Here is a 72,089-nt window from a genome sequence, read left to right on the forward strand (position 1 = left end):
CAAAGGCCCTTGCGCTCGGAGAGTGCACTCGATGCAGTTCCGCCCATCAGGGATTGTATAGCCTCGCTGCAGCTCACCCCTCTGTCATTCGTAATTGATTCATGCTCGACGCGTTTCGAGGCCACCCGCCTCTTAGTCATGAGCAGGTATACAGAGGCATTTGGAAAATTCATCACCAGTGTTCTTTTATTAGTTAATTTGAATTGGACCGCCTTTAGTGGGCGTGACTATCATCAATGTCAGATGGCATGATGGACATCGTAGTCCCACCGGTGAGTACATTATGTTACCTTAGTAGGCTCCATGCTGCTGTACAGTCTTTAAAGCTTTCATTTAAACCTTTTGTAGGAAAGAATTTCAGATGAGGCGGGCTTCATTTAGCAGAAGGAACGGCATGCTTCTAGGAATGGAACATTGTCCTCCATGGCCTTCCTGACACCCAGGAATGGTGCACATCTCATTCACGTGGCTCGGGCAGCCGCGTATTTCTATTTTCTTCAAAGGCCCTTGCGCTCGGAGAGTGCACTCGATGCAGTTCCGCCCATCAGGGATTGTATAGCCTCGCTGCAGCTCACCCCTCTGTCATTCGTAATTGATTCATGCTCGACGCGTTTCGAGGCCACCCGCCTCTTAGTCATGAGCAGGTATACAGAGGCATTTGGAAAATTCATCACCAGTGTTCTTTTATTAGTTAATTTGAATTGGACCGCCTTTAGTGGGCGTGACTATCGTCAATGTCAGATGGCATGATGGACATCGTAGTCCCACCGGTGAGTACATTATGTTACCTTAGTAGGCTCCATGCTGCTGTACAGTCTTTAAAGCTTTCATTTAAACCTTTTGTAGGAAAGAATTTCAGATGAGGCGGGCTTCATTTAGCAGAAGGAACGGCATGCTTCTAGGAATGGAACATTGTCCTCCAAGGCCTTCCTGACACCCAGGAATGGTGCACATCTCATTCACGTGGCTCGGGCAGCCGCGTATTTCTATTTTCTTCAAAGGCCCTTGCGCTCGGAGAGTGCACTCGATGCAGTTCCGCCCATCAGGGATTGTATAGCCTCGCTGCAGCTCACCCCTCTGTCATTCGTAATTGATTCATGCTCGACGCGTTTCGAGGCCACCCGCCTCTTAGTCATGAGCAGGTATACAGAGGCATTTGGAAAATTCATCACCAGTGTTCTTTTATTAGTTAATTTGAATTGGACCGCCTTTAGTGGGCGTGACTATCGTCAATGTCAGATGGCATGATGGACATCGTAGTCCCACCGGTGAGTACATTATGTTACCTTAGTAGGCTCCATGCTGCTGTACAGTCTTTAAAGCTTTCATTTAAACCTTTTGTAGGAAAGAATTTCAGATGAGGCGGGCTTCATTTAGCAGAAGGAACAGCATGCTTCTAGGAATGGAACATTGTCCTCCACGGCCTTCCTGACACCCAGGAATGGTGCACATCTCATTCACGCGGCTCGGGCAGCCGCGTATTTCTATTTTCTTCAAAGGCCCTTGCGCTCGGAGAGTGCACTCGATGCAGTTCCGCCCATCAGGGATTGTATAGCCTCGCTGCAGCTCACCCCTCTGTCATTCGTAATTGATTCATGCTCGACGCGTTTCGAGGCCACCCGCCTCTTAGTCATGAGCAGGTATACAGAGGCATTTGGAAAATTCATCACCAGTGTTCTTTTATTAGTTAATTTGAATTGGACCGCCGTTAGTGGGCGTGACTATCGTCAATGTCAGATGGCATGATGGACATCGTAGTCCCACCGGTGAGTACATTATGTTACCTTAGTAGGCTCCATGCTGCTTTACAGTCTTTAAAGCTTTCATTTAAACCTTTTGTAGGAAAGAATTTCAGATGAGGCGGGCTTCATTTAGCAGAAGGAACGGCATGCTTCGAGGAATGGAACATTGTCCTCCACGGCCTTCCTGACACCCAGGAATGGTGCACATCTCATTCACGCGGCTCGGGCAGCCGCGTATTTCTATTTTCTTCAAAGGCCCTTGCGCTCGGAGAGTGCACTCGATGCAGTTCCGCCCATCAGGGATTGTATAGCCTCGCTGCAGCTCACCCCTCTGTCATTCGTAATTGATTCATGCTCGACGCGTTTCGAGGCCACCCGCCTCTTAGTCATGAGCAGGTATACAGAGGCATTTGGAAAATTCATCACCAGTGTTCTTTTATTAGTTAATTTGAATTGGACCGCCTTTAGTTGGCGTGACTATCGTCAATGTCAGATGGCATGATGGACATCGTAGTCCCACCGGTGAGTACATTATGTTACCTTAGTAGGCTCCATGCTGCTGTACAGTCTTTAAAGCTTTCATTTAAACCTTTTGTAGGAAAGAATTTCAGATGAGGCGGGCTTCATTTAGCAGAAGGAACGGCATGCTTCTAGGAATGGAACATTGTCCTCCACGGCCTTCCTGACACCCAGGAATGGTGCACATCTCATTCACGCGGCTCGGGCAGCCGCGTATTTCTATTTTCTTCAAAGGCCCTTGCGCTCGGAGAGTGCACTCGATGCAGTTCCGCCCATCAGGGATTGTATAGCCTCGCTGCAGCTCACCCCTCTGTCATTCGTAATTGATTCATGCTCGACGCGTTTCGAGGCCACCCGCCTCTTAGTCATGAGCAGGTATACAGAGGCATTTGGAAAATTCATCACCAGTGTTCTTTTATTAGTTAATTTGAATTGGACCGCCTTTAGTGGGCGTGACTATCGTCAATGTCAGATGGCATGATGGACATCGTAGTCCCACCGGTGAGTACATTATGTTACCTTAGTAGGCTCCATGCTGCTGTACAGTCTTTAAAGCTTTCATTTAAACCTTTTGTAGGAAAGAATTTGAGATGAGGCGGGCTTCATTTAGCAGAAGGAACGGCATGCTTCTAGGAATGGGACATTGTCCTCCACGGCCTTCCTGACACCCAGGAATGGTGCACATCTCATTCACGCGGCTCGGGCAGCCGCGTATTTCTATTTTCTTCAAAGGCCCTTGCGCTCGGAGAGTGCACTCGATGCACTTCCGCCCATCAGAGATTGTATAGCCTCGCTGCAGCTCACCCCTCTGTCATTCGTAATTGATTCATGCTCGACGCGTTTCGAGGCCACCCGCCTCTTAGTCATGAGCAGGTATACAGAGGCATTTGGAAAATTCATCACCAGTGTTCTTTTATTAGTTAATTTGAATTGGACCGCCTTTAGTGGGCGTGACTATCGTCAATGTCAGATGGCATGATGGACATCGTAGTCCCACCGGTGAGTACATTATGTTACCTTAGTAGGCTCCATGCTGCTGTACAGTCTTTAAAGCTTTCATTTAAACCTTTTGTAGGAAAGAATTTCAAATGAGGCGGGCTTCATTTAGCAGAAGGAACGGCATGCTTCTAGGAATGGAACATTGTCCTCCACGGCCTTCCTGACACCCAGGAATGGTGCACATCTCATTCACACGGCTCGGGCAGCCGCGTATTTCTATTTTCTTCAAAGGCCCTTGCGCTCGGAGAGTGCACTCGATGCAGTTCCGCCCATCAGGGATTGTATAGCCTCGCTGCAGCTCACCCCTCTGTCATTCGTAATTGATTCATGCTCGACGCGTTTCGAGGCCACCCGCCTCATAGTCATGAGCAGGTATACAGAGGCATTTGGAAAATTCATCACCAGTGTTCTTTTATTAGTTAATTTGAATTGGACCGCCTTTAGTGGGCGTGACTATCGTCAATGTCAGATGGCATGATGGACATCGTAGTCCCACCGGTGAGTACATTATGTTACCTTAGTAGGCTCCATGCTGCTGTACAGTCTTTAAAGCTTTCATTTAAACCTTTTGTAGGAAAGAATTTCAGATGAGGCGGGCTTCATTTAGCAGAAGGAACGGCATGCTTCTAGGAATGGAACATTGTCCTCCACGGCCTTCCTGACACCCAGGAATGGTGCACATCTCATTCACGCGGCTCGGGCAGCCGCGTATTTCTATTTTCTTCAAAGGCCATTGCGCTCGGAGAGTGCACTCGATGCAGTTCCGCCCATCAGGGATTGTATAGCCTCGCTGCAGCTCACCCCTCTGTCATTCGTAATTGATTCATGCTCGACGCGTTTCGAGGCCACCCGCCTCGTAGTCATGAGCAGGTATACAGAGGCATTTGGAAAATTCATCACCAGTGTTCTTTTATTAGTTAATTTGAATTGGACCGCCTTTAGTGGGCGTGACTATCGTCAATGTCAGATGGCATGATGGACATCGTAGTCCCACCGGTGAGTACATTATGTTACGTTAGTAGGCTCCATGCTGCTGTACAGTCTTTAAAGCTTTCATTTTAACCTTTTGTAGGAAAGAATTTCAGATGAGGCGGGCTTCATTTAGCAGAAGGAACGGCATGCTTCTAGGAATGGAACATTGTCCTCCACGGCCTTCCTGACACCCAGGAATGGTGCACATCTCATTCACGCGGCTCGGGCAGCCGCGTATTTCTATTTTCTTCAAAGGCCCTTGCGCTCGGAGAGTGCACTCGATGCAGTTCCGCCCATCAGGGATTGTATAGTCTCGCTGCAGCTCACCCCTCTGTCATTCGTAATTGATTCATGCTCGACGCGTTTCGAGGCCACCCGCCTCTTAGTCATGAGCAGGTATACAGAGGCATTTGGAAAATTCATCACCAGTGTTCTTTTATTAGTTAATTTGAATTGGACCGCATTTAGTGGGCGTGACTACCGTCAATGTCAGATGGCATGATGGACATCGTAGTCCCACCGGTGAGTACATTATGTTACCTTAGTAGGCTCCATGCTGCTGTACAGTCTTTAAAGCTTTCATTTAAACCTTTTGTAGGAAAGAATTTCAGATGAGGCGGGCTTCATTTAGCAGAAGGAACGGCATGCTTCTAGGAATGGAACATTGTCCTCCACGGCCTTCCTGACACCCAGGAATGGTGCACATCTCATTCACGCGGCTCGGGCAGCTGCATATTTCTATTTTCTTCAAAGGCCCTTGCGCTCGGAGAGTGCACTCGATGCAGTTCCGCCCATCAGGGATTGTATAGCCTTGCTGCAGCTCACCCCTCTGTCATTCGTAATTGATTCATGCTCGACGCGTTTCGAGGCCACCCGCCTCTTAGTCATGAGCAGGTATACAGAGGCATTTGGAAAATTCATCACCAGTGTTCTTTTATTAGTTAATTTGAATTGGACCGCCTTTAGTGGGCGTGACTATCGTCAATGTCAGATGGCATGATGGACATCGTAGTCCCACCGGTGAGTACATAATGTTACCTTAGTAGGCTCCATGCTGCTGTACAGTCTTTAAAGCTTTCATTTAAACCTTTTGTAGGAAAGAATTTCAGATGAGGCGGGCTTCATTTAGCAGAAGGAACGGCATGCTTCTAGGAATGGAACATTGTCCTCCACGGCCTTCCTGACACCCAGGAATGGTGCACATCTCATTCACGCGGCTCGGGCAGCCGCGTATTTCTATTTTCTTCAAAGGCCCTTGCGCTCGGAGAGTGCACTCGATGCAGTTCCGCCCATCAGGGATTGTATAGTCTCGCTGCAGCTCACCCCTCTGTCATTCGTAATTGATTCATGCTCGACGCGTTTCGAGGCCACCCGCCTCTTAGTCATGAGCAGGTATACAGAGGCATTTGGAAAATTCATCACCAGTGTTCTTTTATTAGTTAATTTGAATTGGACCGCATTTAGTGGGCGTGACTATCGTCAATGTCAGATGGCATGATGGACATCGTAGTCCCACCGGTGACTACATTATGTTACCTTAGTAGGCTCCATGCTGCTGTACAGTCTTTAAAGCTTTCATTTAAACCTTTTGTAGGAAAGAATTTCAGATGAGGCGGGCTTCATTTAGCAGAAGGAACGGCATGCTTCTAGGAATGGAACATTGTCCTCCACGGCCTTCCTGACACCCAGGAATGGTGCACATCTCATTCACGCGGCTCGGGCAGCTGCATATTTCTATTTTCTTCAAAGGCCCTTGCGCTCGGAGAGTGCACTCGATGCAGTTCCGCCCATCAGGGATTGTATAGCCTTGCTGCAGCTCACCCCTCTGTCATTCGTAATTGATTCATGCTCGACGCGTTTCGAGGCCACCCGCCTCTTAGTCATGAGCAGGTATACAGAGGCATTTGGAAAATTCATCACCAGTGTTCTTTTATTAGTTAATTTGAATTGGACCGCCTTTAGTGGGCGTGACTATCGTCAATGTCAGATGGCATGATGGACATCGTAGTCCCACCGGTGAGTACATAATGTTACCTTAGTAGGCTCCATGCTGCTGTACAGTCTTTAAAGCTTTCTTTTAAACCTTTTGTAGGAAAGAATTTCAGATGAGGCGGGCTTCATTTAGCAGAAGGAACGGCATGCTTCTAGGAATCGAACATTGTCCTCCACGGCCTTCCTGACACCCAGGAATGGTGCACATCTCATTCACGCGGCTCGGGCAGCCGCGTATTTCTATTGTCTTCAAAGGCCCTTGCGCTCGGAGAGTGCACTCGATGCAGTTCCGCCCATCAGGGATTGTATAGCCCGATGTTGTATGCTAAATAAAGCCCACATTTCAAGACCTCCTTCCTACTAAAGGACTTGAATTCAAGCTCGAACATTACACAGGGGCTCAAAACCTACTAAAGGATATGTACTAAGAATTACCTGTTGGACTGCCATAACCATCATGCAAATCGGCATCATTATAAGCCACGCCCACTAAGGGCGTTTTTCATTCAATAAAAGGTGAATGTTAAAGCAGGTGATACTCTTTGTGCCTCTGTGGAGAAGCTCATGACTAAGAGGCGTGGTTGCCTCGAAACGCGTCGGGCATGGCCAAAAATGCTGGACTGAAAGGAAGCGAGCGGCAAGGAGGCAAATAATACCATTTGGTGCAAACATCGTCAAGTGCCCTCTCAAGCGCATGGGCCTTTGGTGGTAATATATATATATATATATATATATATATATATATATATATTTATAATTTAATTTGTGTGGCGCAACAGCTACCCAAAAAGGGTTTCCAGGCACCTGGACGGACTGAGTGCAGAGTGGTAAGAGCGAGATGGGATTACTGGTTGAATAGTCAGGTCTTAAGGGATCTGCGGAAGCTAGTGTAAATGGTTTCTTTGCGGATAGCAAGAGAAAGAGTGTTCCAGAGGGTGGGGCCGAGATGAGAAAAGGACCTTCCACCCATCCTGGCGAGTTGGAACCAGAGTTTGGGCATTTGCTCAAATCCTACACCCCCTCCTATCACAGGCACATGACCACTTCTATGCAAGGCGTTTGTCACTCTAAGGGCTGGGAGTCTACAGTGGCCGGCCCCACACACTTCCCATTATGGCTCTTCATCTCCTGCTGTGCACAGCTTCTGGTGTGGGATATTGGGCCTTGCCTACAACTAGGCCCAGTGCTCCACCCTATGCAGGTGTGCAACTACTGATACTGTGGTGCTGCTGTCGTGAGGAGGGCCTGGCCTCTGGTTGACCCTTTACCGTAGCCTAGGCAGTCATTTTGCCTGAGATGCGGATGGTCATTGGCAGTGCACAGAGAGATAAGCATGCAGTGGGTCGGCCGTTTGCAGCGGTGGTTAGCTGGAGGACACTAAAGGGTCTAGCTTTTGTCAAGCTTCAAGATCCTATTTGAGATCTACGTGTCTAGGTCTGCATCTCTGGACCCCCATAAGTCTAATATGGATCTTTGGCGCTTGATACAGGTATGGAAAGCTTGCAGGTACAGCTGAATTAGCACTGGATCCGCAGTACCACCAGTTCACTCCCTATTCCAAAAGCTCTCAGGTGAGCCAAAGCCTCAGAAGCAAGGCTAAATGCTTGTCCCAAAAGGCATCGGGCATCAATTATTCTGCCTTGCTAACCTGATTGTCAAGAACTAATAATGGGTACTTGGTTACAACTCACGGTGTTCAACAGTACAGATCCCAAAGAGCACAAATGGAGAAAGACCCCAGTTGTTACACCTGGTGCTCACTACCTCATATCTGCCTTGGGACCCTCTGACCTGGGTTACTGACAATATAAATGAAAGGAAGTACGATAGAAGGTAGGAAACAAGGACATTAACAAATATCATTTATAGGAGCCCAAGCAATTTGTGTCTGCCTTTTCTATCAAATCAACATTTAAGCTGCCCCAAGATGAAGAAAAGCAACTGTTGAGTACAGTTATCTCCTTACAATAATACATCTGGAAAATCTATATAAGGAAAGGGGGCAAAGGTCTGATATAGTTAACCAAACTTTAAAACAATGACATCTGAAAGAAGATAAGCAAATAAAGAAAGAAGAGAAATACAAAATACAATAAGGGTGAACAGCAAACACAATAGAGAAGACCAGACCTGGCTGTGAAAAAAGGTTATATACAACAAAGATTCCCAAAAAATAATAGAGACTATGTATTTCAAAAGCTGTTATAGATGCCCTATCAAAAAAAGGCTCAGAACACATCTCCTTTGGTTTGGACTGAGTACCAGTACAAAAATAAAAGAAGGGGGGAATGGAAAAAAAAACACCTCGAAGGGATAACTAGTCCCAGTCCCTAAATGAACAGAAAAAGAGCCCTCACTTGAGACGATAAGCTTCTCATTCTGATTTAGCATTCATAAGAGTCATCTGTGTCATCCTTATCCAATAATAGGACCATGTGATATACTTAACTTTACTTGGAGTTTATATTAGCTCCTAGTGAATCCTATTAAAGAGTATTCAATGTGTGCTTTTATTAGGCACTTTTAATACAGCACAATCTAACTATCAAGACTCATGCCCTAAATATTGACAAAACAGTACTCAAACTAATTGGATGGGCTTGAAACTTCAAATGAGCACTCATCAGTATGACCACAGTAGCCCCGCTGTCTGAGATTGCCATGCATTCTAATGGCACAAGTAACCAGATGGCTGGGCTTGAACCAACCAGATGGGCGAACATGGAGGATGGCCATATGTTCGCACCAAGTGTTCCGAAATATTTCTGCTTACCCTTGGAGTATCCAGCTGCGCCCTGGGGGACTCTGTAAGCCAGGTTCATGGAGCCCAGACTCAGCGCCAGGCCCAGCCAGGTCAGGATCAAGGGGATCTCAGACTCAGTGCTAGGTCAGAGCTTCTCACCCCGTGGAAGCAGAGGAGATCTTGTCTGGCCTGTCCTAGGCACTTTGCGATTCAGACACATGGTGCATAGAACCCAACCCCAGGGAACCATGCCCACAGGCCTTCTGAAGCTCTGTACTAGGTCATTGTCAGATTTTTCACCACAACAGAAAGAGAGACTAGCCATCTGGTTGCTTGCTTGTACAGGCTTCCTCAAAGCGTTTGCACCATCCAGGGTAAGGGTGGGCGGAATTTGCGAAATTGCCTTTCGCAAAATTTCACGAAACGGCAAAAAATCTCTGCGAACACGTAAAATGTTGCGTGCTCCCGGAGATTTTGGGCTGATTAATGCGTTACTAACTTTGACCTTCAACTCGGGCACCTGCTTTATTTATATCTGTAAGTCCTTCCTGTTGAGGTTTAATTTTTGTGACAGGAGCATCGTGCCAGAAGGAATCCTGCCCTGCATATTTATCCAAGAAGATGCCACCGTTTTGTGCAATACCTCTACTCAACTGGAGTACTTTCTACTGGCTAATCAGTAAGTGCTACCTCGGTGGATAAATGTATAGTGCTTTTCCTACACTTCAGCTGTGTAAAGGGCCAGAAGAGTTGCCTCCAGCGACCATGTGTGTCTGTAACTTTTGCCACAGCGCCAATGGGTGCCGGGGTCCCGCGAGTGAGCTGTCCATCATAGTGGGGAAAGGGCGGGAAGACTTTGCACACCGCTGGTGTGTGGGCTGGGGCCAAACGGGCGGGGCTTCTATGCAATTCACATGCCTCTTGCTATAAAGGGTCAGAGACCGACCAGAGCAGCAGATGAGGAGACAGAAGCTCCTGGTGTCAGGAACTACACGGGGATTGCGCTCGAGAAACTCATGAATGCACAGACCTCCATCAAGGATTACAGCAAATTGTTGACGGTAGATATGGGGAGAAAGCACACCTGCCTAGCCTCCACCGTGCTCACAAATCTTTTGTGCTGATTAGCGCGTTACTGAATTTGACCTTCAACTCGGGCAACTGCTTTATTTATAGCTGTAAGTGCTTCCTGTTGAGGTTTAATTTTTGTGACAGGAGCATCGTGCCAGAAGGAATCCTGCCCTGCATATTTATCCAAGAAGATGCCACCATTTTGTGCAATACCTCTACTCAATTGGAGTACTTTCTACTGGCTAATCAGTAAGTGCTACCTCGGTGGGTAAATGTATAGTGCTTTTCCTACACTACAGCTGCGTAAGGGGCCAGAAGAGTTGTTTCCAGTGACCATGTGTGTCTATAACTTTTGCACCGCGTCGATAGGTGCCGGGGTCCCTCGAATGAGCTGTGCATTATAGTGGGGAAAGGACGGGAAGACTTTGCACACCACTGGTGTGTGGGCTGGGGCCAAACGGGCGGGGCTTCTATGCAGTTCACATGCCTCTTGTTTATAAAGGGTCAGAGACCGACCAGAGCAGCAGATGAGGAGACAGAAACTCCTGGTGTCAGGAACTACACGGGGATTACGCTCGAGAAACTCATGAATCCACCGTGCTCACAAATCTTTTGTGCTGATTAGCGCGTTACTGAATTTGACCTTCAACTCGGGCACCTGCTTTATTTATAGCTGTAAGTGCTTCCTGTTGAGGTTTAATGACAGGAGCATCGTGCCAGAATGAATCCTGCCCTGCATATTTACGTTCGCGAGTTTTGACATTTTCGCGTTCCGTGCGGAATACGAAAATGTCGAAATTTCACAATTTCCGCGAGCGGAACGGAAATTGTCGCCCACCCTTAATCGAGGGCACCCATACCCTTTCTCTAGTAATCCGGAGGAAGGCTACTAATCTTTCCTTTACTTTTACTGCACAATTGTAGAGAGAGGGGTTACTGCATGGATGCTTCTGACTCATGGAGTCCTGCCTGGACTTGATTCTTCAAATGAGTTCTTATTGGGATTTCCAGGGCAGCCAGGCTATATGGTCACCCCAAGAAATCGTATGGTGCTGTGGGACCAGATGGCTGGACTGGAAGGACAACTTATGCTCTGACTCTTGTCCGAGGCATAGCTTTCTACTCTGACAAAGCAGGGAGGCCAGTGGGTGGACACGGGAGCCCACGTCCAACGGATTGGGCCCCACAGCCCTGCTAGAGTTCTGACCCGGGTCACAATCAGAGCTTTCCACTCCAGCAAAGCAGAGAGAGTCCCTGCTGAGCCCCATTGCATTCACCTTCGAACACAGTGGGAAGACAGAGCCCAGGTCCAGGGGAGTGTGCCATCCAAGCACGATGGAGTTCTGACTCATGTCCCAGGTTTCCACCTCAGCAGGGAGGCACTACTGGTCCCTTCAGAACCCTGTCATGGTTACTTTTCGACACAAAAAGTGGGCAGATGGAGCCCAGGCCCAGGGGACAATATCCCTTGGCCTGTTGGAACACTGACCTAAGTCCTGGTTAGAGCTTTCTGCCCTCTCAAGGCCCAGGTAAGCCTCTCACAGGGCCTGCAGAGATCTATCCCGGGTACTTTGTGACATGGCGGATGGGTGAAGGGAGCCTAGGCCAGGGGGCCATGCAACTCATCCATACTCTGTCCCTACTAATCTGGAGGAAGGCCACTAGTTTATCTTGTACTTTGTGCACACTGGGTGGCAGAGAAGGGCAATCGAGCGAATGTATCTCATGGAGCACTGACTGGGGTTGATTCTTCAAGTGAGCCCTCATGCATACTTCAAGGGCAGATCTACCTGTCTAGCTTGCTTCTTTACTTGTATGTTTGTTTGTCTCTTTCTTCTCTTTTTCCCTATTGTTTCATGCAAATCGTTACCAGAAATGTTGGTGTGACAAATGTTATATGTATATGTTATTGCAGTCTCACAGATATAATCTTACATGACTATCAGTTGCTGCAACACAAATGTTTACAACTTGGTAGTTTAGCATGCAGATTTTACAACTATAGACATTGTCACACAATTTAATATAACTATAATATAACTACTTACAATGCTGCACTTTACAATGTGTTTTTTACCAAGCATGTAAAAAAGCAGCATTGTAAGGATCGAACGAGAATATAAAACAAATACAATACACAAAATATAAAGTCACTGTTTAAAAAAGAAAATGAATATTTCAGTCCCCATTATTTGATACGTAAGATGGTCGAAACGTTCATTTTTAAAATCATTTAAAATTGTATATAGTTCAGTCCCAGATCGATTACAATAAAATATATACATTCTCAATCATATTTTTAAATACATTATGATTACGCATCACTACACATATAAAACTATCTGCCACCTTTTTTTCACTACTCCTTAGGTGACCATTTTCAGCTGAGGACGTACTACTCAGGAAATCAAGCTGAGGATGTTGTCATCCTTCTACGATCTCTGGTAAGAACATATACATGCAAAACAAAACACACATATAGAGTATATGATTAAGAAAATGTCAAAAATTGCTATATTTCTATAAAAACAAATTAGAACTAATTGAACCAATTCATATCGACTTGAATCCAATTCTTTTAAGAAAAAAAAACCCTTCAGTTAAAAAAAACAAGGTAAGTAAGTAAATCGTATTTTTACACACTCATTATTCAGGGAATATTTTTTAAGAAAACGAAACTTAAAAAAGTGGCTAACTTTTACCAATTGATCCAAACAGAAAAAGAACCTAAAGCATAGTACTGATATTTGAAAGGTGTTAAAAAATATTTCAAGCAAATTTGCAGATAGGAATTAGAATAAGATACTACCATCTATTTAAACACATATTTTTTTCATTTATAACTGCATTTATCGACACAATTATGAAAAATATAACACATATGGCACTTTAATGTTTTTTATTTATTAAAAGAAACATAAAACCCAAACAGTTTTTTCATTATTTTTCCTACTTTTTTCACTTTAATTTCCTTTTTCAAATAATTCTCATATCACTTTCCCACACCTCTATGGAAAGATTGTCCTTGTTCTGTTTCTACCATGGCTACTTTGTTACTTATTTGTTGCGTGTATGTTAGTTTCTCTAGTTGGTGGAGTATTGCAGTCAAGCTTTGATGAATACTCCTGCATAGGTTAAGTAGGAACTTTAACACATTTTTACCAAAAAACATTGTTGAGGTTACTTCTACTGTATGGTTAGGATAAAGGAGGTTACTTCTAGGTCAATGCTTGTTTTTCAGTGTTTAGTTTGTATTTTGAAACTTTTTTCCTTATTCAGCTTGCCAAATTACCAGATTCCCTTTTATTCCTTTTAATTTGTTTTCTTTTTGATTTTGATTTTTTTGTTTTTCATTTACAAGGTAGTAGATGGGATTTTACTTCTAGTGTACTCCATTATTTTTCGGTTGAGCATCTGCGTGCAAGACCTGCTGTAATCACTTTAGTTAGTGTAATCCCGCCTGCTGCTTACCATACGCTGACTCCAGCGTCCCTCATCTTTCCTGTCTCCTAATTGGTTCACACACCCGATAGATCAGTTCCGTTTCTAACTGAGGAACACCGCTCAACTACAGATTTGTTCCATACTATTCCCTTGCCCTCTTTTCCAATGCGTACATTTTCCCGCTACAGTAATTAATTTTGGCATCATATTTTGTTAATTCTTACTGGCTTTAACAATGCTTGTTTGTTTTTCCTCATTTGGCATGTGTATGTGGCATGTTTTGTTTTATGTAGGTAATGGTTTTTGGAAGGAGGCATGGATAAGCAGCTAAATGGGAATTAGTGTGTTGAGTAATTCTTAGAACCATCCGAGAAAGAGCATTACATGTCTGTTAAAACTCATAATTAAATGTACCCTTATTCAAAGAGCTCAGCTGAAACTAGTAAAGTAAGAATGTCATTAACACATGTAAATCAGCTGCACCCTTAAGAGGCGCTGCAAACACATCCTGCAAGCAAGACACTTCCAGGCACTTGGCTCCTTCAAAGGGATGTGTCTAAGCAGGCAGCAGAACTGTGTTCTCACCCGCCTCATGGGCTGCACTTTCTATAGCGCTTAAACTTTAAAGAGGGTCCTCTTGTCAGCCAGGAGCTCTTGCCAACGCGAGCCTTCCACCGATATTTCGTGCACTGAGAGAATACTTTGGAGGGTCGCTGCTTGCACGGAATGTAATTTGTTCTTTTAAGAAAAGCACAATACTAATTTCAGTTTCCAATTGTGATTCTCCAAATTCTAATTTCATACCTATGCCTTTTTACAGCCCGTGAAATGCTGGTCTTGCCTTCCTATATAAGGAAAAACATGGACCTTAAGCACCACTCATGTGAAAATGCTCAATTGTGACACCCCTTGCCAGCACCCTTCTCCACAAACAAGACACATTCCTTCCTTTTCATGCTGTGTGTTGTTGCTTGTGTTCAGTTAAGGAGTGTGTCCTTTTTGGGGCAACTGTGTGACAGGATCCAGTGCCCCCTTTACTAAGTGATCCAAAGTCAAACCCCAGAAAGCAGCAGATGTAAATGCTTTTGAAGACCAAAATCCTATGGACTGTGACAGAGCATAAGAGATGGTGTGGCAGATGTAAAGACGGAGAGCAAGTAGCCCTCTAGGTGCTATATCAGGAGTGGAAATGTGTAGAATGGTGGGAGTTGGAGTCTCTTATGCTCGGAATACTTTGCCAAAGGGTGAATTTTTGTTGGTGAGGTGAATTATGCACACAATGACAGCCCCAGGGCAGCTTTCAGACATTGGAAGCACGTAAAATGTATGACTGCTTTAAATTCTAGTATTTCTGAGAAGAACAGGTTGTGCTTTTCAAACCGCCCCCCCCCCTCCTCCAATCCATTGGTATGTTTCTGCCATATCCCTAGTGAGATCTGGAAGAGTCGGGCCCCCTCATCACATTTTGCAGAGGCCTCATCATTTTGCATTACGTCACTGGAGGTATACCGTGATATCTGCACGCAATAGACGTGGCAACTAGTTATCGTGCTCATTTCTTCAATTTTCCTTCTTTTCCTCCACGTCTTGTCACTAAGTGCCCCAAGGCAGATTTAGGACTTATGCAAGCTATACTAGGTCACCGCGTGACATAACATCATATTGCCACTTCTTCCCAGTATCTTACTATTCATTTTTTGCTGTCACTCAACCTGAGTCCTTCCTTTCCTGTTTCTCTCTGTGCGTTTTGACCCAGCCTCATAGTCATATAAGCGCTGTACAAGGGCGCAGCATGCTCTGTAGTGACAGTGGGGTGCTCAGTAAGACAACTTTTACGTCCTTTCATATGGGGCACCACTGTCATTTCAAGTGTAGACTCTTTGCCAATAGCTCAAACACACACAAATGCGAGACCTATTGCATCGCAAATGCTTGTTTTTTATACTTTGAATTAATATTTTTTGGGGGTATTGATGACACGCACCATGAACTGGACCTCTACCATCACCTAGCAGGGAAAGACGCCGGCATACTAGGAGGACGTTTAAGTGACCTACGTCCAACATTTTGCCATACTTGCTACATTTTTGCACATTTAGCCTTTAATTTTTTGATGCCTGGACCTGTCTTCAGTTCATATTTTATTGAAATGCGCATTTTGAGAGAACACAATGTAGTGCTTTTGTAATTTATGAACACCCATGACCAAGAAGAGATATTTTGTCAAAAGCCTCATTCAATCATACAATGATTTCCGAGACAAGATGGGCCTCTCTGTAGAACTTGTCAAATGGCACATTGCGAGTTCTGTGTCTGGCTGGGACATTTGAGGGTCAATGTTTTAATTCCCTTCTGCAAAGTTCTCATAGTGTAATGAGGGATCAAAATTAACATCAAACATTATTGATGATAGGACAGCTTCTTGTGAGTACATTGGGAACTAGAGTCTGTACTTCTGGTTGTGCACATGTTTTTACACAAGGTCAAGAGAACAAAGGCTTGAGCAGCAGTTTTGAAGTCACCTGCACAAAAGATTTGTTTAACTTTCTGTATTAGACCAAGCTGGTGCCAGGCTGCCATTGTTTTATTTTTTTGATTATGAATTTCTCGAGGGTGAATTTGGAGTGACTTGCCATTTAGTGAAAGATGGGAATTTAACACATTCAGTGCATTCAGGTTCCTATCGTTGAGTCGCGTTTGGACTGCTTGTTATTCTTGGCTAATACAAATAATCAGTTTTGGAAGGTTTGAGCTTCTGGTAGGTGCTGAACATCCACTTATAGATGAGGTGCAGGTGGTGTTTGAGGTGATGGACCCCAATGGTGCTTTAGCCGCACATATCTTCCTTTTTATCACAACCACTTTCCTTCACAACATGTGGGCATGGCTGCCATATTAATGCTTTGAATCTATGACCTAGGTGTGCATTTATGTCCCACAGTGTCAGCATTTCACAATAATATTATAAAAATCAGACCAATTACTGTCCTTGGCACTCGTGTTCTTCACTCACATATCATAGCTCTTTAAATCCTGTTTACTCTCATCTAGTAAAAGGTATTAGCAGATAATTATTTCTGTATATGTAGGGTGTTCGTATGGTTGGAGCAAACAGTCAAAATCAACATTACAGTTTGAATCAAATGTTTGATCAGCCATTTCTCTGATGGGAAAGGATCACATATAATGCAATAAAGGTAGACCATGTTCATGCTACTACCCTGGATTAAGAACGTGTTAGGCTGTGGACTTCAGGTGTGGGTGAACTGAATTACATAAATAAACAGACCCTGACAGTAGACCCAAAAGGGAAAAATAGTCATTAACTGGACTAGGGGATCACTATGCCTGTAGTTGATACTGTGCTGAATTAGCATAGTGTTATTCTGCTGAATCGGCTTTTGGAGGCTAGATAGCCTTTGTACAATAGTATAAGAAAGGAAGGTAGCCAATTTCTTCTGTGGCTTAGTTGGAACTTGAGGTGATTCCAAAGATAGTTCATTGGGAATGTGATGAGTTTAATTGGCTAAACCTGTAGCTTCGTAGAGGTCACATACATGTTCCTTTTACAGCTGCACAGTATTATATTTCAGGGTTGGACATTTTTTGTGGATTTTCTGAATCACTTAACACATGAATATTATTTGTTCGTGATACATTTTAAACCTGTTCCATACTAAACACGTGCAATTCATTCATTTGCTATGTAACCTGTACCTCTATCACATGACTTTGTGCAACCCCCTGAACATCTTTCACCTGGACATTAGTATGAGTTACAGACAATTTCATGTCCACCTGACACGTTTTTGCTGTTGAAATCGCACAGGCAGATCAGCAAATTGAGCATTTAGGGCTTCTCCTGCACTTTGCGTCTTTCTGCATCGAGCCCTAAATACAATGGAGCAACTGTGCATTCGTATTTGGATGGCAGTCTCCCCTGCATTTCAAGTCTGCTTTTCTATGGAGGACATATGGCATCCATGCCTGTGATCTTTTCTAAAATCCCTCTGTGCTAAGCTAGAACTAGTCAATATTTTATCTGAGTTTTCACAGCAGATATTGTTGGTAAAATGTTCAGAATTTAAAGTTACAGAATATGAAACAGGTAGATCTCAGTTGCAGAATCCCCTTGATGAACTGTAGATGTTATCTGAGTGGATTAGGAAGACTTGGCAGAGATTTGGGTCACGCTTCCAACACCTGTTCACATTAAAGAAAGCAAACCTGGTGCAACTAGACTTTGCACATTGTCAGTTTCTTGGTGCACAATGGCACATGGCTCGGCTCTTGTAACGTTCATTGATGCAGGCAAGGCTGTTTTCAAATAGGCTGCTTTTGAACCTGCAGCTGTTAAATCTAGGCTGTCATTAGGAGCGCTAGGGGTGGGAGCTGCGCTCAGCCACACTGTATCTGAGTCAGTATTTAGGTTACTGAAGTAGCACTCTCCACTTTACTTTGTTTTGTCTTTAGATTGTAGCATCTCAGCAAATGGCAACTTACCTTCTGAAGAACTAATGCTAGTAAAAAACAGTTGTTTCTAATAATCCCTTGTTTACGAACATGACAAGTAATGTCAGGAGGTGGAGACGTTTGCATGGAGAGTTAAGTCCTCTGAGTGTTTATTTGTCAGCACTTCCTTCAGTCTCAGGGGATGACTAACTAATTCATAGTGCAGATCAGCGCAGCAACTACATTTGCTGTGCTGTGCTGTGTTGTGTAAGGCGGAAAACACAGTGCAGATCATACCTATTACGGTTGGTCAGCTGTAGCTGTCTTCCAAGTCTGCATTGTGCAATGCACAGCTCAGCAAATTAGCAAATGAAATGTGAATATGCAATGGCTAGCATAGGATTTGTACTGGAAACATACCCTTCCAGTACAAATACCTACATAAAGGCAAACCTAGAAGGATGCGTACTGTGAACTGCAGCATACAGAATGTTTGTTGGTGCTTTTGAGAAATGAAAACATATCACTTTATTAGGGGCTGCTTCAAGAGGTGTTTTGAACACAAAGCCTGGTCTGCCTATCTTCTGCCTATCTTAGCAGAGCAGTCTTAGCATCAAAAACGATGGGTGTTCCCCCAGTAATGCTGCTCGATGCAAAGCAGTGCACAAAAAGTGCACCTTTCCAGTACAAAATACATACCTTTTTGCACAAGAAACTAAATACTAGTGCATTGCTTTGCATTGTTTTGCATCACTTTGCAACAGTGGCGTAGCAAGGGAGGCGGCCTGCCCCAGGGGGCATGAGTTTTGGGGGGGAGCCTCCCCACTCTTACATGAGTTTGCCGCGGAGGCGACAAATGGAAAAGTCATCGCCAGCACCCCACCCCCTCTTCAGCGCGGCACCGTGGGGTGGCAGAGGCACGGACCGCCACGGGTGGCAAAGTGCCTAGCTACGCTACTGCTTTGCGATGGAGCAAACTATGAGAAAATTTAGATCTAAATATCTGAGCGCTTCTGGTGTTTTGCTAAACGTCCCCTGGCGTCGCCGGTGACTCTCTTTGTGGGATACAGTGGCACAGAATCAGAGTATTCCTAAATGCTTGATCTCAGCTGCCATGGCACTTGGAGTGTTTTTTCAGAGTGATGATATGTGTCGAGCTGTCACATACCATTATGTTCATGATGTCCTTGGTTTGCCTATATCTCTGAAAACATCTTGGGGGCATATTATCAAGGTCTGCTTTAACAATTATCGCCGGTTTAGCGGCAGAAAACTGCAGCGATAATGGGCTTGATAATATGCCCTTGAGAATTCCCAAAGAAGCCCATGTTCTGGTGTCAACATGGGCTTCATTATCACCGCTTTAGCTGCAGTTTTCTGCCACTAAACCGGCGATAACGGTAACGCCGTCCTTGATAATATGCCCCTTAGTTCTGTTCAGGGGCGTAACAGAGGCCCCTGCAGTCACCACGATACGTTGGAGCCCCCTTGTTTTGGAGGGGGCCCACTCAGCCCTTAAGCCATGCTATTGCATGCCTGGCAACACCTGTTCAATCGCATGCAATAAGAAACATATACACACTCAGGAAACGCAATCTACTTTCCAGACCAGAAAGAAACAGAAAAGCACCTTGTTCATTTAGGATCGCTGATAGACAGAGTCTCAGCAAAAGGTACCCCATGTCTCCATGTCCATGGCAGGGGTTTAATGCAGGCCCCTGTGGCCGAGGGGGCCTCAACCCTTCCGGGGCCCTCTTTGAGCACAAGACCAGTAAATGTCTGTGCAATCAGGGAGACACACAGGGCCCCTTATGGCATTCTGCAGGGGACGGGGGGCACCATCTTGCGGTATGCTATTGGTTATGTGTAGCCTTTGAGTGGCACCCTTACAACAATCCATTTTCCAATGGGCTCTCCTGCATCCCTAGAGGTGCTCTATGAGATGTGTGCCAGTTGGATGCCATTTAGAATAGGTAGAGCTCTTTTCACATGTTCTCATCATTGGCATGGGCCTTGATAGCAGCCTCATACTTCCGTTTGAGCTTTTAAGGGAATGGTTCTGGTATGTGCATGCAGATGTACATTAGATTGTTTTGAAATTAGCGATATTCCTTTAGGGGAGCCAGACCATCACAAAATTCTGCACTACCTGATTTTTAATGCTCACTCAAGTCCAGTTTATCATTTTGTATGTATTCTGTTCAGTTTGTTCGTGTTTGCCTTCACTGTTTAGGTCTAGTGTTGGCTAAGACCTTTTGATTTTACTAACCATATACATATAATATGCATACTACTTCGGGCTTTCAGCCAGCCGTGCTCATACATTGGTCTGTTGATGTGTCTTTCCCATTTTGTTCCGTCAGTAACAGCACGCAACATGGGTCAATGGGACAGCCAACTTCAGCCATTGGCTAACTTCAAAATGAGTACATTATTCTCCTTTTTCACAAGGAGCACATCCAACTACAAAGTAGTTCCTTCAGTGCCACACTGGATCCAATGTTGCCTCTATCACTTAGGTATCATTGGGCAACTGCTTTGGCTGATGATATGAGCTCCTACCTTCTACCTCCTCCCCCATACTGCTCCCTTCTCAACAAATGTGTGACTCGTACAGAGTACTTGTGTGCTCTAAAACTCATCCTCATGCTGTTCTTCTTCCTCTGTATTTCTCTGTTCTACTTACCTTTACTCATGCGCTCTACACTGCAGTCCCTTTCCTGTTTCTCCTGCGCCACTCTTTTTGATTTACTTTACTAACTATAGAGTATACAAGGGTTAGCCACTGAAACCTTAAGCCAGGCTAGAGCCAGATACCTGGCACTTGCTCACCTGGAGGTCCTTGTTGAAGCTTGAGACCAAAAAAGCCAAACTTTTACAGGAGGTGATTTGGCCTAGAGGCTACAGCTTACAACCATGCCAATGGGAAACCAGGTTTGATTTCTGGCCTTGGCACGCATCCTGTAAATCCCTGTAAACCTCCCTGTGCTGATAAAAAATGGTAGCATAGTCTGTGTCTCTTGTGAAACACTATCGTGTCTTGGGCAAGGTTTGCGCTATATAAAGCTGCCAAAAATTAAATGTGGATTCGGTCTGCCAGCCACGCTCAAATCTCAAACCCTAAGAATTAAGGATCAAACATTAACCTATTTGTCAGAAAGAGATACCCATCTAGTGGCTGAATAGTACAGTGTGAAGCCGGAATATTTCTGGGAGCAATCCTTTGCTTCCTGTTTGACCTAGAAGTTTTGTGATCCTAGGCAATTACATTACTTCACAAAGCCACATTTGTATGGTCTGGCTTCACAGTACAGCTGTTGCCAGAAAATTATGTAACAACTACCAAGAGAGGGACATTGAATCCGCCAAAATGTTGGGAGCCGGGAATGCATGTTTTGATTGGGCAGAAGTTGATTGCTTCCACAAAAAAAGTGCTTGCACGCAACACAGCTGTGATCATTTTGTTTATTTATCAAGCTGCCTATGCTTGAACTTTCAGGGGCACACACCTGACATTGGAATGCTGTCCAAGTTTTTGGGATAACTACATAATTATTGTATTTTTCTTCGCTGGCAACTCCACAGATGGGAGGAGGGCAGCCAATCACCTACTTGGATTTTTAGGTTGGGCTTGATAGTGCAGTTGTCGCCTGATATTTTAACCTACACCAATATTATTTTACTGTTGTTTGCTTCCACACAAATACGTATCCATTCCCATTCTACCTACTTGTAATGCTTCATATTACCATACAACTTTCCTTTACAGCCAAACCTCTTGGCATTGCCAATGCTTGTTCTTTATCATCACATAAAGGACCCACGAATCCAAAGGACCAGATGGGGTGGCAGATCCTTCTCATATAGTTCCCTGAAGTTCTGAAACTCAATGCCGATAGACTTGAGAGATGAAACGAATGAGGCTCGTTTTAGGAAAATGCGTAAAGCCTGGCTATATCCACACTAGCCTCTATACTAGGTTAAGTCCGCTAGTGCATACTATAACTCCCTCAGTGCTAGTAAGCCTCCAGGTAGCCATGCTCTCTACAAATTGGTATAGTATAATGTATGAGAGCCCCATCTATTATGTGAGCTCAGGCATTGGGCTGTACAATAACCTGTCTTGTGTGTTGAAGTATGAGTGTACAATGTTGATCCATCTATAATAAAAATCTAGGCCACATAGAGGGTGCACATGATACCTGACTTGCCTCTTAGTTCACTTATAGCATTGTCACCAGGACATGGGCAGGAATGTTTCTCAGTTCATATTTAAAAACATCCACTCTTAATAAATACTTCTCAGTGAGGATGTATTCCTTTATACTAAAGTGAAACACTTCTGAATGTTAAAGAAATATTCCTATTATAATGTTGAAGACAATTTATCATATTTTATCATGATGTTTGTTGGATGACTTATGATATTTTCATGGGATTGGCTTGTGCATGGTCTCTTAAAGCCAAAGGTGACCTTTGGCTCAGCTCTGGCTTGGATCTCTCTGTTAATTTGTTGGCTCACCCACCTGAACTACAGCACTATGTTTTTAAATACTTGCACTATCTACATAATAACTTGTGCGCCGTTCGGTTCCCCTTTGAAAGAAATTGGAATTTTGATTGAGGGAGATAAAGCCCCTTCTCAAGCAAGAACCACGACAATCTCTGTCCGAGTGAATCACAAAAGTCTCTAAATTAACCTGGGCTTAACCCTCTGGTACCTTGATGTCACTTAGAGGCACTGGACTAAATATTTATGCAGCATACAACCAGTAACAAAGTGAAGACACAACACAACGAAAATCCCATACCAATTTAGAAAAATAGAGACAATTTTGTTAATAATTTGAGAACAAAAAGAAAACATCCAGTCAATAGAACCGGAGCGATGCAATTTCAAAGATTTAGGTAAGTGAAGCACCACTTCCGGTCATCTGGTCATGTTAGACCAGGGGGAAATCACCAATTCAGGCCGACCATGAACCAGGTTAGTCCCACTGAAAAAGTTACTTTTTCACAGTCTGGCACAAAGAGTTTAGTTTGCGGGGGAGTTGGCTGTGAGGAGTGAGGAAAGCATCATGGACAGGCATCGCTGTAGTTCGAAGATCCGATGGGGTGTTGTGAATGGTCATTACCGGTACTTCGCGTTGGCAATCACTTCCAGCTGTCGCTGCTGAATCGCAGAGTGCAGATCTCATGTTGTCAGTCGTCACTCTGGTGCCAGGAGTCAGTTCACAGGAGCTCTGCATTGGCATTTGTCATGGGTCACAGAGTCTTGGTGTGAACTGACCCGTTCACAGTTGTAAAGAGTCGCATACATCAGGAATTCACCTTTCTTTGCGATGGGGTGAACTCTGATGCCGCACCAAGGGTCCAGGACCCGGGGAAGCCCCTCTTGAGGATCAGGCTCTCACTTTAGCAGAGGCCAGCAGAGCACAGACAGGTCATGTTGCAGCAGGTCAGCTAGGCAGTTGCAGAAAGGCCTCTGAAACTTTTTGTTTCCCTGTAGTTCAGAACAGGTCAGCCAACTGACATTTGAAGTCACTCAGGTCTTCTGGGAACAAGGAGATAGTCTGCTCTTCTTCAAACAGCAAGGCGGGTTTAAGTAGCAGTTTTCTGAAGAACAAGGCAGGCCTTAAGAGAAGGGCAGTCCTCTGGTAGTAGCAGACCCGTCCTCTGAGAAATAAGGCAGGCCTCAAGCAGTAGGGCAGTCCTCTGAGTACAAGGCTGTCCTTGTGAATTTCTCCACAGGTCCAGGAGTGTACTAAGAGTTGATCTGAGGGCCCAATATTTATACCTGGTCCCAGCCATTGAAGTGGGAGAAACATCTAGACTTCCTACATCTAGTTCTGGAATTTCCTTCCTCCCCCAGGGGGTTAGGGTGACATAAGACTGGTGTCAATTTCTTTGAGGGTGCTGAAGGCAGCTCTTTGAAAGCGGGGCAGGCAACAGTTCTACCCCTCCTATCCTAGCAGGATGGCCCGTCGTGCCAACACCTAATTCCCTTTGATTCACTGTTGGAGAGGAGTACACAAAGGCCAATTGCCAACAATTCACAGTTATGAGATCCTGGATACTGGATGCAGGCACCAAATCACTAGGACAAGAAAATGCCAACTTACTAAATGTGGCATTTTCAGAGCTGTGAGTTCAATTCCAACTTTACAGTTGAAGATGAAGAGAAAACATGACTCTCCTACCTGTTCCCAATCAAACATTAGCAATCTTTTAATGTGAGAAGGTAACACAACGTTATTCTATGGGAGACATATAAAACTCAAAAGTGCATGTGCAACAATACACTGCACACTGTCCTATGGCTGTTTAGGGCCCTAAGAGTAACTTATGTGTATCAAAAAGGAAGGTTTGGGCCTGGCATAAGGTTTATTTTCCCATGCCCAATTGCCAGTTGTGAACTGCACACAGACTGCAATGGCAGGCTTGAAACATGTTTTAAAGGGCTAATTAAGTGAGTGGCACAATAAGTGCTTTAGGCCCCTTAGTATCAATTATTTTACAGGCCCTGGGAACAAGTAGTACCACTTTACCAGGGACTTATATGTACATGAAATATGCCAACCAGGTGAAGGCCATGTTTAAGGGGTGCTTTAGCACTGGTTAGCAGTGGTAAAGTACATAGAGTCCTAATGACCACAAAAACTTGATTCAGAAAACAGGAGAGGTGAAGGGAAAGAGTTTGGGGAGGACCCTGCAGAGAGAGACAGGTTCAACATCCTCTTATGTTGCTCTCGAACCACTGCCTCTTTTTATAACAATGCAGCAGCTACAAAGAGCTCATGGACTCTACAGAAGGCTTGGTGAATTTGCATTGGAAACTTTACAACATGCACGCAAACCCTGGCATTTCCCCTTTTTTCTTTCCCTCACTGTTTTCTCTCCCACTGTTTAAATATGGTCAGTGGTACAGCTAGTGAGTCATGGAGCCCTAGTGCAAGAAAGGAACTATGCAATGACTAGAAGCAAGACTCACCATGTTTTTGGGTTATTTAGCTTCAATTTGAGCCTCAATATTACTGTGAAAGGGTAACTTAAAAAGAAACTGCTACTTTCAGTATTCATCTCTACACATCAGCATCCCTTATAATGAATTTCCTCCTTTCTCACAGGGCAGTTCAAAGTTTTGCAGCCGCCTCAGTTTATAATTTTGGTGTACATTCCAAACCTTATCCCCTAACACATTCCTCAGAAGTAGAGATTAAGGCTTTCCCATTCTAACAGCTTTTCAATATTAAAGGAATTACCTTATGATGCAAAACTTCAGACAGTTATCGCTTTTTATTTCATTTGGCTGACAGGTTTAGTCCTTTATAGTGTGCACATGGAAGTCCTGTTAGAAGACAATCTTATGAACAACTGCTTTATTTGAGCCTTTCTTAAAATGGTTGAGACTGAGTGGAAAACATTTCATTTACAGTTCTGCCCAGAGATAGAAAAGGTCAAACACGGCCGCTGAATAATCACAGTGTACATAGCATAGGAAAGTAGAGTTTACTCAACGTAATCGTAGCAGACATGAGAAAGGTAGAGAGTTTGAAATTATTATTTAGGACTTCTGGGGGTATGGCTTGGTTAGCAGAGTGCATGGCCGCCTGATCCAATCTCTCCAACCGGCATGGAGAGGAATGTGAAGATATCACTGTGGATAGACAGGATTTTCATCGATCAAACACCGGTTTATGACCCCGCACGACTTTGAGCGCACTCGACAGTCACCGGCATATAATTTCCTGCAGTGGGTGCCAAATTATCGTCTCTGTCTCCCCTGAGTGCTCCATGCACGATATGGCGGCGGACTCGATCTAAGATTGGAATTAAGCATTGTGACGGCTGGACCCTTGCCAAATAGCTAAAATCGCCTGCAAAGGCAAACACCAGATCGCGGGATAACAAGGGATAACAAGGTACCTTCCCATTGCTTTATTTCACTATTGATCTGGGATAAGACCAACAGTCCCTCTCAACTGATCCTAAAGTGCCTGACCCTAAGATGGCAAGTCACCCAGTCATGATCTCTCCTTCACCATGAGGTTTGTGCACAGAAGCACTAACCCAGCACTGATACCTCTCTCTATATGTGCCTCATAGATGCTTGCTCTCAATCTAAGACTGTACAGCATGTGAAGACTTAAAGCATTTAAAACTCCCTGGCATCTCCTAGAAAAAAAGCCTGACCTTAAAATGGAAGCTCCACATGCAACACCAACGCCTCTCCTTCTCACTCATGAAAAAGTTAGGAGATCACAAAAAATCTGCTAAATCTCTGAGACTAGTCACCTGTTACACTGCTGCACCTTGACCCACTAAAAAGAACTTTATAGACTAGAAGAGGCTAGAACTAACCCGTTGCCCACCTTGACTCCTAGGAAAACCCTAGGGAAATCAAACCAGCACAATAACCAAAAAGGACCAATCTGCTCCTACGTCTTGACCACTTGTCTGGTTGGGGAGAGCGCAGAGAAATTAAACAATCACTATAACCAACAAGGCTCAACCTGCTCCTACAACTGACCACTTGTCTGTCTGGGGAAAGCCATGGACAAATAGCCGTATAGTGTGTTGAATGGTGTACTGAAGGATCATCATCTCTACAACGCCTGCTTGTCCAGTCGTCCCACTGCTTAAGCGCTGCACACCTACCACCCAAAAGCGATGTTTACTACTAATACTTACAGATTTGTGTGGATAGGCCAGCTACATTCAAACTGCCCTTTGCAACTACTACTCAAAATCAATCACAGACTCAAATAAGCCTCCTCTCTACTCCGCTAGGTTATAACATGGCAGAAAAAGAAATCAAATCGTACTTCAAGTGCTCAAAAGCTGAACGTGCCTCACCTTATTCCCCCATAAAATCCAAGGCTGACATGAACAGCACAATGGAAATGATACTGAAGAAACTGGCAGAGGTACATGACTTAGCGAAGTCAACCAAACTAAATACGGATGCTATGCAACTGGAAATGACTGCATCCAGGCTAATATCAACAAAATCAGCACATAAATCTCGGAGGCCAAACAAAGGATAAGCCAAGTGGAAGACTCTACCACTCGCTCCAATAAGGAAATAAAAACCTTGCTAATTGCCACAAAACAAATAAAATGAGATATTGTCGAACTCGAAGATCGCAACAGAAAGGGCAATATTAGAAAGTTTGGTGTTCTGGAAGGCTCAGAGGATTCTGCATATTGTTCCTAGAAAACTGGAACCCACAAATCACCGGCATAAAATTCAATAAAGACCTAGAACTGGAGAAGGCACACAGAATCCCAACATACAGATCTCCCTCAAAAACATGACATAACTAATCATCTGTAAGCCTCTGAGGCACCAATACACTGAAGCCATCCTTGCCTTTACCCGTAAAAACCGCCAGATCATATTGAATGGTCACAAGATAATGTTCACACAGGATTACTCGAAACCGACCATTGAAACCAGGAAAGACTTCCTCGCCCTCAGAGACAGACTCCGCAAAATGAACACTCAATTCTCCTTTGCAGGTCCTGACAAGTTTAAAGTCACAGTGAAAGGGAAACATCACATATTCGTTGATCCTTCTGATCTCTTGAGTTTCCTGGATGACCTAAATACTTTCTCCAACAAAAGGAAGTAATTGTACCCTCTTTCCATGTAATCAGCCCTACCTTATGCTCCTGTGGAATAGATCTAAAATTGCTATAACTATCAACACCTATAGTAATGTAGTATTGTACAAGTTTATAAGTAACCTACGCAATGTTATCTCACTAGCTTCTATCTTGCATGTTGTACTGCATATCGTACTTATGCAATGTTATCTCAATAGCTGCAATGTTTGTATGTTGTAACCACATTCCTGCTCACTGCAGAACATCTCACTCTTCTCTTTATTGCCTTGTGCTTACCTCATCATTTCTATGTGGTCACAAGGCCTGGTTCACTTACCAGTTCTCAAGTTTTACAAACATGCTGTTTGACCTATACCCCACTAGTTGGGCAGTACTCAATGTTACTTATCCGACGTGTTTGGTACATTGTCAGCAAGCCCACTACAACCAATATGACTATCATACTGGCCTGTTATAATTCATGACCGGGCTGGAGGATAGACGCTCCTGCTGTAGCACTTCCTGTGTTCTATGTTGCTGGGAAAGGGGGTGGGTGGGTGGTACAGAGGTTGGGGTGGGGGTTCTGTTGTTCTTATTTCTATTATTGTTTTTTTTTTATCTATTACTGTACTAGTGAATATTCACGCAGGGGCCAGTTACTCTTTCTTTCAATTTTTGGTAGATTCTGCCCTTTTCTTGCCCCTCTCCCACACTGTCGCAATCAATACCAACTTACTCTCAGTAAAAAGTCAACTTGGCACAACAGCCACAGCTTTTCACCATGGCCTAGCGGGGAAACACAACTTTATACACTTTTATCATCCTTTGTGCATGCTTTTACACTGGATGTTAAATACTACTTGTGAAAGCTCCCGAATGTGACCCACCATTCGCACACTCATGAATGTTAACACACTATATCTCTGCCAACCTTAACATAATCTCCCTAAAAGTGAAAGGGCTAAACCACCCAATCGAGCGTCGTAAGATTATAGACTACTCAGCAAAAATTAAAGTAGACATATTCTTCTCGAAGAAACCAAATAAGTGACAAAGACGCTCAATACCTTACAAAATACCTGGATCTCAGACGTGACCAGCTGTCCAGTAAACCATAAGAAAAATGGAGTAATTACCTTAATCGCAAAAAACTCCAATATTTCTCTGCAATCATTGCCCACGATGAAGAGGGCAGACTCTTGATCACAAACCTACGTAGGGGGAAGACTGATTCCATGTCATGAACATTTACGGTCCGAATACGGACAACACATCTTTTTGGGAAAATGTATCTAATCAAATTGACCACCTACCCCAAGACGATCTTATTGTATTGGGTGGGGACTTCAACCTTCCCCTAGACACTATTCAAGATCACCAATCCACCTGCAACTACTGACCACTGAAATCTCTTTGTTTTATCACGGAAAATATGCTCAAAATATAATCTTAAGGACCCTTGGCACCTACAACACTCTGATTCCAGGAACTGCACCTTTTACTCAGCCCCAATTAACTCATACACAAGAATAGACTACATTTTAATATCCGGGTCTTATACCCACCTGATTGACCAAACTAACATTCCCAAAACTTGTCTCGGATCACTCATGCATCAATTCTCTCTTAGCAGGTAGCAACGCCAAACCGCCCGCTAAAATTTTGCATTTTAACAACAAAGTATTAACAAACCCCGAAGATAGGAAAAAAATAGAAGAAACAATCACAAGCTACTTCAAAGACAATGACCTCCCAGAACCTAACATAAATACCCACTGGGACGCCTTTAAACAACCCTGAGAGGAGTCCATATAGAAATCAAAACTAAAATCAACAAAGCTAACAATGCTTAATTATTATCACTCTAAGGGGAGGAGCCAAGATGGCGACCGGGACGGCAGCGTAGGCTCCCGGCTCCGTGAACCTCCGCATCCCGCACAGATATCCTGTATGAGATCCTTCGCCTGCGCTATATGCCCGTGTTGGTGAATGAGAGCGGCAACCGATCGTGTGACTCTGAAGTTTCTGGCGGCGGTATCGCCGGAGAAATGTCCGTTTGAAGATTGCGGCCTGTGCAACCCTGGAACCGGGACCTCGAGTGGATAACATGGCCGGGCGGCAGTTAAACAACAGCGGCCTTTGGTGACTGGGTGGAGTCGGACTAATCGAAGCGGTGCGAATATCGGCCTACATTTCGCCGTGACCGTTCCTACCACTAAGCGTAGCGGAACGAGTGCAGGCCCGAGGTGGCTAATCCAAGATTCCCCGGTGATTGCCTCAGCCTTCGCCGGTGAGCTGCCCGGCCGCCGCCCGTAACTCGCCTTGATTCTTGCGGCCTGCTCCCGGATTTTCGCGGGCGCAGGTCCGTGGTGGGGATGACTGTTGCCTGTGACCACATACCGGATATATTTTTTGCCTGCCCCCGAAACCCTGATTCCAGTGACATGGAACCTGCGGCGCTTGTCCCTGAGTCCTGGTCCCAATCTGGGTTGGACTTACCCGGCGGCCATCTTGACAGGACGAAGTCTACCATCCTGTACACTGGGTCGCAGCACGATTGGAAGTGTGCGACTATGAGGAGCGTAGCGGAGCGAGCGCCGAGAGCTGTGCTGGGGTATGGTGATCTTCTCGAGGCTCTCGGTGCCCTTCATTCCGCCTTGGTTCATGGCGCCTGGGTATTGGGGAGTAAGCTTGATGGGGTGGCATCAGCATCGGAACAGTTGCTGCCTGCCTGTCCCCAGGTACACGGGGACTTCCTACACTGCACACAGGAGGACAGTGTCGTGGCCGGCCCTGTGGATCGTGACCAGCTGGAAACTCCGGACAGTATATTAACGTGTGATCGGCAGGCTGTGGGTCTGGTCTGTTCCGGAGGTCTTGGACCTGAGTGGGGGGTGGTGGCCTTGTCCCGTGCGCGGCCTCCGGCGACCCAGGCAATATTCAAGCAAAGGTCGCCTGTTCTGGCTGATCTCGCCTTCTTGGACCTTGTGTGCAGTGCAGATCCTGGGGCAGCACTGGGAAAGACGATTCTCCATACTGCTGACTGTGTTGGTATTCAGAGACTTCCACCCTGCCTGTGTGTGTCGCTTCCTGCTCTTTTTTGGACGCTCCTCTTCTTTGTAACATTGGACATGGTACTGGGTCGATGGGTATGCATGGGTAGATTCGCAAAGAGTGGCCAAGGATAAGGTTGATCCTTCAGAGGTGGTCATCTAATAGGCGGGCGGGCTCAGGGGTTGCGTGCTCTCACGGCATAACTGGTAGTGTAATAGGCGCATAATGCTCCCCATTCTTCTTTGACATGGTCGATTCTGTGTTGCTTATTGTTTGCTTTGGGGGAAAACATACTGTGCGGGAGGGAGAAGCCGGGGGCATGTTTTGAAGGCCCTCCTCCAGTTTATTAATATTCTCTCTACCCCCCCGTCTGGTGGGGTTTCTTTTCTTACTCCTCTTTCTCTGTTTCTTCTATATTTCGGGTCTGGTTCCGGGGCGACAGGCACACTGCTGGGGGGGGGGGCCGTACTCATCTGCAGAGGTGCAGGGTGGGGGGTTGGGGGAGGGGATCCTTTAGTCTTTAACCCTTTTTTTCCATGGCCTCCTTTTTCTTCTCTTATTCTTCTTTGTCCTTCTTTTCTGGGATCAGCATGGTAAAACTCCTTCGTTGTTAATCGCTGCGTTTTCATGTGTGCCACAATTTCCGTGGTGTTTTCTGGGTTTTAGGGCAGGGGACTGCAGGCGCAAATGGCCGTGATATTCCTCCACATCCTGACTTTCCTGTTTCAGCGCCATTGACTAGATAAATTGCTTTATTGTTGACGTTTATTATTCTGCCTGCCATTTCTTGCTGCTGGGAAACTGTTTGGCACCTGATCCTTCCATCCTCCCTTATTATAAAATGAAAACCTTTTGTATCCTGGTCACCTACTTGGGCTGTTCAGTGGCCGACAGTTTAATAGCATGGAGATTCCGCTCCCCGAGGTGCTGCCTGTGATAAATATTGATTTCTGTTACTCTGACTGCTTAGCGGCCGGCCCCGGGGGTTGTAGGCCCATACTTGTTATTGGTTGCAATGTCAATAAAGGTTTTTCAAAAAAAAAAAAAAAAAAATTATTATCACTCTAACACGAAATAAAACAACTAGAACTGTCACACACCAACACCTTAGACAACAGCACACTCTCCCAGCTCACACAAAAGAAATATGAATATAACAAAATCCTGGATGAAAGAGCAGGAGTGTGGATAAATACATTCAAAGATCTCAAACTATGCGAAGCTAACAAGCGAGAAAGATGCTGGCCTCTCATCTTAAACATAAACAAAACCAAAACAGGATCACAACAATTAAAGACTCTAAAAACCTAACACACACTAACCCAATCAAGATACTAGATACCTTTAATGATTTCTATGTGTCCCTATATCGGAATAACCAAACTATCGACGTGCACAAATGCATAAGCTGCTTGGAAGGAAAAACCTAAAATTCCACAACTATCATAAACTGATAAACTGGCTCTTGGCAAACCGATATCATCCACTTAACTGTCAAAAGCCATTAATACACTAAAAGAAAATAAAGCCCCTGGGACAGACTGCTTTACTACTAAATTTTATAAATCTTTTTCTGACCTGCTACATGCAACCATGCTAGCTCTATTCAATAACAATGCTAAATGAAGCAAAATCACAGACACAATGGCTGAAACTAACATTGTTGTGATTCCCAAGAATGGGAAAGACTCATCTCTACCAAACAATTACAGGCTGATCTCTCTGATAAACCTAGATTGCAAAATGTATGCAAAGATCTTTGGCCAAAAGAATTAATGAACACTTGCCAAAGTTAATAAGCAATTCCCAAGTGGGTTTCCTCAAAAACCGTATGTCAAACGATAACACGTCTCCTCTGTCATGTCCTTTAGAATGTGAAAACATCCTCCTCATCAGCAGTAGCCATAACTCTAGATGCTCAAAAAGCTTTTGATAGAGTATTTTGTGCTTTTTTAAAACTCTGCATGGAATCTTTTGACATTGGTGATACTTTCATAAAAATGGTCATGGCTCTATATAAAAAGCAATCTGCATGTATCTTGATTAATGGCTGACTATCTAAACCATTTAACCTTCAGCGAAGCACAAGGCAAGGTTGCCCTCTTTCACTGTCTTTATTTAACCTAGCGCTAGAACCCTCCTACTGAACATATAACAAAACCCTGCAATAAGTGGAATCGGTTTCACAAACACGTTAAACTAGCCGCATACCTGGATGATATCCCGATAGTCACAGAAAACCCGGGCCCCTCCATACAAGCACTCATATCCACCATAGAACTTTTTCTCGAGCACTGAGGTTATAAACTAAACAGTGATACATCAGAAGGGAAACCCCTAAATCTCCATTGCACAAAAGATATTTTGGGTACATCTGGTTTAACCTGGAAATCCGGATATATAAAATACCTGGGCATCAAATGCGGGTAAGACCTAATAGACACCATCGAACATAATGAAAAAAATTACCCTGGAAAAGACAAAGTACCTACTAGAGAAAAGGTCTCCTAAATTTATTACCTGGTGGGGAAGAATCCAAACTATAAAAATGATGATCACCCCCAGAATCAGTTAAGCATGCTCCCTCTCTTACTGACAGATGACATTCACCGCAAATTAGACAAACAGATCTCTAAATTTATTTGACAAGATAAGATTGCTGTGAAAAAACTTAGACTACACAACTCGTTAGGGGGTCAACCTGGCCAACTTTAGAGATTACCAACTTGCTTTTCTTACAAAACAGGGTTCTTATTGGACCCATCCCCCAGCAACTACACCCCAGTATGGTTAGAAATTGAAAGGGCTCTTTTAAAAAACCTAAACCCAGTAAGCTTACTAATGTTCAACACGAAAGACCTCGTCGCCTCCAAATATATATTCCAAAGCACAAAAATGTCTCCACTAAAAATAGCTAAAAAAAATTTTGAGGTATAAAACTCTCTAAACTTGTTTCACTATGGAACAATCTGAACATTACATATAATGGCAAACCCATATATTGCTAAACATGCATAGACAAGGGCATATTCTTCCTGCAACAGCTTGGCTTCACATCTCATCCCATAACTTTCTCAAATTACAAACAAAATACCATCTTTATAAAATGGAATTCTACAAATTTCAAAATCAAAATACCATAAAAACACACCTACCCTACCAAACCTTATATTGAAAATTAATAACTCAGTCCAAAAACTGCGCAACTTAACAAGAACATAATAACGATTTGAGAAATCACTCCTCGATGCCCATAACAGACTCGGACTGGTCCCAGATCTGGAAATCCGTTTCAGCTCAGAAAATCTCCCCTGTACTATCACAAACTAAATTCTGGTTAATAAATAAAGCATTCTGGACCCCAACTCGTTTACACACACAGTAAATCTCAGGTAATCAACTTTCTGGAACTGTAAAGAAGAAGTAGGGGATCTCACTCATCTCATCCGTTATTGCAAATCCCTATCCCATTTCTGGAATAAGGTTTTCTCCTTCCTGTCAAAACTTTTAAATTGCCAGCTGAGCAAAGAATTTGCATCCCTGATTATAGGATTTCTTGACACAAATCTTGAGAACCCAGAGCCCTGTTAGATTTACTATTAACTTTGGCAAAAAAATTAGTTCTTACCAACTGGAAGAGCACACACAAAGCCTCCTTTAACTGCTAGGTCAATTGGATTTCACACAGAGGCTCTAACAATATTTCCCTCCAGCAAACACCATGGAAGGCTGCCTCCAAACTCATCTGGGACACGCTAGACAAAAACATCGCCACCAATAAACTACCTTAGATATCCCCATGGATAGTCCTCTCTCACAAACAGAACCCGCAAACGTTCACCTACATTCATTGCCAAGAACAATCCCATTGCTGTGGCTTACCTCTATCGCTCTCCCAAAAGATTCACTACTGATAACCATATTACCATAACCTCCTCAAGTCGTTGCACCACAGTTATGCTTCTAATCTGCCCAGGGACCACGAGCTGGCTCATTAGTCCCACCCAGCAAAATCCTTAGTACATCAAACTACTGCTACTCCCAAGTACTTAACTTGTACAATGTGCTTTTATGTCGACCTATCTTTATCTTGACAAACAATTTAAAGTGCCAGTAAAACAACCAACCTACACCAAACAGTTTCAAAAGCCTGTATCTGTCCTATCAACTCCCATTCCTAATTTCTTCTACCCCCTTGATGTTCTTTATATGTACTTCTGTTTTGCATATATATATATATAGTTTATGCATAAGTTGTTTAGCATTATTTGTTCATGTATGTATTAATTTTTATATGCAAAACCTCAATACAAAGCTTTGGAATCAAATATTTAGGACTTCTGCCTTTTATTTATTTGTATCAGAAGCAAAGTATAAGTGCACTCAGTGATTGCACCCGTCACGTTTAATCTTTTGTATCCTAGATTCTCTCTGTATAAACCACAACAATATTTAAGTCTGCTTGAGAATCAGATTTAGGGTATGTCAATCTCACCCCCCCAAATAAAAATCTTAAATACAAACACATACATTTATGCACAAATAAAGGGGTTTTGAATCTGCACTTTTCATCAATTGATCTTTTGGTTTTTTGCCTTCCCTCCTCTCCCGGAGGTTACAGCATGTGTCAGTGGGACAGCCCACATTTGCTGGTGACAGAATGTTTCCTATTCACATAGGAACCTCCATAGAAAATATTTTCAGTGCCAGGTTTCATGACCAATTATCTATTTGTGAATGGTGTTTTTATTTCAGTTCGTTTGCTTTTTATATTTTCTGGTCATACTTGTAAGCACCAATGATGTTCTAGTAACATTAAATGTAATGTTTTCTTTATTAACATTTTAACTGCATGTATATGACTACCACATTTATGCAACTTAAAAAAAAATGTGGCACATTTATAATAATGAAATAATCAATTAAAAAACATAACCCATTGCGCCAGATGGCAAAGGCCAGACTTATTTGCTTTGACAATGCTTGCTATTTTTGAATTATCAAACAATTGCTTGTTTTTATGTGGGTCAGATTGAAAACATGTTACTTACATTTTTCAAATGTGATGATAAAAGTGCGGCTGTAGGGAGCATGTCATCGGTTTTAATTGGTCAAATGCAGAGTTTGTTTGCGTTAGTGGAAATGGCCTTGCAAATGCGATTGCACTAAGGGTCCTGATAGAGTTGACAAATAATGAGAAATAAGCAACTTTAACCCTACTGACTTAATGTGTTTTTTAGTTTCTGTTTAATGCTGTGAACTATGAGAGTATGTCTACTGTATAATTCTAGAAGTCAAGTTTTTGGTGGTTATCATATGTTTACATTGTGGTTATGCTCTCCAAGATAGTGGAACAAGATTAGTACCTTCACTAGACTGAGGGATCAAAGCACTGGAGTTCTACATCAGCGCTTTCAAGCAGTTAAATTGAAGACATTTGAGATGTAATCAGAGATATCATCAGTGACGTCACTGACCATGTCATGAGTGATGTAATAAGTGACATCTTCAGCAGTGCATTGTGGGGGCACGAGTCATAGCTCATCTAACTATAACAGCCAAATTTCTCTGGTTTTGTACGAGTGAAATGTCAGCCTAACTGTAACATCCCTGAAACCTGTGTTTTTTTCAGTGAATTTCTAAGGTTTTTAAAATGCTAATTCCTAACTATAACGCCCCTGAAACCTCTGTTTTTTCAGTGAATCTCTATTGTTTTTAAATGCTAATACTAACTAAAATGTCCCTAAAACCTCTGGTTTTTCAGTGAATTTCTTTTTTTTTTATAATTATATTTTTATTTGTCAACGATTGGATATACAATATACAAGTAGTTAAGGAAAGACAATAACCATATTGAGTATGAACATATATCAGAAGCAATATCCCACATGAAAGGAATAAAAGAAATAGATGATTTAAGGGAAAGAGTAAAACATAAAATAATATCTAGCAAATAATTATTTGAACCCAGAAGCATATTTGCACTGAAATAGACATCCTGATACATCAAATTATATTGCCTAAAACAGAGATCTCCAAATTGCATTACATTTAGCAACTGAGCAGATGCCTCTTGTCTTGGCCAATGCATGTTCCATATCATACGTCTGTCTCACAAGAAGCCACCAATCCATAACAGATGGGGGCTTTGGAGAGAGCCACACCCGGGCAATAGTCAGCCTTGCTGAGACTAACAGAATAGTTAATAAACTGTTCCTTTTGGAATTAGCACTCCTACAACCCATCATAATTTCTCCTATCGTCAAAGGCGTTTCCACCCCCAGCCTCCGAGAGAGGACATTCTGGACATCCCGCCAAAATATCCTCAATTCTGGACATGTCACGAACATATGTCTAATATCTGCCAGTTGTAAATCACATCTTGGGCACTTTGTCCTATCAGTGGTTATGTTATTAGACGCCCACTTAGCTATTCTCTCTGGGGTATAATAGAGAAGGCATATCGTTCGATATTGCTGCAATCTCAGATTAGTAGAATACACCGCTTCTTTAATAGTACACAATGCTTGTGTGATGGTACTAGTCTCTACGGGAATCTCCAATACCTTGCTCCATTGATTAGCCAATGTTTTGCAGTCACCCACTCTATAGCTACCTAACCATTTATACACCTTACTGAGCAGAGATTTCACTGCTTCATCGTATATAAAATCTCAAACATCAGAACCAGTTATATTAATCAACTTCAGGTGCTTTAAGAGATAATCTCGGATCTGATAATATTTAAACAGCATATGATTTGGCAATTTATAGATAATCTGTAATCTCTTGAAAGAGATGAAGCCATTATGATCAAAGAGATCACCTAAGCATACTACTCCCCATCTGGCTAAGTTTTTTCCCACCACATCATGCAATATCCCCGGTATAACAGGGTTAGAATAAAGAGGACATTTGTGATATAAAGATATATTGCCCCTGTGCAGAATCCCCCGCCAAATAAATATACTGTCCCATGCAGTCTTGAATTTAACCCTTTTCAAATATTATGGATCCAATATTCTCTACAAAAACATTTTACTCTCTTCCCTCAGCATAAATGTATGGAAAAAAAAATGCTAGCAGGATTAATCAGGCGACGAAAGCGACCAAAAAAGGCTGACCAGAAATATATCTTAAAGTCCGGTAACTCCAGACCTCCTTGGCCAAACGGGAGCTTTAGCCGTTCTATCGCTCGTCTTGCCTTCTTATATCCCCATATGAAGCTACTTATTGTACCTTCTGGTCGATAAAAGAAAGAATTAGGAACTCGCAGTGGAATAGATCGAAAGAGATATAAAATCTTCTGCAGAATTATCATTGTAACTATATTAATGGGGCCTATAATACCTAGAGGTAACTTGTGCCAGTTTTTAAAAGATTTAACAGTCGTTTTCAGCAGCTCTTCATAATTCAAGAAGACGATTTTCTATATTTGTGCTGATAACCGCACCCCCAAATAAGTAACAACTGGACAGACTCCCTGCAAGCAATCTAGTGGTTTATGATTGAGCAAAATTTGAGTCTTATTAACATTTAATTTATACCCTGAAATCAAGCCAAACCCTGTAGCCGCCTCTGTTATTTCCCTTAATGCTCTCCCTGGTTCTGTAGAAAATACTGCTAGATCGTCCGCATATGCAATGACCTTTAAGGAGTTTGCTCCATTAGTAAAAGCATTAATTTGGGGATTATTTTGTAAGGCAAGTATGAATGGCTCTATATATAGAGCAAATAACAGTGAATTTATAAGGTTTTTTAAATGCTAATTTCTAACTATGCCTACATAGGTAGGACATGTGCAGAAAGAGGAAGAAAGGCTCAGAAAGAAGCAAAGAAGTGCAGAAAGAGGCAAGAGAGGTGCAGAAAGAGGAAGAAAGGTGCAGAAAGAAGCAAGAAAAATGTAGAAAGAGGCAACAGAAGTCCAGAAAGAGAAAGAAAGTGCAGAAAAAAGCAAGAGAGAATAACCAACAGAGGTGCAGAAAGCGGCCTACTTTGACTGTACCTTACAACAGACTGTCAGGTCCGTACCTCCAATTAGTGTGTATCCGCACAGGAGCAGGATGACGCTAAGTACCAATGCCCTTCTGAGAACTGTTCCTGCTAGGTATTTAGGATTCCATTGCAGGTAAGTCCTAAGGGGGGAAAGGGGTTGGGACAGAGAAGAGACAGCTCCAAAACTCTGCCTGTTCAGCTTCGACTTCTTCTTACTTACTCCGTCAAGGCTAATACATATACATTTGTCAATAGCAGTTATGTACCTTAAACTTACTTTATTTTAAACAATGGATTACTTATCTTACCAGGAAGGAGTTTGGAGCTTGCCTCTCTTCTTACTTCTCATATGTTTGTTATATATGTGTTTAGAGAAGTCTTCACTCAGTTCTCTTGCTTTTCCTTTTCAGGTTTCTTCAGCTCCTGATTCAGCACTGTTGTGAGATGAGAGAAAATAGGTGAGTATGAACTCCTTATATCTATTTAAGGTGTGTGTTCTATTATTCCTTTCTTCCTATCCTACTCACAGTGACAAATTAAAAGTGAAGCCTTGTATTGAAGTGGCTAAGTTATAATTCCAGTTCCTCTATTTATTCTGCAGGCTCTGTATCACCAGCAATTGTGTATCTCTTCTGGTAATCTAAATCCCTCTAAGTTTTATTTTATTAAGGGCTGCAGGGGGCGCTACATGTATGTGCGTGTGCCGGTAATTCTTTTATCCTATTGCAGTGCTTTGTTTTATGCCCGTGTTCTGGGGAACTCTCGTTTTATAGCGGCTCGAATAGGAAGAGAGCTCGCATTTAATATTTTGCCATGAAAGCTATTTATTTTTAAGATGCATACAGTAATGGCCGCGTCTCTTTTTCTTTTTATTCACACAGCTTGGTTACAAACGCGAACCTCGGAAATCCTTCCGAAGGCGCGTAAGATTTATGGGCTTTAGCTTCCTTTTAACGCTGCCCTGAGATACGAAATGCAAGCGTTCTCGTTTATTTCAGTGGTCACAATAATATTTCGAGCGCAGTCTACGGGAGGCTCCGCGCCTGTCGAATTCTGAGGTAGCTTCCCAGTAGCAATTATTATCTGGCTAATGGAATGCCTGAGTAAATAACAAGAATTCTTCAAGGTCTTTTTCTTGTTATCTATTTACCTTCAGAATAATTCCTCACAGAATTTTCGCTCTTAAAACTAATTAAAAGATATGCTAACCTGGTTTTGAGAATGTAAGTTGACCGGCGAGACTAACCCCGTTAATTTTGCGGCTACCCTGACTAACTTCCACGACGCTTGGGTAACAGGTGCTCTTCCAGTGAATTCTTTAGTGAAGTGCGCAGTGGAATGTTGAAGCACACTTCTCAGACAGTCAATGCTTAGAAGACTACACTGCTAAACAGTGGTGTGCTGTTGCAGTGTCAGGATGTTGGCAGCCATACTGGAATTTCTGCGGTGCCAACAAGCACTCCAGCTAAAGGGATTGCGTGCTCTTAGATGATTTTGCAGTGGGAAAATAGTAGCCACGGTGGAGGTAGAGGGAGGAAACCTCCCGTGATTCCTGACACAGACGCATACAAAGTAGTCTAATCACCAATCTATTTCCCAAGATGTCTTAAACCTCACTTTTCTCTTGAAGGTTCACTGTTTATCGACTGCTGAGAATTTTGGGCGTACCGAATGTAAGACAGCAATCCTAAGCATATCACTGTTGTAAGTATAACCAAGTTTGTGAAGGTATGCATGCGTGTGTCTCTTCTTTTATCTAGTGACATGCTACCTAATAATAAACATACAAGTAATTGAATACCCGTGTTTCAAAAAGCAGACTCTGTAAATTTGTGCTCAAAAGGTAGAAGCAAGACAAGTGCAGAAAGAAGCAACAGAGGTGCAGAAAGAGGCAAGAGGGGTGCAGAAAAAAGCAAGAGAGATGGAGAAAAAAGCAGGAGAAGTACACAAAGAACCAACGGAGGAGCAGAAAGAGGCAATAGGGGTACAAAAAGAGGCAAGAGAAGTACAGAAAGAAGCAACAGAGGTGCAAAAGTGGTGCAGAAAGAGAGAACAGGGGTGCAGACAGAGGCAAGTGGGGTGCAGACAGAGGCAAGTGAGGTGCAGAAAGAGGCAAGAGGGCTGCAGAAATTTGCAAGAGAGGTGCAGAAAGAAGCAAGAGCAGTGTAGAAAGAACCAACAGAGGTGCAGAGAGAAGCAAGAGAGCTACAGAAAGAGGCAACAGAAGTGCAGAAAAAAGCAAAAGTGGTACAGAAAGGGAGAAGAGGGTGCAGAAAGAGGGAAGAGACGTGCAGAAATAGGCAAGAGAGGTGCAGAAATAGGCAAAATAGTTGCACAATGAGGGAAAAAGGGTGCAGAAAGAAGCAAGAGAGGTGCAGAATGAAGCAAAAGTAGTGCAGAATGAAGCAACATGTGTGCAGAAAGAGGCAAGAGGGGTGCAGAAAGAGGTAAGAGAAGTACAGAAAGAAGCAACAGAGGTGCAGAAGGAGGCAAGAGAACTGTAGAAAGGGGCAATAGAGTTGCAGAAATAGGCAAGGGGGTGCAGAAAGATGGAATAGGGTGTAGACAGAAGCAAGAGAATTGCAGAAAGAGGCAAGAGGGGTGCAGAAAGTTACAAGAGAGGTGCAGAAAGAACCAACAGAGTTGTAGAAAGAAGCAACAGGGATGCAGAAAGAGGTAAGAGAAGTGCAGAAAGAAGCAAAAGAGGTACAGAAAGAGGGAAGAGGGTGCAGAAAGAGGCAGAGAACTGCAGCAAGAGGAAACAGAGATACACAAAGAGGCAAGACAGGTGAAGGAAAAGGGAAGAAGGGTGAAGAAAGAAGCAAACGAGGTGGAGAAAGAGGCAAGCGGGGTACAGAAATAGGCAAGAGATGTGCAGAAAGAGGCAAGAGAGATGTACAAAGAGGGGAAATGGGTGCAGAAAGAGGCAATAAGGGTTCAGAAAGTAGCAAGAGGGGTGCAGAAAGAACCAACAGATGTGCCAAAAGAGGCAACGGGGGTGCAGAAAGAAGAAAGAGAAGTGCAGAAAGAAGCAAAAGAGGGGCAGAAAGAGGAAACAGGGGTGCAGAAAGAGGAAAGAGAGGTGCAGAGAAAGGCAAGAAGGGTGCAGAAAGAAGCAAAATGGGGCAGAAAGAAGCAAGAGAACTGTAGAAAGAGGCAAGAGACTTGCAAAAGCAGGCAAAAGGGCTGCAGAAAGAGGGAACAGATGTGCAGACTAGGCCTGGATGGTAAATTCTGTTCCGCTCACGGAATTTGCAGAATTTTGGTAATTTTGCATTCCGCGGAAAACGCGGAATTGCCCAAAATTCCACTATCCGCGTCGTCGCGGAATATTTTGCTTGTTCGCGCTTCCAAAATGCATGTTCGCGAGATATTTCCCCCCGAGAATGGAAAAAGTGTTCGTGAACAGGAAAAAAGCATCGCGAACGGGCATTAGAAGCAATTCCGGGTGTTCGCGGAATTTCTGCGTGCTCGCGGAGATTTTTTACCGTTTTGCGGAGCTTTGCATAGCACGACTACGCAAATTCCACCCACCCCTAGTGCAGACAAAGGCAAGAGAGGTGCAGTAAGGGAGAAGAGGGGTACAGAAAGTGGCAAGAGGGATGCAGAAATGTGCAACAGAGGTGCGGAAAGAACCAACAGAGGTGCAGAAAGAGGCAAGAAGGATACAGAAAGAGGCAAGAGAAGTGCAGAAAGAAGCAAAAGAGGTGCAGAAAGAGGCAAGAGTACTGCAGAAAAAGGCAAGGGAGCTTCAGAAAGAGGCAGGAGAGGGTCACAAAGAGGCAAGAGGGGTGCAGAAAAAAGGCAAGAAAGTCCAGAAAGAAGCAACAGAGGTGCTGAAAGAAGCAAGAGTGTTGGAGAAAGAGGGAAGAGGGGTGCAGTAAGATAAAATAGGATGCAGACATTTGCAAAAGAGGTGCAGAAAGAAGCAAGAGCAGTGTAGAAAGACACAACAGAGGTGCAAAAAGAGGCAAGAGGGGTTCAGAAAAAGGTGAGAGAGGTACAGAAAGAGGCAAGAGGGGTACAGAAAGAGGCAGGAGAGGTATGGAAAGAAGGAAGATACGTGCAGAAAGAAGCAACAGAGGTGCTGAAAGAGGCACCAAGGGTGCAGAAAGAGGCAAGAGAAGTGCATGTAGAAGCAAAAGAGGTACTAAAGAAGCAAGAGAGGTACCGAACGGGCAGGAAAGGTGCAGAAAGAGGGAACACGGGTACAGAAAGTGACAAGAGAGGTGCAGAAAGAGGGAAGGGGTGCAGAAAGAAGCAAGTGAGGTGCAGAAAGAGGCTATAGAGGTGCAGAAAGAGGCAAGAGAGGTACAGAACCAGGCAAGAGAAGGTGCACAGAAGGAGGCAATAGAATTGCTGAAAGAAGCACCAGATGTGTAGAAAGAAACAATAGAAGTGCAGAAAGAGGCAAGTGAGGTGCAGAAAGAGGCAAGAGAGATGAAGAAAATGGCAAGAGAACTGCAGAAAGAGGCAAGAGGGATGCATAAAAGGGAAGAATGATGCAGAAAGAAGCAAGAGAGGTGCAGAAAGAAGCAAGAGAAGTACAGAAAAAAGCAAGAGAGGGACAGAAAGAGGCAAGCTGGGTACAGAAAGAGACAAGAGAGATGCAGAAAGAGTGAAGATGAGTGCAGAAAGAGACAACAGGGGTGCAGGAAGAAGCAAGACAGGTGCAGAATGAAGCATAAGAAGTGTAGAAAGAAGTAACCGAGGTGCAGAAGGAGGCAAACGTACTGCAGAAAGAGGCAAGATAGTTGTAGAAACAGGCAAAAGAAGAGCAGAAAGAGGAAACAGGGGTGCAGACATAGGCATGAGAAGTGCAGAAAGAGGGAGAAGGGGTGCAGAAAGAGGCAAGAGGGGTGCAGAAATGTATAAGAGAGGTACAGAAAGAAGCAAGAGCATTGCACAAAGAACCAAAAGAGTTGCAGAAAGAGGCAACAGGGGTGCAGACAGAGGAAAGAGAAGTGCAAAAGAAGCACAAGAGGTACAGAAAGAAGGGAAAGGGTGCAGAAAGAGGTAAGAGAAATGCAGAAAGAGGTAAAAGAGGTGCACCAAGAGGGAGAAAGGGTACAGAAAGAGGCAAGAGGGATGCAGAAAGAAGCAAGAGAGGTACAGAAAGAAGCAAGAGGGGTACATAAAGAGGCAACAGAGGTGCAGGAACAGGCAAATGAGGTGCAGGAAGAGGGAACAGATGTGCATACAGAGGCAAGAGAAGTGCAGAAAGAGGGAAGTGGGTGCAGAAAGAGGCAAGAGGGGTACAAAAAATGTGTACGAGAGGTGCAGAAAAAAGCAAGTGCAGTGAAAAAGAACCAACAGAGGTACACAAAAGAGGCAAGAGGGGTGCATAAAGAGGCAAGAGAAGTACACAAAGAAGGAACAGAGGTGCACAAAGAGGCAAGAGGGGTGCATAAAGAGGGAAGAAAGGTGTAGAAAGAGGTTAGAAAGATGCACAAAGAGGGAAGAAGGGTGCAGAAAGAGGCAATGGGGTTGCAGAAAGAAGCAACAGAGATGCAGAAAGAAATAGGGGCAGTGCCGAAAGAGGCAAGAGGGGTGCAGAAAGAGGCAAGAGAAGTGCAGAAAGAAGCAACAGAGGTGCAGAAAGAGGCAAGAGAAGTGTAGAAAGAGGTAAGAGAGGTACAGACACAGGCAGGAGAGGTGCAGAAAGAGGGAACAGGGATGCAGAAAGAGTCAAGAGAGGTGCAGAAAGAGTGAAGAAGGGTGCAGAAAGAGGCAAGAGAGGTGCAGAAAGTAGAAGAGATGAGCAGAAAGAGGCAGAAGGGATGCAGAAAAAAAGAAAGGTGCAGAAAGAAGAAACAGAAATACACAAAGAGGCAAGAGAGGAGCAGGAAGTAGCAAGCATAGTTTGCACACCATTAGTACCAATTTAATATCCACATTTAGCAATAAGTAACAGGTGACCATTCTAGGTTTGTAAAGGGCCTTTCAACATGCTGTAAGACTTGTTGCTGCATTTTTAGTGACGTTTAAGCTGTTTGAGTTAGAAACAAGCTTTTTTTTGTTCTTTTTTGTTCAAATCTGCAAATTATGCAGCCGATGATGGATTATGTGGCAAATGTCGAAAATGTATAATTGTGTGAAAATCAGTGCAGCCAAACAGTCGCATAATTCCAGTGGCCCTGCTCATACCTCTGTCTAGGTCCAGAAGTGCTCCTCACTACTTCCTTCTTTTTTTTAGTTTATAGTTTAGCTTCTATGGAAACGAGGAAGACTAAACCTGAGGTTACCACTCCACAACACAGACTACCATTCCACATAATTACTCTCCATTACACATAATCCGCCTCTACATAATTCCTGTACACTAAATACCACAAACTTTCTATCCTCATAATTTTACTGCGCAACATACCACATAATTCCACTACACACAACCTACATCCACTCCACCCCCAGAAACATTAGTAAAACAGTTTTACATTTACAATGCCATAGCTCTAACTCTCGCAAATGCGAATCCTTTTAAATTGCAAATGCTTCTTTAACTAGTAGTCATGTTTGCAGAAAGGTGGAGAAAGGGAGCTGGGTCTCTGACCAGCACTCAGGAATGTCGCTGCGTAGGACTTACAGGAGGTACCAGGAGGGCTTCTTTGCCCCCAAAGTCCCTCAGGAGAAAAGTTGGCTTCATCCCCCAACCCATAGTGTGCCAGGAGGTGCATTTGAAGAGTGGTGGAGAAAGGGGGTGTGGCCTACGAAGACTCCATAGCAATCCCACTGTGTGGGATTTACTGGAGGCAACAGGAGGGGTAGATGGCCCCCAAGGACAACCTTGGGGGGGGAACTACCCCTCCTATTATCTCCACACAGCAGCATTGGTAAGTTCTCATATCAGGCCATGCCCCCTTTGCCCACCAGTCTGCAAACACGCTCCCTGGCGTGCTCTTCGATGGGGATTAAAGTCTCCATCGCTGCTTGGGGGTGTTAGGGGACAACTAGCCTACCTGTTACTTCCAGTAAGCCCCACACAGTGGGATTGCTGGGAGGAGGACACAAGCCACTCCCCCTTTGTTCACCACTCTGCAAACGGTCCTCCTGGTGCGCTCTTGGATGGGGGATGAAGTCTCCTTGCCTCCTGAGGGTCCCTGGGGCTCCAACTAGGCCACCAGGGACCTTCAGTAAGCCCCACAGAGCTGGATTGCTGAGAGTGGTCTGAGGCCATGCCCCCTTTTTACACCACTCTGCAAACGCGTGGCCTGGCGCACTGCTGCTCAGGGATAAAGTCCACTTTAGTCCTGGGTTCCTCAGGACACAAGAGGACCTCATTGCCCCACTAACAGTGCGCCAAGGGGCATGTTTGCAGAGTGGCGTAAAAAGAGGCGAGGCATAAGACCACCTCTTAGCAACCCCACTGTGTGGGGCTTACTGGAGGTCTCTTGTGGCCCAGTTGGTCCCCAGGGACCCTCAGTAGTGATGCAGACTTAATCCCCCAATGCAGAGCTTGCCTGGAAGCACGTTTTCAGAGTGGTGCAGGGAGAGGGCTGGGCCTCTGGCAAGTTGCCACTTTCTTTTTTATTTATTTTTTAGGGTGGGGGACCTTTTGTGCCGTGGGAACCCCATCCCCTGGGCCTGAGCCTTTTTTTTTTTTTCCAAGTCGAAAATGGAGGGGGGTGCCAGTCCCCCCTCCCGAGGCCAATTACGGCCCCGGGGAACCCATCCCCCGGGGCTTGGCCTTGCTTCATTTTCATATCTTTAAAAAAGTGAGAAGGCCACGTGGCCCTCCTCCCCAGGCCAATGTTGGCCTCTGGGACCCCATGCCCCGGGACCCGGCCTTATTTTCTTTTTGTTAAAAAGGGGACACGTGCTGAGTGGCCCCCCTTCCCGGGGTCACTTTTTGCCCCGGGATCCCACTGCCCCAGGGCCGGCCTTTTTGTTCGGGACTGCCAGGGGAGCCCTAATGCCCCTGTGGTCCCAGCCGGCTTCCCACCTCCTGCAGGAGCCAGCATTGCTTTTGGGCAAAGGGAGGTGCTGACATGCAGCTCCCTTTGCTCAAAAGCAATCTACTTTGCTTCATGGAAGCGGAGAGCAGGTTTACTGCTCTTGCTCTTCCATTTATATACACATATCACATCATGTCTACCAATGACGCGCTGCGAGAGCACGAAACTGCAGCTGAGGCGTTATTTTCAAATCTTCCACAGATCACAAATGAACAAATTGGATCAACTAACTCAGCAATCAATAATGATGTAAGAAGTCTCCTAAAAACTCTTGAAAAATTGACAAAGGGCGATCTCACAAAATGGTAGGAGAAAAGATCTTTAGAAAAATACAAGGATGTGAATAGAGTGCTGAGATGTTTACGTGTGCTGATTGCACCAACATTTGAAAACCCGAATCCTGCTATGCTCACTAAGTGAAATACAGAAGAAATATGGACTCACACAGAAGGACTGATAGTGTATATTATTATCAAAATGAGCGAAAAGCTTACTGTATGTTTTTCAATTATTCATACAATGAGTCAACAATTACCACAACAAAACCAAATGAACAGAAGGCTGACCAGTAATTCATCAATAAAAATGGCTCATGTGAGCGTGATTATAGTGACATAGTGAATATAGTGAAAAAGTGACAAAATCTGTCTATTTAAACACAAGGGTGACATAATACTGTACATATATTTACAACAAAAGCATAGCGAAACAGGTCCAATTTCAAATTCAAGCAAAAACGCCCTTAGCTTAATAATTCTATAGATTCTGTGCTAGAAGGGTATCTTAGGACAAGGATGGCCAAGAAAACCGTCAACATTTCGACCCTAGCCATCAGCCTAAGTTGAGAAGGTCAAAGGCGGGTCTTCATCAGGACAGGAGTTGTATAGGACAGCCGGATATTCGAAAGTGGGCAGACTCCCAATTGACGAGTCAGAGGGGCCTAAAGGTAAAAGGCACCAGTGGGATCATCCATATGGACATCAATGATGGAATAGGACCGGTATCTGATCTGAATTTGAAATTGGACCTGTTTCGCTATGTTTTTGTTGTAAATATATGTACAGTATTATGTCACCCTTGTGTTTAAAAAAAAAACTACAAAGAAATTGCTGTCTACCCGACAGAAACGATTGTTGTTTATAGTATTTATGCCCAGGTTCTGAGGGATACTGGGTTACCCCATTGCTTTGCACCATGCTCACTGAGTGGGCAGAAAACAATGTGTCAGCCTCTATGAACATGGTGGCAATATTAATTAAATATGCTGAAATAGACCGGGAGCAGATTTTAAAAGAAATTGAAAAAATCAAAGGGCTTCTTGATGGACTAGGAGATGAATATAGAGACGCAGTGACCAAAGGGTGAGCTGAAATAAATGCAAAAATCAAAAAGCATGAAAATGTCATGAAAACAAGAAAGGCATTTAAGTTCGCCAGGGATAAAAATGATTATGAAACTGGTCATGTCTTCACGTTTGCGAAAAAATTCGATATTGCTAAAAGGCAATCTTTAGCTGACAAAGCAGTAACCACTCATATGACATCACAGATAACAAACACAGTGAAGAATCTTGCCTCTGATGTGAGTTCACTGACAAGCAATAGTGATTCTGAAGACAGTGTGGCTTCCTCTTCTGGCATGCAGGGTACAGCAAACTCTAATCCGACACCGGCAGAAGAGTTGCATTTTTTGCACCAGGACCGACGCCAAACCCTCCGGCCTTGGAACACCCAAGAGAAAACAAGCGAAAAAGGAATCAGCAGAGAAGGCAGAGGTGGAGGAGTAAACAACAATACCTCAAATAGAGGAAATCGAGCAATCTTACGGACATTATCCTCATGTGTGCAGAATCTCAGTTGCTCTCTTTGGGGCTCATATATTGCTCAGGAAGCAATTTTAATAACAACCAATCACGGGTGGACGTCTATAAATTCATTCGCAAATTAGAACAGACCAAATTTCATCAGTTGAAAAATTCCACAACTGACACAGTTTCAGACCCAATCCCTGTTGAATCTAATAATATGTTGCTCGCAAAAGATGTAAATACTTTAAGGGTCTTACATTCTTTGGCCACCAATGATGAAGTGTCCGTTTCTACACAAGTGGACCTTGTTGGCGCTGGGGTTGTAATCAACAAACCAGCTATCAGTCCTTTTTGTCCTCCTTCCAAATTTGTTCCCCTCATGCCTAAGGATGCCATTGATGTTTACAGTGATATCGTGATTAAAGATCTCAAGAAACTTAACATTACTATAAATCATAAAAGAGAACTTATCAAGTATACACAACATCAATACTTTAAGTTCATAATGTGAGATCCATAAAAGCGAGATGGACACATCCTTTTTGGGCCTTGGTATAGCTTTGAACTATTAGAGAAAGGTTTAATGACTGTTCAACTGTTCCAATACCTGAACAAATTCCAAACTGTTGGTCTGAGAGCCCCTGCGTCTCTAATGCCTAGCTCTCTAGTTTGGCCAGTACTACCCTCCCTAGAATCTTAACAGTGCTATCTAGGAGGGAAATGGAGGATAGCAGTGAAGCTGACTCTTGTCTCCTTTTTTAAATAGGGGAATGATAATTGCCTCCTGCCAGGTCTTGACCAAATGGCCTACAATTGCATTTCTCATGGCACTTGTTTTTATGGGTGCCCAAAACTGTGGGACTTATCTGAAAATGTCCAAGGGGATTCTATCAGGTCCTTGGGCTTTACTAGGGCCGTAGCTCTCAATACTTTTACTGAACTGCTTGATTCGAAGGTGGTATTCGGATCACAGATAACTACCTCAGTAGTGTGTGCATTGAAGGGTGCTCTTTTGCGTCAAAAACTTTAGAGAAGTGAGCCACCCAATCTTTACTGTGGACAACACACTGAACTTTCTGCAGGGCCTCTCCTAGGGGATTGAGGAAATTGACTTCTTGTCAATAGGCTCTAGAATCTTTCATCTCACTTGCAGTTCTCAGGTCCTCCCAGGCTTTTTCCCTTATTTCCACCTTTAACCCGAAGGTTGCTTCTTTATACATTTTCCTGGCCTGGGCTACTCCTGACCGGTGTTGTGGGCATTTGTTTAAGGCAAGCTTTAGAAGTTTATGAGCTTTGGAGCTGGTATTGCTAAACCACCTTGGGTTGTTACTTGTTTTTGAAGCACCTCTGGTTAGTCTACGTGCCATGTAATTCTTCATCCTGGAATATGCAGTTATTACTTCTACTGGATTTGCATCTTCTTGCGGGACCTTATCAATTTCTGATTGATTATACATGAAGAATTCTCTATGGAAAGCTTCCTTGTCAATTTTCTCTCATTTAATGCCCAATATTTATTTCTAGTATACTCTATCTGGTGTTGGGGATTTTTCTACATGTCCCCGGTTAGGACTAACGTAAGCTCCACTATGAGTGGGTTATGGCTGCTATACATAAAGCCACAACTTTGCATGTCACAAGCATCGATAGCAATTCCTTGAAGAGTAGCACATCAATATTGGAATTCAAGCTCGGGCCCATATCATTGACATGCTCAACAAACTATAATTTTTTGCGAATATCAAAATATTTGCAGAGTTCACTCGTTTTTTTAATGAATCACTATAGGGAGTATGTTTAAAATGTGTGAGGGGTGGATTAATTTCATCGCAGATTCCAGCTATTGAGGATGCTCCATAGGCGCACATTTTAGTATTAAAATCTCCTACCCAGATAATTGACACCTTCTTTCTGTGTTCATTTGAAATATTATGCAAGGCATCCTCTATGCCTTCCACAATTTTGGTTTCCGGGGGATCAAATATGTCATAATAAAAATTAACCAATACCAGATCAAAGGGTTTTTGCAGAGTAATCGAAAGTATATGATATTTCAAGTACTGTACTGTCCACCAAGGAGACCGATATAAAGGTAGCCAGAACCCGTTGGTCTGACCTGGCTTTGAGAGGATGGCTGAAACATAATGGGTGACAAGCTCTTTTATATGTAGTGGGTCCAATAACCATGTCTCTTGACAACAAATTATTTGGTAGTCGGCCACTACATTTAACCACTCTGGCGCCTCCTGCTTGGTGCACACATCTGCCACGTTCCATGAAATTAGGTCCAGAGACCAAACCTGCACAGAGAAATAATTAGTGGATACTGCGGGTTTTAAGCAGTTAGACATTTCCTCAGCTGGGATTACCATATATGGTAATCAGTCCAATTGCTCCAGTGGGGCAAAACGTCAAACCTCTTAGAAAGAGGCAAGGGAGAATTGGAGTGGGAGCAATGACATGCCAATTTGCTCTTAGCTATTGCAGACGGAGGATCATTACAGCCATTGACCTGTACCCTTTGGGCCCTAAGAGGGTAAAAGAAGCGGTGTGGCATGGAGAGTGTAATAGAGCCTGGACTAGGCTTTGTTTTCCAAAAGTGATCACATGGTCACCTTGTGAACTTTTGGGCACTGGGCCAACCCAGAAGACCATCCTAGTAGTAATAATATCTGTTGAGAGATCACAGGACCATCCAGAATATTTTCGCTTCCAATGTGATACCTTGTTTGTTAGGGAGGCATGTGATTCGGACAGTGAACATTCAGCTTTTGGGACATTATCCAGCACAATGATGTACAGCGTACACTTCGGCGGAATATGAGGCTGAATACCATTTGGCTCATTGCTGGGTCCCTGATTCAAGGTCCTTGCCTCCCTACGATGTTGGCCTCTGAAGGATGTGGGTGGACCTCCTGGCTTCACAGGTTGAGGCATTGAGAGATTAAAGTTTTTACAGCCACCAGGATTCATGGGAGGTTTGTTAGCTCCAAAGTCTTCTCCAGTAGAGTGGGCCTGCATGTGATTTTGCGAAAGGGTATGAGCTGTAATAGATGTAAGTCCATCTTGAGTGTGCAACATCTCCCCTGATACTGATCCCCATCTCCATGTGAAAGTAGCAGGGGGGACCGTCAGGTTATGGAAGACGGTACTATCACCCTAATGGAGCCCCATTTGAGTTAGCCTTTTGAGCTCCAGCTCTATAGCAGCGACATGCTCCAAAATAGGTCTCAGCCTTGTATCCAGAGCAACAATTACTGTTTCATGAAGAGAGTCCAGTGTAATGCCTATCTTTTCCTTTCCCTTCCCCAAGTGGTCTTTCTTTTTAGTTGACTGACTGGTAGTGACCCGTGGGCATTTAGATTTAGTTGCAGCTTCCTGGCTCTTTCTTTTCCCCGCCGCACACTGTTCAATGGGAGTGACCAACATAACTTCTGGCTCCAGGGAAATCACTTACAGGTGAGGCCAGGGTAGTTTAGAAATCTCAGGGGTAAATTGGCCCTGTTCACGATTCTCCCGTCCTTCATTCAATTCAGTTATAGCTCCTGGTCCTACGTCTAAATTAGTGAGACTTGGGCGGATGCCCTCCTGGTGAGACTGTGTGGGGTGAGGTTTGAGAGGAGAGGTACCATACTCCAACATGATTTCTTTACTTCTATATATATATACATAAATATGTATACATATATTACTTACTGGCAGTTGCCAGTAGGTAGTTATAGTTAAGTCCTTGTTTCCATAGGAAAAGCATTTTAAAGTTAGGACCTAGTTTCCATTAAGCCCGGGTGCAGCTGGCGTAGTGCCTCTACTTGAAGTTCCACAGAGTTATAATGTTTAAAAAAAGACACGTACCTGCTGTGGCTGCCTCCTCCTTGCCATGGCTGCTCTCCTTCTTTGTCCTCACCTTCCTTGCCTTTTTTTCTAATTATAATTAATTAGGGAGGGTGGAGGGGCCTGCTAACTCCGCTCCACCACAGAGTCGATGTTTTGCCTAAACTCCGCATTTGCAATGGAGCGCGGAGTAGGCAAAACTCCGTAAACTCCGCTGTCGGAGCGAATTTACCCGCCCAGCATTTTTTGACGTCGTTTGACTAATCTGCATGACATTTTGCTAGAAAAGTTTCAAAGAGAGTACTATTGATTGGGAAGGTTTGGGGGTGATCAGCGCAGTGGGAACTGGGAATTTGGGGCGGGAAAGTAGGTTGCGTTTGTAATGTTAATTCCCATAGGAACCTTTAGTTACCTCTACATCCCGAACTGCTGAACAAACTTACCCAAAGTTGGCAGGGAGGTACATTTAAGTTTAAAGTGATAGTGATATTTCTGGCTGTGGATATTTTGTGGATATTTCATGGAGGTTTCATGATGAATCGAGAAAGCACGTGCCAACTGGAATTCTCTAATTGGCAGGTCGTAACCTCAATAGAAAGTTGTAGCTGCCATTTTATCTATCAATAAAGTTTCCCGGGGCTGGAAATGTGTGTGAAAGCCCACATAAGGGGTCAGGGTGAAGATACTCTGACCCCATGATTGAGAATGGCGATGTCAGTGACACAAGTTATGTGTCCAAAATGTATATTTTATTCAAGCATGATATTCGCGACAACGCCGCGACAGCCAGCGCGGCCCCTGTGTACCATCATGGGAAAATCGTGACTATTAGGGTCATCGTAAATATTGGGGAATCATTAATGCGCATTCTTATAGAGATATTGAGATTCTGAGAAATGTTTTTATAGAGTTATTTATTAAGTGAGTTATCTATTGTGATGGTTATAATTAAATATATAGTTTTAATTTCTGAATGTGGTGGTGGCTATTAAAACCCTGCTTTTGCTTACCACTTTCACAACGTACCCGCGCGGGATCTCGAGGAGCGACATCATCGCAATGTCCGAAGTCACTGTAAAATTGGAAAATAGGTTTTAGAGATGGTTGTTCTAGAAATACACTAGAAAAACATGAGTTTGAATTGTACAGTAATAAACCTCTAATGTGGAGAATACTGTAATGTCTGTGCATAAATGTGTTTTCCCATTATGGGAAATGCGTGATTGTTGCAGTTAACTTAGTACGAAAATATGGGTTTAAACATGCTTTGAAAGAAGTATGTATATAGTAATGTGTGTAGGTCAATGTTCAGAATGCTTTTTTTGAAATATTTTTTTGGGATGTGTTGGGAGCCATTGAATGCCTGCTTTTTTCTGTTTTCATGACCTGTTCACGGGGATCGCAACGTTGTCGCAAAGATCCCCCAAAATGAAAGGAAAAAAAACCTTTAGAAAAACACTTCACAATATTTCGTGTACTAGGGTGGCTCTGACAAGAGCTGCTGTGTTGGTTGTGTGTATTTGACTGCTACACATAAGACAGGATGCAGAGTTTCAAGTTACTTAGAAACGCCCTATTGCCTTCATCTGTGCAGTGCACTTCCTCGTTTCTATAAATTCCATGCATGTCAAAACGCAGATTGTTGTTGTAGATACAGCCCATGAGATGGTCTATGAGGAATGAAGAAACAGTTTTATTAACATGTTTCCTGGCTTTATCAATCTGTGGACAGAATATGTCCAATAGATATAGCTGTGGCCCATAATTCATACTCTAAGCATTTTGAAGTGAAGGTGCACTAGCAGTCAAGAGAAGGCTGGGGCTGAATTAGGTAGTTTTCCAAAGGAAAAGCAGTTAAAACGAAGGTGTTTTAAGAAAAGAAAAGATATATTTCTGAAAATAAATGTAATACAGACATGGATATGATTTTGAATGTGTGGAGTAAAGCACACCTGCTGTACCTTATCTGGAAGCAGCATGTTCCTTCCAGAATGTGCTGTAAACCTACTGGATCCACTGGGTTGCTAGGTACACTCAGCTAAGGATGTATTGTGGGGGAAAGGTGTTAAAGAGACAAAACATTTTTTTTAAAGTTTAGGAGTGATGACACAATTTAAGTAATGGCAAGTTTTAATTTCCAACTCAGGAATATGTATTAAACTGTTGTGTAGTATTTAAATTTCAGAAAAAAAAAATTAGATATCGGTTTGAACTCCGTTTTCTTCACTAATATTCTGCTATGATTGCGAAAACGCGGTGACAAGAACCTCATTTTGAAAGCGAGGGAAAGGGTTACCAGATCTTAACCATTCACAAGTGGAGATACAGTAGTCTCAAATGAAAGACACATTTTCATTTTCTGCCTTTCTCATGATGATAGAGTGGAAAGTTGAAGAGGTTGCCATTTTAGACTTGCTTTGTGTGACAGTGGTGTACCGTTCTTGTGCTTAATTTTTACAAATCTTAACAGTATCCAAACTATGCAGAATGAACTAAAACAACAATATAATCTACAAACTGAATTCTGTGGTAGGTATATAACTTTGCATTTATTTAAAAAATTAACATTAGAAATGAAGATATATATGTGAGTTTGATTAAAAGGATTATCACAGTGATGAGAAAAAATAAATGAGATGAACTGTATCTATTAGAGCGAATGTGTTTAAAAGGTTAGTGGTGAATGTTTTGGGAAGTAAGAAAAACATGAATTCATGCTTGTTTATTACAGTGTGTATTTTGTATTGAAAAATAACAGTATCGTTTTGTGGAGAGTTGCAATGAGGAACTAAGAATGTTTTAAACATCATGTGTAGAATAGATACATCTGTCATTTGCATTCTGGGAGTTGTAGTACTCTTAGTAACATTACTTAACAGGAATAGTGTAGTAAAAAATAAAAGTTGAGAACCTGCTGTCTGCGTGTATATGAATTAGAAAGAAGTAATACTTGTTAGAAATATTGGGAAGTGTTTGTCAATGCGTTTTTTAACTTATATGACCACTTTGCATATGCTTAATTGGTGAGATATAGTTTTTATGCTTGCACATAGCTACATATACGGTGGGACTTTTGAGTTTGATTAAAGATGCTGAGAGGTATATATTTTGGCTTGAAGGTGTACATCTATTAAGAAATCACCTGTCTACATGATGATCTATGTCCAGTAAGGCTGATGAAAATGTCATGTATTTGGTTAGTGTGGTGTTTTTCTTTAAACCTCGAGATTTCTTGTGCTACACTCGCTTTGAGTGTAACTTGTTTGAGATATGCTGAATACATGTATTAGAAGCAGAAGAAGTATTTGAGAAATTATGTAGGTATGCAATTTGCAAAACGTTTTATGCTTTGTAAAATGTGAATAAGTTGTTTTCTATTTTAGAAACACTATTGATCCATGTGCATGCTCAGTAACAAAGCAATGTATATTTCTCGAGGGCTATGTATGCAATTATATATCAAGTGTGATACCTAGATTTCACTCAAACATAGCTCAGAAGAAAAGTATAGATACAGTAAAACATGTACTTTGATACTGACAGAAGAATGATTCAGAGATATAGTGACAACTGTTATGTATCTAACAGCAATGAAGGTACTTTCTCAGTCAGTCAGGCACTCATGGAATCACCCAGCCACTATGCAGGCAGTCATCAAATCATTTATTCAGTATCCATGGAGTTATTCAGTTATCCAGAAACAATACATGTACTCTTGCAATCAGGCAGGTAGAAACTATGTAGTCATTGAAGTATGCAGGCACTACATATACATTCATCCAATCATCAGGTACTATCTATCGAGTTATATAATTAACAAGGCTGTAACTATGCAATCATATTTGTGCACTGATGAAACACTCAGGTTCTACTCATGCACTTGTGTAATTATGTAAAGAGTACCATTGTATTAAACCTATCATCCATCCAGTACCTATGCAGTCATGTAATCACTGAGCCAACAGTTTTTCACTAATACAATCACCCCAGCAGTATACCTACATTAATCCAATCTCTCAAGCTTTAGCAATGGAATCATGCAGTCATTCAGACACCAGTCACGTAGTTATCTAATTAGGTAGGCACTACTGAAGCATTTATTCAATTCTCCGGGCACTACCCATGTAGTTATGTAAGCATCCAGGCACCACCTGTTCAGTCAACCAAAAAGACATGAGCAGTATCCAATCACTGAAACACTATTCATCCACTCATCCAATAGGCTAGGTTCTATGTATGGGATTAAAAAATTATTTATGCACTATCCATGCATTGCATAAATCACCTATATACTGTGTATGCACTCTTGCAATCATCCAGGTACTAGACATTTAATCATCCTACAGTATCTATGTATGTATTTAATTATTAAATCATTAGTCACACACTTGTCGAATCATTCAGACTCTACTCATGCATTCATCCAAACACCCAGATACTAGTGGTATACTTATGCAAACATACAGGCAGTAAGTATGCAGATATGGAATGACCCATGGAGTTATGGCGTAGTCAGGGAACGATTTAGGCACTAATTGTATCTTCACGGAATCACCTAGGCACTCATTCAATCATCCAAGGAATATTGATGTATTCAACCACAAATCCTTGTATTTACATGTTTTACTGAGGGCTATATAGTCTTTAGATAATATGGGTGATATGTTTACTACAATGGCACTCTATATAATTACATGTATGCATGAGTAGAGCCTGAGTGTTTCATTAGTGCACATGTATGCCTCAGTATTTCAATGCATGCATGGGTTATAAGTGGTTGTTTAGATGGCTGCAAAGGCTCTACTCAAATGTTATACTGATTGCATAGTTACAGACTTGTAAATGTAGTGTTAAATATCAAAAAGAGTAAAAGAAGGAGAGATGCAGTAAAACAGAAAGAACAAGTTGTGAGAGTAGTTGATAAGGCCTTTGCTTTGAAGAGGAAGCATTTCATTTTGATTCTTTACAGAATGAAGACTCTTGACAAAATAGTGTTTTTCATGAGGAGACAAAACCAGAAGAAAAGGTTAGTGAATAGAAGTAACTGTTGTGCAGTTTTTAGTTGACAATGGATGCTTACTTCTTGTACAGAGGATTTCTTTAATGAAGAAAGCTATATCAAGTATAACAAATTAGCTCATGCTATTAATTAAAGAAGACAATGTTATCAAATGAAGAATGGTAGTCTGATAGCAAAAGCAGTGATGGTATCTGGAGACGTCGAAGAAGGTATTGCAGAAGAGGTACGAGGAAAGCATAGGTAGGGTACTGTATACAAACGGAATTGTAGTAGTGTATGTCGTATTAGACAGGAATCCATAGAAATATTAAAAAAGGTCCTATGTATCTTTCAATGGTGAAGTTTAAAAGACAACATATACCACTCAGCAATGTGAACGTTAGGTAGGAAACTGTATTATGTGAAAACTCCTGCTTTATGTTTAGCAAAAATAAGTAGAGCACTTTTGCATGGTAGTGTGGCAGATGTAGAAAAGGTTTCCGGTGATGTGCAGTTTTTTTTCTTTGGTCCTCAGCAGGATTCTAAGGAAAATGAAGAGCTTGTTAAGAGTAGGAGTTGCAGAACAAGACACATATATTACAATTGATAGTTTGGAAAAGGAGATTACAAAATGTAATAGGGTGTTCTCTAAAAAGCAGAGTATGCTTGTATATGTTGTTGATGCACTTACTAGAAGATTTAAACAGGCTGTTGACTTATATTTAAAAAGTGAAAAAGTAAATTATGATAACTGGCAAAAGTTAGCTTTGTATTTATTTGTAGAGGGATGGTTTGACTTGTGCATATGTCAAGTTATATGTAAGTAGTGTTACAATAAATTGGAAGATAATAAAATGAACAACAGATAGATATTAGATGCTCATTTTGTAAGATGATAAAATGCCTGCTAATGTAGAAAAACTATGCATGTCAAAAATAAAAAATAAATTCAACATTTATTATTCTTTACAGCAGTGCGAAGGGCCATTATGGACTGTGCTCCATCACTAACTATAACTACCCAATCCATGCAGTATGATGCCATTGGGGAAAACAGTGAAGCCAAATCTTGCAGTCAAGATTGGACTTTGGAATGGACTCTCTGCTTAGGTGTTGTTTTGCTGCTATTGAAGTCCAGGTTCCTTCAGCTTTGCGTTGCCTTCTTACTGCTCATTTGATTGCTTCTTATGACATATGCAAAAAAGATAAAAGGAGGAAAAAAACACCATGTATGATTTTTGGTAGCATTTTGAATACCTGTAACACACTGCTTACCAGCACATATACCAACACTACAGTCCATGCAGTACGTTGCCATTCTTGACAACTCTGAAGCCATATCTGTTGCAGTAGTCTGCACCTCAGAAGGGAGCTTCTAACCAGGAATTGTTGCTACTGCCACTGACTTAGAACTTTAGATGGTATAACATCGACGTTGTCCCACATTAATATTTTCTGTTTGTTCTTCTAGAGCGAGTTTTGTCATACATTGTACATTGCACTAGTTTTGTAGCAGTTCTTGATTCCCCATAGTTTAAGGTTTGATTGGAAGTTATGTTGTGTTCTTGTGTTTAGATGTTGAAAGTTATTTTTTGAGATTGTTGTTTTTTAAAATATATGTTGTTAAAATAAAGTTAACCCAATATGTTACTAAACAGCTAGACTCAAACTTTGCGTAAAATATTTCTATATATGCGTTTTACGCTTTTTCATTTGTATTTGTGACTACTAATGTCATTGCGACCTCCGATGTTGCTGTGAAGAAAGAAAATGCATTTTTGATGTAGTTATTTCGACAAATAAATACAAAGGGGTAAGTTATATTAATATCTTACTAAATAGCTACGCTGAAACTTTATCTCAAGTATGTTTATATATGTGTTTTACACTTTGTCAAAAACACCAAGGGCCTTATTACGATATTGGTCGGAAAGCATACCGACCTACTTGGTCTTGGAATTATTGCCGACCAAATCGGATTCAGGGAGTCAGACCAACCGATTACAGTGTTTCTGAACACCATCCGTCAGACTCCCATTGACTTCAAGGGAGCGTTTGCACCGACCGAAAACATAGGCTCGCATTGAATAAAGGGGTGGTCACGGAAAACCTTGCACCCTATGATGGGCACCCCTTGGTGCCTGCCATACCATGCATGGTTGGAAATAGGGGATCCATGGGTACCCCCAAGGACCCCATCTGGAGGTCTACGGGTGAAGGGGGGCCTGCTACGGATTCCGACAGCCGATCAGTGTTGGACAAACCAATTCGGAAAGGCTGTCCGAATCTGACATCGTAATGCATTGGTCGGAAACGCGGTCTATAGACCTGTACAATTCAGCTTTGAATGACTTGGTTTCTCCGAATGCTGATTGGAACCGAGTCTGAACGACCAAACAGTTTCCGACTATCATAATCGGTCAGTCGGATGTGTTTCCAAGTTGGTCAGAAATATGGGTTCGGAAATGGATTCAGACAAACCAAATGCCACGCCGAGCCTTTCTGAACTACATCATAATTAGGCCCCAGGAATTAACAGGCTGTCCTTGGTAATGGCACTCACAGAATCAAGCAGGTACTAACTTTGCAATCATCAAGAACGTCCTTTCTGCATGACTCTGCAAACGTGACTCCTGGCATAGTACTAGTTGGGGAATAAAGTTGTCTTGGAAGCTAAAGGACCTTGGGAACCATGAAGCCCTCCTGGTAGTTTCTATAAGTCTTATTCAGCTGAATTTCATAGAGCTGGTCAGAGGCCCTGCCCCCTTTCCACATTATTCTGCTTAGACCATTGCTAATTAAAAAACATGGAAATTCTATGAAAAATTAAAGGTTACAGGTAAGTTATAGTGAGGAATTAGCATTTAGAAAACCTTAGGAAGTCACTGAAAAAAACAAAGGTTACAGGGATGTTATAGTTAGGCTGACATTGCATTCATACAAAACCATAGAAATCCAGCGACTGTGAGTGCTTTAAAATGTTTATGAGTGTAAAACATGTATACAAAGGTGTATTGATGAATCAGTGGGTGTATGAGTGCCTGTATGCATGGTTGATTGGGTGTGTGATTGACTGTATAAGTGAGTAATTAGGTGTCTCTGTGAATGTATAGGTGAGTGACTAGGTTGTGTGAATGTCTGTATCAGTCTGTCAGTTGATGTCTAATTGGCTGAATAGGTTGGTGAATGGGTTCGTGAGTTTCTGTATGGGTTATTGATTGGTTGTCTGAGTACCTGTATGGGTTTATTAGTGTCTGTGTTGGTGGGTAGGGGGTGTGTGGCTTCCTGCATGGATGAGTGGGTGACTCAGTGGCTGTATGGGTTAGTGAGTGTGTAATTGAAGGGATGTATAAGTTACTGTATGGCTGTGTTGGTAAGTGAATGGATGTGTCAGTGGTATATGGATAACTGGATATATGAAAGGCAGTAAAGCTGTGTGTTGGAGTATATGAGTGACTATGTATGATTGAGGGATTGTGATATTGGCTATATGGGCTGTGAGTGTGTGTGTGAGGGGCTGTATGTGTGAGTGAGTATATGTTTGTATCTGTATGAATATGTGAATGGGTGTGTGTATAACTGTATAGGTGAGTAAATGGCTGTGTGATTAACTCTATAGGTGAGTGAGAAGGTGTGTGAGTAGCACTGTGAGGGGCTGTATGGGTATATGATTGGATATATCAGTATCTGTATTAGTGAGTGAGTTGGTGTATGAGTGGCTGTATGGGTAACTGAGTAGATGTGTGTGTAGACCTATGAATCAGTCAGTCAGTGGTTAAGTACTGGCATAGGTGTGTCAATGGTATTGAGAATGTTAGTGTGGAAGTTGGAATGGGTGTATTAAAGGTTAAATTGTGGTGTGAGTGGGTGCGTCAGAGATTCTGTGGATGATGTCATCAGTGATGTAATTTGAGATGTCATCAGTAATGTCACGAACCATGTCATGAGTGATGTAATATGTGAGATCATAAACAGTTCATTGCGGGGGCACAAGTCATAGTTAGCTCAGCTAACTATGACTGCTGAATTTCACTGGTTTCATATGAGTGAAATGCCAGCCTAACTCTAACATACTTGTAACCTTTGTTTTTTTCAGTGAATTTCTAAGTTTTTTTAATTCTGCTTCCCAATTATAACACTCCTGCAACCCTTGGTTTTTTCCATGAATTTATAAGGTTTTTTAAATGCTAAATCCTAATTATAACTTCCCAGTAACCTTTTGTTTTTTTGGTGAATTTATAAGGTTTTTAAATTCTATTTCACACTATAACGTCTATGTAATGTATGTTTTTTGATAGAATTGTTAAACTAAAATGGCTTTATAAAGTATATTTTTATAAGCTTGTATTTTCTTCAGTGAAATAAGCGCCATTTAAAAAACATATATATATATATTCCCAACGACGCCGTGATTCTCGCTGTGATGTCGCAAAAGGTACATGTTTTTGAGAAAGTCTTAGACATATATAGATACAGACTTTACTTAATAGCAGACACTCTGGGCATCATTAGGATGGCGGGCGGACTTTGTCAGTCCACCATCCCGACGTGAAGAGGGACCGCCTGCCATAAGGGTGGGGGTCCCGTGGGGGCAATTAGGATGTGTCCGCCACAGTGGCGGGTGCATCCTGCATATTTAACATTGCGGCGGGCGGTGCTGAGAGCACCGCCCGCCGCAATGCTCAAAATGCATGTCGCACATTCCAATGCACAACGTGACAGGTACCGCACAGTACCTGCCATGTTGTCTATTGAAATGAAGGGGGGTACCATAGGTACCCCCCATGTGCACCCTCCAGCAACAGGCCCCCGCAAGCAATTCCCGCATGTTTCCGCGCTGATAGTAATATGGATAGCGGTGTCTCACAGACACTGCCACCATATTAAGCTCTTTTCCGCCTGGTCGACTTGTTGACCGGGCAGAAAAGCAGCGGACGGTCTTTCAATCCACCGCGGTCCACTGCGTTCCCCCCCGCCATAGTAATATGGCGGGTTGAAATGAGTGGCGGGCGGGGACGGATCTCGGGCAGATGGCCATCACTATGCGGGCGGTGGCGATCCGCCCGAGATCCTAATGGGCCCCTAGTTGTTTAGTAGTATAGAGATTCTATTTGAGTTTTTATGATGGTTTTGTGAAGAAACACCTTCAATGTGGTGTTTTATATATTTGTGGTGACTCTGTAGACACTGGCGATGTCGGTAGTCGTGAAGTGCATGTGTTTTTTAAAAACTTGGGGACACATACTTAGACATATTTTAATTAATATTTGACACAAGTTGTTTATTGATATACTCTTTAAACCTAAATTTTGGAAGACTTTTTAAAATTAAATCCCTTTAATTTGGTGTTTTGTGTGATCACGGCGATGCTGGAAGTTGCAAGGACTTTGGTAACCTTGATGAACTGTTGTTTTTGGTAAAGTGTATAACACATATTTATACATATTACACAGCATTATACACATTTGGAGTTTAATATCAGTCAATTAATAAGTATTTTTGACTACTTATTTTCAAACAAAATATTATTTGGTTCAATTTCTGGTCTTCGCGATGATGCTGATCGTCGCGAAGATGATGTGACCAGCAAACAAAGAAATATGATTGGATGATACACTTTTCAACTATAACATTGGGAAGAACACACCCGTACACCTTTCTGGTTCATTGTCTGAGAGCCCCTCAGTGAGAGAAGGTGTCTAGAATTTTGTGGTGAAATTTTAGCAACTTTATTAAAGAAATGGTAACTCAAATAACAGAACAGCAAAAGGGGGAAGACCAGCAAGAACAAGAAAACAAGGAAGTCCAGAAAGTACATTCTGAAGAGTCTGAAGATGAGGGTCCTCCACAGAAAAAAGCAGTATCGCATGGGAGTTATTCACAATTCCTTGTGGAGAATCCAAAACTGTGGCACAAATTGTGCAATGCACAATTTGTAAGAAGACGTCAAGAGGTAAAAATAAAAAATACTCTTGTACAACTTCAATGCTCTGCCATCTGAAAACTTTTCACAACAACCAATTAAAAGCATCTTTAGTAAGTGCATCAACACCTGGACAAAGAGTGCCTTTTGAAGTTCAACAACAGTACCTGACTGCAGCTGGATGGCCTTTTTTTGTAGAAACTGTGGAGTTGTAGTTACTGCTGAGCATAACAGTTGCACGACTTACAAATGTTAATTTTGTCTTTGGGTCATTGCAGTATTCTTATGTTTTTGGGAGCTTCTTCAAGTTTTTCCACTGCCAGATGCAGTTAATTTTTTGCTTGAAAAACAGAAAAATAAATAAGTTGAAAAATCACAAAAAAAAACGACACCACCCAAAATAACAAACATTTTTAGAGTTATAAAAAAACTGAATGAATGAATGAATGAGTATAATTATGTCTAGAATGTTTGAAATAATGAATGAATGGATGAGTGATATATTGAAGACTGAATGAATGCAAGAGTTGTACATGGATAATGGAATGAGTGCATGGGTAGTGCCTGAGTGGATGGATAAATGCATGGGTAGTGCCTAATTGAATGGATGAGTGCAAGGGTAGTTCCCGGGTCATTGGATGACAGCATGAGTAGTGCCGGACTGAATGGATGCATGCAGAGGTAGAGGCTGGGTAAATGGATGTGTGCATGAATTGAATTGAATGAGGTATTTATAAAGTGCTAACTGCCACTCTGAAAGGAGCATCCTTGTGCTGTATGTGTAGTGCCTGGGTGAATGCAGGGGTAGGGTCTAAGTGAATGGATGAGTGCATGGGTAGTACCTGAGTGTATGGATGAGTGCACAGGTAGTGCATGAATGATTGGGTGAGTGCATGGATAGTGTCTGACTGATTGAATGAATGCATGGGTCATGCCTGAGTGAGTGGATGAATGCATGGGTAGTGCTGGGGTGATTGAATGGGTATGTGGGTGATTGGTGAATGTATGGATAGTGTGTGGGTGATTGGAGGAGTGTAATGGCAATCCCTAGGTGATCGTATGAGTGCATGGGTAGTACCTGGGTGATTGAATGAGTGCATGGGTAGTGCATCAGTGAATAGCTGTGCGCAAGGCTAGTACATGGAGATTGGAAGAGTGCATGAGTAGTGCCTGGGTGATTGGATGAGTGCATAGATAGTGCCTGGGTGATTGGATGATCACATGTGTAGGGCCTGGGTGATTGAATGAGTGCATGGGTAGTGCCTGAGTGAATGAATGAGTGCAAGGGAATGCGCTCCTAGACTCTACCTACCTCTACTCTGCCGTGAGGGAAACGGCTTGCCAATTGCTTTTCACGCTGTGAGGGGAACGGCCTTCGCATTCCACCAGAGAGGTCGACATGTTTCAGCCCTGTCTCGTGCCCCTAAGGGTCAGGTGGGCTTTCATCAGGACCTAGTGTAAGTGTGGAGGACCCTAATATTCATGGGATTCCTTGAAAAGGATGGAGTGAGTTGTCCAACCAACACAAAAGTGTTCAATTTGAACCTGTTTAAAATTAGAAAAGGGGGGGGGGGAGGGAGAAAAGAAAATGATGAAGACTTGTATTCAGTCAAGATGTATGCTGTAGCTGTGTTCAAAATTTAGAGCATGAGCCGTTGTTGCAACTGTAAAATGACAATACTTTAGTTGTAATAATGCCAATCGACACACAGGCTCATATTGACATTAAGTAACGGCAAAAATGGCCCTCTTTTTGTATTAAAAGCAAGTTGCAAGAAGACAATAACACAAACCAATATCCATATTCGTCATAAAATGATACAAAGACCATTCGCGTTAGGCGTATAACGCGCGGTATGACATACTGGTATCAAGCTGTCGTTTCTGGTTGAGTGGTGTTATACTCAGTAAGGGAAGAAATGATGAGATGCATCTAAATAAGACACAGTATTCTGCATTGCGGATATCGCTTAATGAGAACAAATGAAATTGCGTTGTAAATGCCTGTATAGATATTCCTATGTTACGCTGCAGTTAAAAACGGGGAGTGTACTGGTGGAAAAGAGAGTTTTACCATAGGGGGTATTGCATCATAATGCACACAGCTGTGAAGCTTAAAACGTTTGACTAATAGCTTAACTGCGCGCAAACTCATTCAGGCGTTTTTTCATTCAGTCAGAAGATATTAGGGAAGAGAATACCTTGTTTACTCAAGTTGAGGAAACCATCGGGTACAGGAGGCTAAACCACGCTCTTGAAAAAAGGAAAGAACAGACACAGTATTAAGAAAAAACTATACATTACGTTCCTTCGTCGGCGTCCTCGTGTGTGTTCCAGCCGGTACCTTGCGCTGGGAAGTTTGTGACTTGTTCTGCCGCCACCTCTCTTTCCCCGGTATGCAGACCAGTAAAGCCGGGTCAGAATTTAAAGAGGCAGGGCCATCACACGGATAAACAAAAAGGACGGACTGAGTTATTACTAGCTTCTGTTGAAAAAGGGCTTTGCTTACAAAAACTTTCGTTAACAGAACCTTTCGCTCACAAAAAATTGTAGCGACGTATAGATTGCAAAGTGATTGATCTCAGGTAACATGAAATACATCCTGTCATCACTCGGAACGGAGTGTTCATATTGCCCCGCAACTGTCTCAATAAAGTTTTGGTGTGATGTAGAAGTGCATTCCGAGTATATTTTTCTACCAAAAACATATCATGGAGCTGTGCAATGTAAAAAATTTACATTTCTCGACCTTTGATGTAGCCAAGATCGTTAGTGGAAAGCTATCATATAGGTGATGCTCATGTAGCCAGATAATGTAGGCAGATAATGGGGGATGGTAAAAAGTTAATTCCGGTGTTGTAGTGAGGCTCATCACAATAATCAGGTACATCCTTTATCCACGGTGTGGTTCATGATTCATTTTTTTACACTACAGTTGTCATTTGTTAATGCTTAACCATGGGATGTTATCATTTAATCCATGTACATGAGTACATAAACGATGGACCCATCTTTGTTCTTTTTCGAACAGGATGTTTTCTGCGTTATGATTTTTGACGGTAAGAGTTTCCAAAACTACCCATTGAAGGTGATTGATTGTGTGTCCTTTCTCCAGATAATGGCTACTCATTTTGGTAGTACTCTTTTTACATTTGACATTGCTCCTATGTTCGCAGAGTCGTTGTTTGACTCTGCGGCATGTCATCCCAATGTAGCGTAGTTCGCAAGGGCATGTAATCATGTAGATCACATGGGTGGTATTACAATTGGTATGTGTTCGGATTGTCCATTGTAGATCTGGCAGTAGTTGTAAGGTTTTGGTTGCCGTAGTGAGATGACAAACTGAACATGTGCCACATGGGTAATGGCCAGTTACATGTGTAGCACCTCAGTGAGCAGATGAGTGCATGGATAATGGCTGGGTGAACCAATGAGTGCATGGATAGTGCCTGGGTAATTGAATAAGTGCATAGGTAATGCCTGGGTGAATAGATGCGTGCATGGGTAGTGCCTGGGTGAATGGATGAGTGCAAGGGTAGTGCTTGTGTGATTGCATGAGTGCATTGGTAGTGTCTGAGTGATTGAATGAGTGCATGGATAGAACCTGGGTGATTAATGAGTGCATGGATAGTGCCTGGGTAATTGCATGAGTGCATGGGTTCTGCCTCGGTGATTGGATGAGTGCATGGGTAGTGCCTGAGCAAATGGATCATTGCATGAGTAGTGCTTGAGTGATTGCATGATTGCACGGGTAGTGCCTGGGTGATTGGATGAGTGCATGGGTAGTACCTGGTTGATGAATGAATGCATGGGCAGTGCCTGGGTGACTGTATGTGTGTATGGGTAGCATCTAGGTGGTTTTATGAGTATTCAAGTAGTGCAAGAGTAATTGCATGAGTGCATGGTTAGTGCCTGGGTGATTGGATGAGTGCATGCCTTGTGTCTGGGTGATTGCATGAGTGCATGGGTAGTGCCTGAGTGAATGGATGAATGCAAGGGTAGTGCCTTGGTGAGTGGAGGTGTCTATGGGTAGTGCCTGGTAAATTGCATCAGTGCATGAGTTATGCCTGGGTGATTGAATGAGTGCAGGTGTAGTGCCTGAGTGTATGGATGAGTGCAAGGATAGTGCCTGTGTGAATGGATGAGTGCAAAGATAGTGCCTGAGTAGAGGAATGAGTGCATGAGTACTGCCTGGGCGACTGAATGAGTGCATGGGTAGTACCTGGGTGATTGGATGACTGTAATGGTAGTGGCTAGGTGATTTGATGGGTGCATGAGTAGTGGTTGGATGATTGGTGAGTGCATGAGCAGTGCCTGAGTGAATAGATGAGTGCATGAGTACTGGCTGGGTAACTGGATGGGTGCATGGGAAGTGCCTGGGTGGTTGGATGAGTGCATGGGTAGTGCCTGAGTGAATGGATGAATACAAGGGTAGTGCCTGGTGATTGAAAGTGTGTATGGGTAGTGCCTGGGTGAATAGATAAGTGCAAGTGGAGTACCTGGGTGATGGCATGACTGCATAGGTACTGCATGAGTGAATGCATGACTCTATGGTACTGCCTGGGTGATTGGATGATGGTAAGTGTAGTGCGTGGGTGAATGTATGACTGCAAGTGGAGTGCCTAGATGAATGAAAGAGTGCAAGTGCAGTGCCTATGTAATATCATAACTGCATTAGTAGTGACTAAGTGAAGGCATGACTCGATGGGTAACACATGGGTGATTGGATGTGTGTGTCAGTAGATTAATTGAAGTGCAGTACCTGAGTGATTGGATGACTGCCTGGGTAGTCGCTGGGTGATTGGATGAGTGCAACTGTTGTGCTTGGGAGATGAGATGAGAATATGAGTAGTGACTCGATTAATCCATTACTAGATTAGTAATTTGACACACCTAATATATCTGGACCACCAACGACTGTGAAAAAATATAAACTGACAGAAATGTATTGGAATTTCATTTTGAACATTAATCAACCAAACAACATACAATATTTTTTAACCAAAACTTTAATTCAACATAGACAAATGTTTTACTGTTTTCAGCTTTCATACTTCTTCACTATCTACAGTGCTTTGTATGAAGCATCATCATTAAACAGTGTGAAAAAACAATCAATGGATTGTAAAAAATAATTAAAAAAAAATGTGCACAGTAAATCATTACAACTATGACATACTGTTCACTGCACTCACTACAAGTATCTGAAAACCCAACATAAGAGCTATTTGCATGCCTCTCTACCACTATGTCACTGAATCACTGGTGTATTCAGTATCTCAGTACTGTTCTACTGAACTGTATCAGATTTAACTTTTAAATGGTGCTATAACAATCTGCATGTTAATCTCTATCAACGCATATAGCCCACTAATTCTTCCAACTACATTTAAAGAGTGTGTCATTACATGCATATATAATTCACCAGATGGTTCTCAAAGACTGCATAGTCCTTAGTAAGACTTGTAAAAACATGTGTTTTTGGTTGAATACATGAATACTCCCTGGATAATTGAATAACTACATGCTGCTGCCCATGTGTTGTTGGTTCAATGAACAGATGGTGCCTGGGTGTTTAGATAACTACATGGGTAGTGCCTGGATAATTCAAGGAATACATCAGTAGTGCCTGACTGATTAGATGTGTACATGACTAGTGTCTGAGTGACTGCATGACTCCATTGTTAAAGCTTGAAAGATTGCATGAAAGTAAGTGTACTGCTGGGGTGATTGTATTAGTGCAAGAGTATTACTTCAGTAATTAAATGAGTGCATAGGTACTGGATAGATGATAGGTTTTCTACGAAGGTACTCTCTTCGCTTTAAGATAAGTGCATGAGGAGTACCTGAGTGTTTGCATGAGTGCACACATGTGCCTCAGTATTTCAATGAGTGAATGAGTTATAAGTGGGTGTTTAGATGACTGCATAGGTTCTGCACAAGTTTTATAATGACTGCATAGTTACAGCCTTGTTAACTGCATGAATAAATGGTTAGTGTCTGGGTGATTAGATGAATGTATAGGAAGTGCCTGCATAGTTGAATAACTACACAATTTCTGCCTGCCTGATTACAAGAGTAGTATCTAGGTAGGTGAATTACTCCACGGAAAGTGAATCACTGATTTGATGACTGCCTAACTAGTGGCTGGGTGATTGAATGAGTGCCTGAATACTGCCTGACTGACTGTGGGAGTACCTTCATTGCTGTTAGGTACATAACAGTTGTGACTATATCTCTGACTCCTTGGTTATCTCCTTCTGTCAGTATCAAACTACCTGTATTACTCTATATGCTTTTCTACTGAACTACGTGTGAGTGAAGTCTAGATAAAACACTTGATATATGATTGCATACCTGGCTCTCTAGGAGCATACACTGCTTTGTTACTGAGCATGCACACACATTGGTAAGTTTCTAAAATGGAAAACAACATTTTGTAATTTTTCTAAACCACAGAACCTTTTGTGAATGGCATACCTACATCATTTCTCAAATACTTCTTCTGCTTCTGAAACATATATTCAGCATTTCTCAAACAAAAGTTACACTCCAAATGAAGCTAGCACAAGAACTCTCGAGGCATTCTGCACTAATAATCGTCTTCAATTTTAAACAAACCATGTTTGTTGCAAAAACACTATCCTCACCATATACATAAACTTTTCATCAGCCTTACTGAAAACAGATTACCATGTAAACACGTATGTGATTTCTTAATATATGTACACCTTCAAGCCATCTTTCCAAAAATACATACCTCTCTGTATCTTTAGGTAAACTCAAAAGTCCCACCTTATATAGCTATGTGCAACCACAAGAACCACATCTCACCATCTAAGCTTATGCAAAGCATTCACATAAGTCAAAAAGCACATTGGCAAACTCTTCCCAAGACATACCTAACAAGTATTACTTCTTTCTAATTCATATACAGGCGGACAGCATGTTCCCATCTTTTATTTGTGACTACACTACTCCTGTTTAATTATGGTACTAAAAGTATTACAGCTCCCAGAATGCAAATAACAGATGTATCTATTCTTCACATGATGTTTAGACATTTAAAACATTCTTAAATCCTCATTGCATCTTTCCACAATACTACACTATTATTTTTCAATAAAGAGGCACTAATAAATGTTTCTCTTACTTCCTAAAACATTCACCACTAACATCTTAAACACATACCCTCTAATAGACACAGTTCATCTGATATATTTTTTCATATCACTGTGATGCTCTTTTTTCATCAAACTCCCATATGCATCTTCATTTCTAATGTCATTTTTAAAAAGGATAAAAAAGTAATGTACATACCAGTGAATTCAGTTTGTAGATAGCTTTGTGGATAGTTTTTACACTGTTAGGATTTGTAAAAGCTAAGCACAAGGATGGTACATCACTCTCATACAAAGCAACCATAAAATAGCAACCTCTGCAACTTTGCACTCTGTGATCACGAGAAAGGCAGCAACATTTTTTAGACTACACTATCTCTACTTGTGAATGGTTAGTATCTGTTAACCTTTTCCCTCTCTTTCAAAAAAAGATTCCAGTCTATGTGTGTTTGCAATGTATTTGCGATGATCACGGAGAAACGGCAAAAAAAAACCTGTAGTTCAAACCTATATCTACCTTTTATTTTTCAAAAATTTAAATACTACACAACAGTTTATTACATGTCCTGAGTTGGAAATTAAAGCTTGCCATTACTTAAATTGTGTCATCAGTGCTCAACTTTAAAAAAAAAAAAATTCTGTCCCTTTAACACCCATCTCCTCAATAAACCCTTAGCTCAGTGTACCTAGCAACCCAGTGGAACCAGTAGGCCAGAAGTTCATAGCACATTCTAGAAGGCACATGCTACTTCCAAATAAGATACAGCAGTTGTTCTATACTCCACAGAATCAAAAACATCTCCATGTCTGTATTGCATTTCTTTTCATAAATAACAGCCAATAACAAGACTTCTTGCTAAGGCATCCAACACATAACCAAATTTTATTCACTTTCATGCTGTCAGCATCCAATAAAATATATCTTTTTTTAAAAAAACTCAATTTTAACTGCTTTTCCTTTGGAAAACGACCTCATTCAGCTCCAGCCTTCTCCTGACTACTATTACTCCTTCACTTCAAAATGCTTAGAGTATGGATTGTGGGCGACAGCTATAGCTATTGGGCAAAAGAGACTGCAAAAAAGAGAGGCATTGACAGGGACTTTGCTTTGCCAAATGTGCAGATTACTTGGCTTGGCCAGAAAGGGTTAACATTTCATCAGTTGCTGGCTTTGGGTAAACCCATTGTGGATTCCCAAGCTCCTCACCTCATGATTGTGCACTGAGGTGGCAATGACTTAGGCACATTGACTAGGGTAGGGCTGGAAATGAATAATGAAAAAAAGCTTTGCGGGATTGATGTCACTTTTCCCTCACACTTACTTGCTGTACTCTAATATATGTCAAAGACAGAAATGGAAGTGGTCAAATCAATTCTGTCTACAGATTTCCAAAGCCAGGAAACATGTTAATAAAACTGTTTCTGCTGCCCTCAGAAACCATCGCATGGGTTGTATCTATCACAACAATTTGCATTTTGACATGCATGGAATTTATAGAAATGATAGAGTTCACTTTACAAATTAAGGCAACAGGGTATTTCTAACTAACCTGAAACTCTGCATCTGGTCTTATGAATAGCAGCCATATACACACTACCAACACAATGGCATTTGCCACAGCCACTCTAATACCCGAAATATTGTGAAGTTTTTTGTAAAGGTTTTTTTTTCTTTACTTTTGGACAATCTTCGTGATGATGTCGCGATCCCGTGGACACATCACGAAAAAAGAAAACAAAAGCAGACATTCAATGACCACTAACACATCCAGAAATAATGTGTAAAAAAATCCATTCTGAACACTGCCCAACACATATTACTGTATACATACTTCTTTCAAAGCACGTTTAAAGTCATATT

Source organism: Triturus cristatus, chromosome 3_1, assembly GCF_964204655.1.
Source record: "Triturus cristatus chromosome 3_1, aTriCri1.1, whole genome shotgun sequence".
Lineage (NCBI taxonomy): Eukaryota > Metazoa > Chordata > Amphibia > Caudata > Salamandridae > Triturus > Triturus cristatus.